This window comes from Rhipicephalus sanguineus, chromosome 1 (genome assembly GCF_013339695.2).
Source record: "Rhipicephalus sanguineus isolate Rsan-2018 chromosome 1, BIME_Rsan_1.4, whole genome shotgun sequence".
Classification (NCBI taxonomy): domain Eukaryota; kingdom Metazoa; phylum Arthropoda; class Arachnida; order Ixodida; family Ixodidae; genus Rhipicephalus; species Rhipicephalus sanguineus.
This window is the reverse complement of record NC_051176.1, coordinates 149,410,358-149,482,446: the sequence shown is the minus strand read 5'-3', so window position 1 is coordinate 149,482,446 and position 72,089 is coordinate 149,410,358. Positions and strand designations below refer to the sequence as shown.

The following is a 72,089-nucleotide window of genomic DNA, read 5'->3' as shown; positions in this document are numbered from 1 at the left end:
AACGGCGTTAAAAATGCACACAGCCAACGCCACGGTCTGACGTGTACGCTGGTGACCGTTACCCTGGCCATCGAGGTCCTGCGCGCAGATCAGAGTCCACGTTGTTACTGGGACCTAGTATACTTTTGACGTCGGCGGCGCTCATAAGAACTCGAAAACAATTACATCTCGAATATGACGTGTCTAGTTGGGCGGAACGTACCACAGCACGGTAAACTAAAAGTGTTGTGGAGCGCTTCGCTTGTAGCGCACGCAACACATCGTGCACTGCGCACTCAACATCTGCGTACGCCCAACTAAATGTGTATTCGCAATGGCAGGCTGCGTCCGCAGAGCTATTGCAGACGCTCAACTACGTGACCGCAGCTCCAGGAATATGGCCAATATGGCCCCCTCCAAGCGTCACCGGCGTCACTTCCAGCACGAAGCCTCCGCGTGAGCGCAACCGAAGATGCGCACATTTTCTCTAACACAAAAGCACAAAACTATCAAAACTAACAAACAACGCAACGCACTTCATGAGACCGGGGAAACAGAGAGGAGGGGAGGAGGCCGCCGCCATTGTCGCGCCGAGGCGCCGACGCGACGGCGAGCCCCGGCGCCTCGCCAGGCAGCGTACACGAAGCGCGCCGAACGCCAGCCGCGCAATATAGACGTCAGACTCTGGAGTTTCCAAGATGTGTGGCGCCACCTGTCGGAGAAGTATTGAGTAGTGCATAGACCGACTCTCTCGCATAGTTTGCTATGGGACCAGGTGCAATTAGCGAGTGCGAAACAACGATTGAGCTTAATGTCGCGTGTGTTTGCGCATTTACCACTCAGAACGAGAGCTGTGAATTGCTCTCCGCTAGTCGGACGCGCCACCGAACCGTCGTGAAGTGCTTGCTGGATAATTCGCCTGAACGACGGCGAAAACAGCAGCAGACGAGAGCCCTCCGCACGCTACGAAGAAACTCCGCAAAAGACGCACTGTTGCGTTGTGAATTGCCACGGACGTAAAAGACTGAAAAACAACGTTCAGTTTTACCGATTTCCATAGTTGTCGTACGAAGAAGAAAGGCGAGAGCGCTGGATACGGGCCGTTGCGAGCGTGTTCGGTAAGCGAAGTACCCGCGTTCTCCACAGCCGGTGGCATGAATGTGTGGCTCTGCTGTTGTTTTGCGTAGCCCTGATGCAAAACCGTGGTAACCTTGACTATGAAGCTCAGCAGAGGCTCTGACCGCGGTGCTTGTCGTGTAACACGAAGTGAGCAGCTAGAGGCAGATTGGAGACGCGTGATACGCACACCGCGACGAGTTGGTCGTCACAACACAGCATCGCAGACGTATGTACATTTTGAAGGCTCAGAGTTCTGGTTCTAACTAGCTAACACCACGTGCGTCATACAAGTAAATCGCAGAATGTTGGTCGTGACCCCCTTCAGGTTTGTTTCGCCCGTGTCCTCCGCGGTTGCCGTAGCTATCTCGGAGGCCACGGTTTTGCCTTTGGTTGTACCCCGCGAAAGTGGACACGCACGTATCCCCATTTGCAGTACATACAAACGGAAGACGACCATCAAGAGACCATTTGAGGATGCGTAATAAAACACTCCAATGCACAGGAAGCGAGAAATGAATTAAGGGAGAATGCAACTGAAAAGGCGAAAATCGCCGGGGCCATTCGCCCCTGATGAACCGAGTTTTGTACCACTGATCGTAAGATGCATAGCTAAGTAAATTGATCGTGTATGTAGGTACTTTATCGCTGTGGCATACGTATATACCCGATTTTAACGCATTTAGGCTCTAGAGAACGGATGTCGGAGGGCTTACTCGGTGTCGTGTGATGCTCGCTTGTACTTGCGAGTTGCAGCGCGCGGGAATAACTAAAACTTATTTTGTTGTACTCGCAGTTCGCTTTGATCAGCTTCCTTTGTTTCTGAAGCGTGGATTGGCGGAAGAAGCTTTCCAGGTCCTTGATTTTCAGGAAACCGCGCCTCGACACCAACGAAAGAGGAGGGTTATATTGCGGCCTATGCACATTCGCTTGCGGGCGGCTCTCTTTGCACTACCCAGTTAGGGCCAGGGCTACGATGAGGGCGCTGGTGGCGGTGTTTTTCGCAGCGCCGCCTGGGCAGAGTCTGACGTCTATACATGGCGCATACGGCGGCGTTTTCGACACGCTAGCCGATCGAAAATCGAAGCGCGCTGCAAGAGTGACAACGGACTCTTGCAGAAAAGTTAAATCTCATTTTCTGATTTTACCTTCCAAAAGGGGTCAAATGAATTACCGAAGAGAGTCGGTTGCCGTGACCCCCTTTTGACTCTTTTTTTTTTCTGAGAGTGTAGCACTGTTTCGACTATTAATTTTCCTGAAAACGGTGACATGTGCAACAACACCACGAGCAACCGTTTTGCTAATACTAGAGAAAATAAGGGCCCGGCGCGGTGGTGTAGCGGTTACGGCAGGTTACGGTGCTCGGCTGCTGACCCGAACGTCGCGGGTTCGACCCTGGCCGCGGTGGTCGCATTTCGACGAAGGCGTGATGGTAGAGGCCTATATACTGCGATATTAGTGCACGTCAAAGAACACCAGATGATAAAAATTTCCGGAGCCCTCCACTGCGGCGTGCCTCATGATCATATCGTTGTTTTGGCACGTTAAACCCAGATATTATTATCAAAGAAAATTAGTGAGCGCTCAGCAACAGTAAGTGATTGCGCCAACTAACATAGTGGTGTTCTAGTTTCCACAGTCTACTAATTATACTTGATCACACGAGTTGGTAATACTGATGTGTTGTCGTTTCTTTATTATTTGTTTGTAGTTTTGGAGAATATACTTAATACTTGCCTTCGTGATTTACCTTCAAATTGCTGTATCGTGTGGTTAAGGTATTGTTCATGATTCCACGTCCATATTTTCTTGTTCTAAAGCATCGTGTGACTTGTCAGGGAAAATCCTAAATTTCTTTTTATCCTGACTGTATATATTGCCACAAATTGTTCAACATCTTCCGAAGAGGCATGCCGCTTCCTGCGTTTGTAAATGCCGCCAAACAAATGGCAAGCAAAGCGCCCAATGCAACGGCGGACTGCGCGTGTCACCACACCACGTGGTAAAAGAAGAAGACTGGCGGCTTATGGTATGAGCGGCTCGCGACTGGAGGCGAGAAGAAGAGGTCGACGAAGTCGACCTAGCTGGCGTGGAACATTTTTGCTTAAGGTTGTTTCCCTTAAGTTCACGGGCACAAGTTCGCCTTGAATAAATAGGTCTTTTTACCAACAGGCGCTGTATTTGTTGGTAACATTCTGGTGGAGGTGCAGGGTATGATTCCAACTTCCAAGCCCACCACAGGCTAGGGAGCGTAGTCCAGATCCCCGAAGACTGGAGCCAGCAGAATTAACGCCTGTCCATCAACGCACGAGTCGCCGCCTACGTGGTGAGCAGCCCGAGTTTGGCCCTCTCTTCGATTCGTTGAGACCAGCGGAGACCGTGTGCTCAGACGACACTACGATGGCTGCGCAAGCGACACCATCTCCATCCCATATCATAGTGGATTCGCCCCGAACACCGGAGGTCTTCCACGGCGACACTTTCGAAGATGCCGAGGACTGGCTCGAGGGTTTCGAGCGCGTCGCCAATTTGAACGGTTGGGACGAAGCCAGGAAACTTCGTTACGTCTATGTGGCACTGCAGGATTCGGCGCGTACGTGGTTTGAAAACCACGAAGCGTCCTTGTTGACATGGGATGACTTCCGAAGGGAGCTACTTGTTACCTACCCGAACACGGACCGCAGAGAGAAGGCAGAGGTTGCTCTTCAGGGGAGGAATCAACGAAACAATGAGAACGTGGCCATGTACATTGAAGACATGTCGCGGCTCTTCCGCCGAGCCGACTCAAACATGGCCGAGGAGAAGAAGTTGCGGCACCTGATGCGCGGAGTAAAGGAGGAGATTTTCGCAGGCCTGGTGCGTAATCCGCCGTGCACCGTTGCAGAGTTTAGAACCGAGGCAGCGACGATGGAGAACGCACTACAACAGCGTGCACGACAGTACAACAGGGACGTGAGCGTCTCTTCAGTTAACGCGGTGTCAGCAACCCTCACCAGCAACATCGACGTCCTGCGGGAAGTGGTGAGGGCTGTCGTAAGGGAGGAGCTGCAGAAAATGCAACTGACCCAAGGTCCTCCAGCGATGCCCTCACTTGCGGACGTTGTGCGTGAAGAAGTGAGGCAAGCAATTCAACCACAGCCTCAGGTACTGCACTGCGCACAACCGGAACCTCAACCTCAGTTGTACGCACAAGTTGTACGACAGGACCTCGGACGCACGAACTTTGCCCAAGCTGCCGTTATGCCCTCGACATTTCCTCGCAATACGCCACCACCCATGCCGGAAGCAAGACCCCGTAAGAGCGATATATGGCGTACTGCAGACCGGCGGCCCCTATGCTATACCACTGTGGGGAGGCAGGTCACCTTTATCGGGCTTGCCAGTATCGTCGAGTGGGACTGCGTGGCTTCCCAGTTAATGCACCATGTCCTCGGAACGGTGAGCGCCCTCACGAAATCGAAGAGTTGTTATCTTCGCGCCATACGATTCAGGACACTCACCAACGTGAACCAAGGTCGGCAGCATCGATGCGCTATCGGTCGCCGAGTCCTCGCCCGTCATCAACTTTCCCGAGGCGTCGTTCCCCCAGCCCACGACGGGAAAACTAGAGCCAGCGACCTGCGGAGGCAAGACCACTGATACTCGGAGAACTGAAGACCCTCCACCGCTAACCCGACCGGACAACTTCAGTGGCGCAACGACAGACAAGTGCAGTAATGGTGACGTTACCTCCGAACTGCTAGTCACCATAGACGACCTCGAGGCTATTGCGCTGCTAGACACTGGTGCAGACTACTCAGTGATTAGTAGCGTGCTAACAAAGAAGTTGAAAAAGGTGCTGACTGAATGGACTGGACCTCAGATACGTACTGCCGGAGGGCACTTAGTCAGCCCCGTGGGACTGTGCACCGCAAGGATATGCATAAGAGGATTCATGTACGTCGGCAACTTTATTGTTGTTCCCGAATGTTCGCGTGAGCTGATCCTAGGCATGGACTTCTTGCAAGCAAACAACGCAATGATCGACTTGCAAGAATCTCAAGTTTCGTTTTCTACTGAGAATCCCGTCATCGTGTGTAATACGGAGCAACCCATCGTTTCACCCCTCCGTATTGTGGACGAAGGTGTCACCGTGCCGTCCCGTTGCAGTGTGACGGTTCTTGTCAAAAGTGAAGTTTTCCGTGATTGTGATGGCCTAGCAGATGGAAACATCGGACTGCTACTAGAAAAGGGACTATGCGTGGCAAGAGGTCTCGTGAACCTTCGTGACGGATGTGCGGATGTCCTATTAACCAACTTTGGAAACGAGGTGCATAATGTTGCGAAGGGAACCGCCATAGCATCCCTGCATGAATATGTGCAAGTTGCGGATGTTTGTACGCTTGATGAAGCACCGCCAGCCTCTGCGACAGTAGACAGTGTCCTCCAATCAATAGACATTGACAGAGAGCTGTCATCACCACAGAAAGAGCAGATTGTGAACCTGATCAAAGAATTCGCAGAGTGCTTTTCCACTTCGTCGAAAGTCGGACATACTCCCGTCGCAAAGCACCGCATCGTGGTCGAAGAACATGTTAGACCTGTGCACCAACGTCCGTACCGAGTAGCGCCAAAAGAAATGGAAGCCATCAAGCAGCAAGTACAAGAAATACTCAAGGATGACGTGATACAACCATCCAATAGTCCGTGGGCGTCACCGGTAGTGCTAGTCAAAAAGAAGGACAACACCCTGCGGTTTTGTGTTGACTACAGGAAACTGAACCTCGTAACGAAGCGTGATCTTTATCCACTTCCACGAATTGACGATACCTTGGATAAGTTACGCCACGCTCACTTCTTTTCATCATTGGACCTAAAGAGTGGATACTGGCAGATCGAAGTGGATGAACGAGATCGCGAGAAGACGGCATTTGTGACACCCGACGGACTATATGAGTTGAAAGTGCTCCCTTTTGGTTTATGCTCTGCTCCCGCTACCTTCCAGAGGACGATGGACACTGTCCTCTCCGAACTGAAATGGCAATCGCGCCTCGTCTATCTTGATGATGTAGTGGTTTTTTCCTCTACCTTCGAGCAGCATGTGCAGCGATTAAGAACAGTACTAAATGCCATTCGCGCGGCAGCTCTGACTATGAAACCGGAAAAATGTCACTTCGGATTTCGCGTACTTCGGTTCCTCGGGCACATTGTTAGTGCTGAAGGTGCCCGCCGATATCCTGAAAAGATCACAGCAGTCGAAAACTTTCCGAAGCCACTAGACAAAAAGGCCATGGGACGATTCCTGGGGCTCTGTGCCTACTATAGACGCTTCGTTGAAAACTTTTCCAAGATCGCTGAACCATTGACACGGCTTACAAAAGAAGGTGTACCATTCATCTGGCACGCAGAACAAGAAGACGCTTTTTCTGAGTTGCGACGCCGTTTGCAGTCTCCTCCTATTTTGACTCACTTTGATGAAGACGCGGAAACGGAGATCCATACCGACGCGAGTAACGTGGGTCTCGGCGCCATCCTTATTCAGTGGCAGAATGGAGAAGAAAAAGTTATTGCATACGCAAGCCGCACTCTATCGAATGCCGAGTCCAATTACACAGCTACAGAGAAAGAGTGGCTCGCAGTTATATGGGCCATCAGTAAGTTCCGTCCATATCTATTCGGCAGGCCATTTCGAGCGATCAGCGACCATCATTCATTGCGTTGGCTGGCAAATCTCAAGGACCCTTCAGGAAGACTTGCTAGATGGAGCCTGCGTCTGCAGGAATATGACATCACCGTCGTCTACAAGTCCGACCACAAGCACAATGACGCAGATTGCCTGTCACGTGGACCAGTCGAGTCTTCATCTTATGATCATGGAGAAGATTTCCCATTTCTCGGAGCTCTCAACGTGTCCGAGATGGCCCGTCATCAGCGAATGGACCCGGACCTGCCCCTGCTTATTCAGTATTTGGAGGGTCAGCAAGTAAAGGTACCGCGAGTTTTCGTCCGCGGATTGTGTTCCTATGTACTCCGGAATGACGTCCTCTACAAGAGAAACTTCGAACACAGCGGTGAGACGTTTCTGCTTCTTGTACCAGCATCACTGCGAGCGAAAATATTAGAAGCGTGTCATGATGACCCATCGGTTGGACATTTGGGTATTACTCGGAGTTTAGCGAGAATCCGCCAGAGATATTACGGGATAAAGTTAATGGATTCTGTGCAGCACTATGTGAACTCATACCGAGAATGCCAAAGGCGCAAAATACCGCCATTAAAGCCAGCAGGCCTGTTGAAACCGATAGAGCCCCCGAAAGGACTATTTAAGCAGGTGGGAATGGATTTGCTTGGACCCTTTCCTGTCTCATCTTCGGGAAATCGGTGGATCATCGTAGCGACAGACTACATGACCCGATATGCTGAGACCTCGTCTCTCGCAAAAGGAACCGCGAATGAAGTGGCTCAGTTTTTCGTCAGCCAGATAGTATTACGACATGGCGCACCTAAGGCTGTCATAACCGACAAAGAAACGGCGTTTACTGCCCGTTTGATGCAGTCTATAATGAAACTAGAGGTACATTTACAGCGCAAACGTAAAGACGCACCACAAAGAAAAAACGACACACACAAGCGCTGACTATCAACTGACTTTATTAAGACGATTGTCAATGCATTTATACCTCCAAGGCAGCCTTACCGCACATGCGCCACGCAATCAACATAAAAACAAAACTGAAACAAGGTGGAAACAAAGAATCGGTGTATTACATACGCGATGAAATGAAATCAAGCTCAGATGAGTGCAGAAACAGAGACGTGTCGCTTATGCAAATCCTCTAGGATTATGAACCAACTAGGCCCAAAAGAAGTTTTACTATAATGAAACTAACGCATACCGACCACAGAAGAACTACAGCTTACCATCCGCAAACAAACGGCTTAACTGAAAGGCTCAATAGAACGCTCGCTGACATGATCGCCATGTATGTGGACGTCGAACATCGGACATGGGACAGCATTTTACCGTATGCTACATTTGCGTACAATACCGCAGTACAAGAGACGACGCACTTCACACCATTCCAACTTGTTTACGGTAGGACGGTGACAACGACTTTAGACGTGATGTTACCTGTAAGCAATACGAACGAGGATGACGCTGACATCAGCGAATACATAGAAAGGGTAGAAGAGGCCCGACAGTTGGCAAGGCACCGCATAATTCAACAGCAGGGCGTCGACGCAAATCGGTATAATCTAAGGCGAAGGGATGTCCTGTACAACACCGGAGACAATGTGTGGGTGTGGACGCCTGTACGTGCACGTGGCCTTTCTGAAAAGCTGATGCGGCGCTATTTCGGCCCTTACAAGGTACTTCGCCGGATAAGTACCTTAAACTACAAGGTCATCCCTGAAGGCCAAGTGTGCTCGACACGACGAAGAAATCAGAAGTCGTACATGTAGTACGAATGAAGCCCTACTACGAAAGGCACTGAACAACATCATCGACACACGTGCTCAAACATCAAGACAAGTCCTACCATTCAAAACTGTTGCCATCTGGACGCATCGGGACGATGCATTTTAGGAGGGGGATTAATGCCACAAGTTGTTCAACATCTCCCGAAGAGGCATGTCGCTTCCTGCGTTTGTAAATGCCGCCAAACAAATGGCAAGCAAAGTGCGCAATGCAACGGCTGGCTGCGCGTGTCACCACAACACGTGGTAAAAGAAGACTGGCGGCTCATGGTATGAGCGGCTCGCGACTGGAGGCGAGAAGAAGAGGTCGACGAAGTCGAGCTAGCTAGCGTGGAACAGTTTTGCTTAAGGTTGTTTCCCTTAAGTTCACGGGCACAAGTTCGCCTTGAATAAATAGGCCTTTTTACCAACAGGCGCTGTATTTGTTGGTAACAATATGTTCGCCTGTCTCTTGCCGGTTTACTTTTTTTCTCTTCAGGTTGAGGGCAATCTTCAGCATCACTAATCGCTACATTATACTTTGGCTATAGCGAAAATATTTCACGTTAATACTCGCAAAGTGCGAAAACTACAAGCCGGAAATAACATCGCAGGAAACTTGAATCTGTGCCAGTTCGTAGTCCGTAGAGGTCGGCCTGCCCCGTAAGTTTGCTTCTTTCATAATACTTTCTCACGCATCCCAGACTTCTCACATGCACTTAAAAGCAAAAATAAAAAAAAGACACCATCATTCTGTCCGTTACGGCATCTGTCTTGATGTCACGACAGTATGATAAAGAAATTTTGGCTACCTCAGCATGATAGCTTGAAGGAACCAGGGAACCGTGAATATGCTAGAAACCAGGAAAAAAATTCACAGTGCCCCTGATGGATTCGCCTAAGACGGCTTGAATACCAAAGCCATCGGGTGCGACTGTTTTACCGTGTAATTTATATCGGGCACAAACGCCGCTTTGCTTTTTTTTTAAATGCGAATCATTTCTTAGCGAACTTCTGCGACTTTGAGCGTATCTATCTATCTATCTATCTATCTATCTATCTATCTATCTATCTATCTATCTATCTATCTATCTATCTATCTATCTATCTATCTATCTATCTATCTATCTATCTATCTATCTATCTATCTAGCTGCCTACGACTTTGTGCTCTCCTGGCCGTTTCGTTAATCGGATGTATACCAAAATTGGTGTGTCATAACACGGCCTTATTACGAACCTAAATGACAGGTCATATCATGAAAATCATGACACGCATGTCATGAACAGCATGATTTACATTCCACGGCCTTTGGGCTCCCTGGCCGTTCCGTTAATCGGATGTGTACCAAAATTGGTGTGTCATAACATGGCCTTATCACGAACATAAATGGCAGGTCATATCATGAAAATCATGACACGCATGTCATGAACAGCATGATTTACATTCAACGGCCTTTGGGCTCTTGCGGCCGTTCCGTTAATTTCATATATACCAAAATTGGTACGGCGTGACAAGAGCTCATGACGTACATAATGACAGGTCCTAACATGCAAATCATGACGCGCATGTCATGTGCAGCATGATTTACATGACATGGTCTCGGGGCGCTCGCGGCCGTTTAAATGAAGGGATACATACGAAAACTGGTATGACGAGACATTTCTGTATGACGAACAAAACTGACACGTGGAAACATGAAAATCATGATATGCATGTCATGTATGACATGATTTACATTCCACGCTCATGGCGCACTCGCGGCCGTTTCGCTAGATTGATATACACCAAAATTGGTACTGTGCGATGTGACTTTATGAAGAACATGAATAACAGGTGGTAGCGTGAAAACCATGGCATCCATGACATGTATGTCATGATTTACATGCCACGCTCATGGTGCATTCGCGTCCGTTTCGCTTGCGTGATATACACCAAAATTGGTGTTACGCGACACGACAGTATGACGAACGTAAGTGCGACGTGGTAGCATGAAAATCATAACATGCAAGTCATGTACGACCTGATTTACATGCCACGCTCATGATGCGCTAGCGGCAGTTTCAGTAGATTGATATAGACCAAAATTGGTATTGCGCGATGTGACTGTATGAAGAACATGAATGCCAGTTGGTAAGATGAAAACCATGACATGCATGTCATGCATGTCATGATTTAATTGCCACGCTCATGATGCATTCGCGGCCGCTTCGCTAGCTCGATGTACACCAAAATTGGTATTGCGCGAAGCGACTGTATGACGAAGGTAAATGAGACGTGGTAACATGAAAATCATGACATGCATGACATGCACGACATGATTTACATGTCATGCTCATGACGCACTCGTGCCGTTTCGCTTGCTTGACATACACCAAAATTGGTATTGCGCGACGCGGCTGCATGACGAACGTAAATGAGAGGTGGTAACATGGAAATCATGACATGCAGGTTATGTATGTCATGATTTACATGCCGCGCTCATTGTGCATTCCCGGCCGTTTCGCTAGCTTGGTATACGCCAAAATTGGTATTGCGCGACGCCACTGTATGACGAACGTAAATGAAAGGTGGTAACATGACAATCATGACATGCATGAAATGTACGAGATGATTTACATGCCATGCTCATGGCGCAGTCGTGGCCATTTCGCTAGATTGATATGCACCAAAATTGCTATTGCGCGATGTGACTGTATGAAGAACATGAATAACAGGTGGTAACATAAAAACGGTGACATGCATGCCATGTATGTCATGACTTACATGCCACGCTCATGGTGCATTCGCGGCCATTTCGCTCCTTTGATATACACCAAAATTGGTATTGCGCGATGTGACTGTATGACGAACGTAAATGGGAGGTCTTAACATGCGAATCATGTTATGCATGTCATGTACGGCATGATTTACATGCCATTGTCATGGTGCGCTTCCGGCCGTTTTCTTAACGTGATATATACCAAAATTGGTGTGGCATGACACGAGTGCGTGATGAACATAAACGACAGGTCATGCATTTATATACCAGAATATGCGTTTCATTGGCATGGTGTACACTAGATTGTGCATGCATGCGTGCATGGCAAACATGTGATATATGGTGGACTAAATTCCATGGCATGAATGATTTCATTTGGCTCAAGGACAAACAAGGCGACGTGCAGCTCTTTGCTGGCTGCTTCGCATTACATCGATTCCCACAGTGCGTGGGATCTGCCGAATTTTTTTTCGTGACGCATTGTGTATACATAGAGCTCATAAAACTGCAATGACTTTTCATGTTCTACTTAGCTGCTGGCGTAAAGCGTTCGTTATCAATATACTCACTACCGTGCAATCTTTTAACGATTTTTCTTCAACGAGAGAACGTGTGCACCCCAGAAATACCTAATACCTATTGTATTGTCACGTGGTGGTGACGATGAAGAAGGCGGCAGTCACTCTGGTAGAGACGGAACTGCTCATTGGGCAAACTTGTGCTCAGAAAACTAAGTAACTCATAGTACAAGCAAAGCACGCTGTACACTGATAGCAGCAATAAATGTCGTTGGTCTTCGTTATTCTGATCATCGGCGGAACGCATGGTCACATCAGCGATAGAACCTTCCAGCGTTACCGCTGGTGCTCGCGTAAGCTCCCGAATGGACTACAGTTCTCGCGTCCTGCGTATAATTTGAATAATAACTGTTGTGGATTTACATCCCAAAACCACGATGTGATTGTGATGGACGGCGTAGTGGAGTGCTCCGGAAATTTCGACCACCTGGGGTTCTTTAACGTGCACCTAAATCTAAGTACACGGGCCTCGAGCATTTCGCCGCCATCGAAATGTGGCCGCCGCGGCTGGGATTCGCGCGTAATCTTAACAGAGCAATCTGAAACAACTGCGAAGCTTCGGAAACATCGCGGCGCGGCTTGAGCCGAGCGCTGCTACAAATTTTTTTGCGGTTTAAACCCAATCACATCAAAATAAAGAAGTAAGAGCGCGTGGCAGTATCGTTCCAAAAATCGTCGCAGCACACCGCTGCTATTCACGCTATTTCCTCCTATAGCTCCGATTACCTGGTGATTAGTAATCGTAAAAAAAATTAGGGAGGCCTAAAAAAGGAGAACAAGTATATGTAAATAAAATAGAAAAGCCGTTCTGTATCAAACATTCATCGTGAATAAGTACTGAAACACGATACAGGCGGCACCCCTAATAGCTATGACAATTAAGCATGAAGTATCGTGAACTTACCTATTAGTGTAAGACAACAAAAATATTCAGTGCCTATGAAAAACGTTTGTGAGAAAAACGGATCCTTTGGTATAGCAATGTTTCTCGAATCTCCTTCCTGACAACCTTAAGGTGGCTCCTAATTATTTCCATAATTATAATGCAAACTTAATTTCGCTGTTTTACTAAGTAGTAAGCAAGATGTTTGGTACTGGATACTGAGTGCGCGTCCACATAATTACATCTTGTTTTGAAAATCGCCTTCGCAGAACAGTAAGCTTAAGTGAAATATAAGTGTGCAAACAGTTGCAGAAATAAAGCAGACAGTTCAAAGTAAGAATAAAGCAGCGAGCTTATTCTGGCAGCACGTTACAAGAGACATATTGCTGTGACCAGACCGAAAAAAAAACAGTTCAGAGCCGTATAAGTAATGTACGGGATGCAAAAGAAGGACAACTTAGAAAGCACTTGTGTTAGCAATCAAATTATGGTTTCAAAATCTCTTTGAATAAAGATAGCAGGAAGATAATAATAATTATTGTTAGGGTTTAACGTCCAAAACCACGATACGATTATTAGGGACGCCGCAGTGGAAAGCTCCGGAAATTGGACCACCTGGAATTCGTTAACCCCTCGCAAAATGTGTTTAGACAGTCTATAGACTGTCTCAACCCAATTTTAGACAGTCTATAGGCTGTCTAAATAAATCTTTGTAAGGGACGTGCACCTAAATCGAAGTACACGGGCCTCAAGTATTTTCGCCTCCATCGAAAATGCGACCTCCGCAAGCGGGATTCGATCAACAGCAGGGAGGAAAAGATACAATACACGAACATATCTTCTGCTAGATAAGCGCTTCATCTATTAGATATAGCATCGGTATTAGTTGGTGCTATAGTTAGAATCTTATTCGCATATAAGTCAATCGCATGTAAGTCGAACTTACATCCACAAGATCCTTCAAATACTCGTAGCTTATGTGTGAAAACCGCGAGCCGCAAAGCAACCTTATGCTTCAGATTTCGTAACGAAGCACTACGCAGGAGAGTGGCATCAGAATTTGCGCAATAATCGCCGCATGCATTGTGGTACGCGCCGCTGGACAGTGGATAAGGGTAAGGATCGTGGCACTGGCACAAGTAGAAAGAAAGAAAAATCGAGAAAACGAAAGGTACGTGAGCTAAGCGTAGACGTTCGCGCGTTTGTTCTGTCGAGACTACCCGAGCGTTGTCACGTTGCTCTGCTCCACCAAAACGGACCCGCACACCTCATCGCCCGCCCTCACTGGTGGACTCTGGCGGAAAAATAAAATTATGTCACTGCGCTTAGTTTTATTCAGGCGCTTCAGTAGCACCAGTACCAGGTTGAGAAGTGTAGTTGAGCCAGCGATTATTGTTTCGTACGGTGGTATTCCTATATGAGTATCTTGTATCTTAAGATACCCGATACATTATTGAATGTATCGGAAATACAGATACAGATACTCGTCTTGCTAGGCGTATCGCGATACAGATACAAGATACCCATAGAGTATCTAAGATAGTATCTAAGATACATGTATCTTCGATACTGCCCAGCACTGCCTACGTTCAACCCAATTCTCAAACTCTGCCGATCCTCCGAACGCAAGAGCAGCCTACCCAAGGCAGCTTGGGGACCCAAGACACTGGGTCCACAATTTTCAAACTCTCTAATATGGGACGGAAACAGTCATGTGCGGGAAGGGCCGCGTGTTTGAGACCTGTGCCGTATACGTGGAGCGGTTCGATCGCGCCTGTGCGTTGACATCACGCAACTTCGCAGTGTTTTGGTGCGCAGGTAGGACGCATTCTTTCGCCGGCGGGAAAAATTTTCAGAATGAAGGAAAAAAAAAAAAAAAAAGCGCCAGGCCTGCGCTGAACACGCAGCACAGTCACAGCGAAAGCTGGAAGAGCGGCCTTTCTAGAGCCCGTTGTACACTCTGTTGGGGCAACTAATACAAGTACACTTGCAAGGCACCTACTACGCCATAAATCAATATAATTTTTGTGAAGTATGTAGGGAAGCACCCACTATGCCATTATTCGTCAAAAAAAAGTTCAGTTTTAGCATTATTTTAATAAAACTCGTCAAAACAACACATGTTTTTCAGCAAAGTTATATAGAAAGCGCGATAAGATGGTCTTTAATTTCCAATTAAGAAGTTTGGGTATTCCTCATTTACATGCTTCTATGAGTATAGCCAACTAAAATGTGTGACTGATGTGCATAGTGTCGTATAGTGCAAAATAAACTGAAGAAATGGGCATCATTTTTCAATCTTTATTCCTTATGATTAAGAATAAATCAAAAAGTGGTGACGGCTGGAGGCATCAGACTTGTGGCTTGCTAGGCTGTCGCTCCTGTTCAGCGTGAGCACCATGAAAAACGGTATCTGAAAAGCAGAACGTGATATTATGATGAGAAAATGAAATTGCAGTAAAGGTTTGCGAAACCTACAAAATAAGTGGTTCACATAGACACAATGAAGGCTCACAACAAAACAACAAATGCAAACACGCATGGTAAGGAACCAAGTTTTTTGCCGTTATCGTGTAAAACACAACTTGCAAATAGTACCTTTTGTAACACGTCACTTGGCGACAAACTTGCAGCACAAGATGATGTGAGCCTCTTTTAAACAACAAACGAAATTGGTTTAGGCTCCTTTGCGTGGGTGCCACTCACTTCTTTTTCTACGTCGTCTAGTCCAACCAGAAGAAATGTAGGACCGACTGCCTCGTTGACAGGGCGAACACCGCTGTTCATTTTCCCATCACGAGCGGTGAGGCGCCAGACCAGAGCGGCACCTTCGTTTCCCCGAGTGTGGCTGTCAACTGGAGTGAAGAGGCGGGAGAAGTGATCCGGGATTCTGGGAATAACCAAAACACTCACATTATTTGTACTTAAAACCACCCTTTGTTCAACACACCGTTATTGTACACACATCTGCCACGAGTGTTTAGTTCAAATTTCGCAACGGAAACAAATTTTCACGTAAAAGGCAGCGGGAACCTCGTATCGCAATAGGCACTGGCTATACACGAATGAAAGCACTCCTTTTCTGAGAAATCGCTTCAAAATTTGGTTTCAGAATAAACACGGTTTTGCGCCGGCTTACCCCGACACCCAAGCACATCCTTCGGCAGTCAGGGGCACGCCGTGAGCGGTTAGTGACCGCATGTTTCACAAACGTAACCCATACTCAGATAAACACATGCGAGTACGAGGGCCCGAACCGAACGACACCCAGCGCGTGCGGACGCCGTCTACGTCGAGATCAAACATGTCATATGCTAGAATTAGCGCACATAACTCCCACAATCACGTACACTCACTTGATCCTGTTATAGCGTCATCGCAGATGTTGGCAAACCATGAAAACAGCAAACAGTAACGAAGGAAAAAAGTGCACGGCGGCGGCCGCAACAACGGGCGCCGTCGAAAATCTAGCATTTTTGCCTCAGGGGCGTAGCCAGGGGGGGGGGGTTCAAACCCCCCTCCCGAAATTTTTCAATTTTGCTTGCGCATATATACACGCACACATACAAACGGACGCACGAATACACACAAAGTATGGTTGAACCCCCCCTGAAAAAAATTTCTCGCTACGCCCCTGTTTCGCCTTACCGGCGAGGCGTGTCCAACTTGAATGACTACCGCGTACGTTCTGGAAGCCACCGTGCTATATGTGCACCTCAAACTACCGTCTTTAAGCCAGCAAAAACCATTATATATAGTGCGTCTGAGCGTTCTGTACACAGGCTTCTTCCTTCACGTTCCCACGCGCGGAAGCACGCAACACACTCAAGGTCGATGGAAATGTCATTATTGCGACAGCAATTATATGGACAGTCTCGGCTGATTTTTGCCGTCGGTGGCCGCCGTCATTCACCATATATGTAGGTTATATGTGTGTGTGTATATATATATATATATATATATATATATATATATATATATATATATATATATATATATATATATATATATATATATATATATAAAAGCCACAAAGGAAAACACCCAATGCCGGCGTAATGTCGGTGCAACATCAATTGTGGTTGTGGTGCTGGGTATATAATTGTATAACAATGCAATAAACACGTACTCCTACGATACAGCCGTTATGTCAGGTTAATGTCTCTGGTTCCAGTGTTGGCTCCGCTTTTATAGCAGTCTAATAAACATTACATTTGTATTCCTATATATGATTCAGCAAGCTATAATGAAGCATTGCTCGACTCCGGAAGAATACATTAACGAAAGTTACGTATCATATTCCCATGATTGCACCGTAAATTGCATTTAGTTTCGATAATACTGACGTATTTACTCTAACGTGAGGGCTGACGTTACGTCGCACCATAAGTTACACTTTAAACGCCAGTGTTGTCGACGTGCCTGGTAAGCCCAAGGAAGGAAAAAGGGAGGAAAACTGGTAAGCCCAGTATGTGCACACAGCTACTACACTTACAAAATCATCTTGATCAACCTCGTAACGCTTGGCTCAAAGCTATAAAATACAGCATAGAAGTACTCGCTGACTGCTTTCGCATGAAACCGATTCCCGGAAAGCATGGGATCTGCCGAATTTTTATTTAGAGCAACAATCCGAAAATGTTTAAAATTTATGTCAGTACTTCTTTAACGAGTAGGCCGGCTACGTCACGGGACCCTGGAGTGCTTTTCGAAATCGAAACTGCCTCAGGTCCTGATATACGAGCATATAAATAAACATTCTTCTCGCACTGGGGCAAATGAGTTTCGTTGCCGTTATTAACGAGACTGTCGCCACTGATTTGGAGAAAAAAAAAAGAGGTTCCCAAATTTTCTGTCACCCCTCCTTTAAGACATGCAAACTGCACGTAGTTATACTACGGTCACGTAAAAGCGCGTGCGTTGTTCTTCAGTCCCGCGTACAGGCAGCATCGGCAGCTGATAGGCCCAAAGAAATCGTGACACTTGCTGGACAAATAAAAACGAAAATTTAAATTAAAAAAAAAATTACGACTGGATTCTGATACCGTTCATGTCAGACCAGACTGCGTACAGCAGCCAAAAAAAAAAAAAGCGTGACGAATGTTCCATTCTTGAAGCAGTTTGCGCATGCGTGTGGGAGCGACATTGGTATAAAAGGCAAAGCCGCTTGGTCGACAAGTAACAGCGGTTTAACTTTGTGTTGGCAACGATTCGTGCGGATTCTTCCCGCGGTGGGCACTTCGCGTCTTCCTGCAGATGTGCTTGGACGGCCGATTCACCGATCGATCATCTGCGTATCGGCATGGCTTGGTGTCTGCGTACCTGGAGCCAGGCCTCATGGTTCTACCAACAGCGCTCTAAGTGAAGGTGAGTTATGCGTTGTAATATTTTCGTTGGAGCATTCGTGTTTCTCTGCAGGTGGCAACGAAGTTTCATTTTTTCAGAGTAGAGTGGTAATACTGAAATTTGACATTAGCACAAAAACCTTCAAGAGTAATAACAATTCGTCGGGTTTTACGTGCCAGAACCACAATATAAATATGAGGAACGCGCTTCAGCATAGTAACGGAGAACGGGCCAACAAAAACGCAGCAGGTAGTTACTCTCGCAGAGAAAGAAATCTGATGATGAGAGCAGTGCTTTAATAATACACAGTAGTCCTGTTATTCTTTCGTTTATTTGCTCCTGCGAAGAATTTGAGACGCTTCTTTCAGCTCGACCAGCTTCCGTCGACACCTAGCATGTTGCCGTCCTATACATCACAAAGCCTAGCGAGTAAGGTAACTTGAGTGCGATACCGTGACATTTGCGCCAACGACTACAAGAAATGTGTTCAAAGCCTACCGAGTAAGGTAACTTGAGTGCGATACCGTTTTGGTCGTACTTCAGTTTTGGTCGAACGTAGTCGCGTGTTTGCACTGTTCCTGTTTTCGCGGATTCTGCGAGTTCCACAGCTTAGAAATCAGCGCCGTGACTTTTGTCCTGACGTGGTTTCCTTTATATGGTGCTACATATGTTACCACTGCTGATAAATGTAGCCGCACCGTTGGAAAACATTGAAACAATCTAACCGCAGGTTCAGTGCCGTCGACCAGTCGTCTTAGTCACGCTAGTTTGTTTTTTATGGCAGAACATAAGCATTTTGCGCCGAATCAACCAACCCTTTAGTGTAATGAAAATTCTCTATTCTGTGGAATACACTGGGAATAGATTGAAATGCATGTAGTGCTCTACAAATTAGGTACGATAAGGTGCGTTAGTGCCCCTCTGGTGTTTTTGGTCATTCAGGAAGGTACTGAACACTTCACCAAGTTGAAATCATCTCTTGCATGCAAAGAACAAAGACTAGATGGTCACCCAGAACTAAACTTCGTAGATGCGTGCCAGATTGTATTCTGGCCGATAAGTTAACGGTGGTTTCTTGGCCCGCGCTCGGTACAACTTGCACCGTCACGCGCGCCAACTGTCTGACGCGGGCCAAGAAACCACCGTTTAACCTATATATCGGCCTACCGCTGCAACGGAGCCGGCTTGTCGCGGCCGCAGATGATTTCGTTCGCTCAAACCACGGCTGAGAGCAGCATGTTCGCTGCGCGCGAATGCGCTAGTCATGTGGTTCTTTTTGTATTTCGCGGGCTTTCTTTGCAGCTTGGAAAAAATGGTATACGTGAGACTTTCTTTATAGCAAATAATGCAATTGGGGTTTCTGATGACGCTCTCGAACTTTGAGAGTTGCAATTCTTGCCTAAAGTCAATGTTTAGCAATTTAGTTAAATAATCCTAATCAACAAATTAAATTACCAAACAAAAATTGTCTGTAGTGTACAAGATGACTGTCAGCAATTTGCAACTGATTTCACTCGCCTGCCTCTAATATTGTATACTTTAACCCTTGGCTAAAGATAGCTGGGACACCCGGTATATTGGGACAGAGCGGCGGAGGTATAACCAAGTATGTAGTCATCCTAATTACACGTTAACTGCAGATATGGGTAGCTATGGCACACAAGTCTCGCGTAGCGGAGCGCATGCATATTCCAAGGTACTTGTAGATTCATATGATCAAGACAATGAAGCTAGATATTGCATATTCGCGGATGGAAGAGAATGGCCTGCAGTGGAAGAATAGTCATTAGTGTACAGGAGATGGTCATTTCCTTCACCAGGTTGCGATCTGTGTCGGGAGCATTGACGAAGTCGACTATACACACGAGGTGCGTCCGAGCAGTATCGAATTTTAGGTCATGAGAAATAAATTTGAGTAGAAGGTACAAAACCCTCATTCCCTTCAATATATCTGTAATTGACACACTTCTCCTAGCGCTCCCGTCCTTGTTGGACACACTTCTGGCATGCACCTTTAGGAAGGATCAATCGGGTCGGCGCATTCCAAATCTCTTGGCTCGAGTCTGATTCGTTTCGGCGGCATTTTCAGCTTGAGAAACGCCAATTCACACGGAGCCTGTTAGGAAAGTAGGGAGCTTGACGAATCGCATAACTATTTTCTTGACTGAGATTCTTCTGCTCCATTGCAAGCACTTTTGGTACCAATTTTGCGGACACTCTCCTCATGCCCAAACCCTTGCGTATACTTTTCCAATGCATAACTCCCTCACTCCCTCGCGCCCTCCTAAGGCCCTCGCGCTAAAAATATGTGAGATGGTTCTTTATATGCTCCAACGTGTTCTCTTGTGATGTGGAAATTTTTATTCCTGTAAATTTTGTTTAAAGCGAAAAAATAATTTTTAATGTCCACAACTAATTACTACTGCAGAACGCGTGCTTGCATTGCATTGGTCTATGCAAATTTTCGACATGATCTTCGAGTTTGCCGCACGAAATTCCAAAGTGCTTCAGTGTCCCTTTATTTATGGCTAATCAGCATTTGACTTATGTCTGGCTAATTAGGTTTTTCCCTGCTCAACTAGGCTTAATTAGGATTGGCTACGATTCACTTGGCTTAGCTAAGCACAGCTATGCTTAGCGCGCGGGCATGATGATGACTGTTTGTCGACATCGCGAGTCGGACAAAGGGTGGGCATAACAGCTCTACTATAAGAATAAATATTTTAATTGTACTGCAGAGCCCCTAATTGCCAATTAGCAAAATATTCTAAATGTATTCAGCGTCTCCCTCTGTGCTTTCGTTTGATGCATTACAATGATATCGTCCTGTTAATTCATTGATAATCTACCCACCCGTGATAATTGCCTACAACGGTCACTAATAAGCTATAAAATATGTTTCTCTTGCATAAAATTTCATTTGACACCTTTAATCACTCGGTTCCATAGACTTTCCCCAAAAATCTATCTATCTCTGATCGTAATTTCATACATTGAATGCCGTATATTTCATTTACGTATGCTTCTATACTTAAAGCCTTCTATTATGAGCTTAAAATTGGTCATTTCATTATTACAAGTGATGACTTATACAGTCAGGGTGCAAATGTGCATAATGTTGCTGAGTAAACATCAGTCATTGTGACTTCTTGCGGGTCATTGCCAAATTGTTGATTATCCGTAATAATTAAGATAAAAGACCCCCAATTACGGATTAGCAACGTAAGGTTCTTATATATAATTAAGCTAAAATACCCCTAATCACTAACTAGCCACTAAAGATTCTTATATCTTTCATCCTCTTCGTCTCCACTCCATGTGATAGATTACAACGCGATCATCTGATTAGGTGATTCTTAATTACCCCTTTCCTATTCAACACTAGTGTAAGTATTAATAATTCCAGAGTACTATTACCATATATTTTATACCTTTGATTCGAAATTAGTTCTAACAGTAGCTACTGCTAGTTACATGCGATAGCCATCTAGTATCAATGGTGGACATTGCAGTACTATCTGTAAATATATATATTATATGTCCTTCTATATTGACCGCTTTCACCAATAAGTTTTAAATAAATTGTTAAATTCATTACTACCTTTGATTACATATACTTAATAGAGGAAGATTCGCATGCGTATTAATGTATCTTGTTAATTCTTACTTGCTTTGAATTACGAGGAGCTATGTATTCTCGTTTTGATCTGCTCTAATTAACCTACGATTTCTCATTGCTAATTATCAACTGAAGACTTCCACAGTACTCATATCCTCTATATCTTGAGCAGCTTCAAGAAAAACAAACTTGTATAAAAACACTGACATTTTCACGTGTTTTGGGGCCACCGAAAACACTATGAAGCGCGTGCACCCCTATAAGGTGGTTTCGCTGCAATGCACCTTTTCATAAAACTTCCCGTCGAACCTCACAAACTTCGCCAACATCAGCCAAACTTCACAGGTTCGAAGGCTGAATAATCGAGATTGGGTCACTTCAGTGATTTAAGCAGGTGACGGCGCATTGTTCTTATATAAATTTTTAAATTTTCTCCCATGGAGTTTCACATAGCACATTAAAGTGGTTCTCGAACCCAGGAAGTTTATGGAAATAAAGCAAAACTTCTCGCACTGTGAGACGGACTCCCATATTATATGGACGAAGTGATTTAAGCGTATATTGAAGCGTTGCACTACAGTAAATGTTTAAAGGTCGTTTCCCATTCAGTGACGCTGCCACTCAGCAGCCAACGCAACAGATGGCGCTAGTTGTCTATGTCCCGAATTCCTGGACGGGGCTCAGAACAATACTGCGCTAATTGGAGACGCGTAGCACTTAAGCTTAATATTTTTAATACTTGGTGCTTTTATTAAATGCGAAGCATTTATTAGCGAACCTCAGGCACTTTGGCCGTTTCTGTCTACGTATCTATCTATCTATATCTATCTAGCCGCCTACGTCCGGGCGCTCTCCATGTCGTCTCCTTAACTTGTAATATATCAATTGGCATAGCAGGTGATCAGTGTATGACGAACACGATCCACTGGTCATAACATGAATAACGCAAAATACCTGTCGCGTACGTCATGAAACCCTTTCTCTCAGTCACGTGTGGCACATACCCGCATACCAGAGTTCATGTTTTGCGGGTATGTGCCACAGGTGATACAGTCTCAACCATCACAGTAACCGCGAAGAGACACACACACACACACTGACACGCAAGGAAAGTGATAATAATAATAATTGTTGAGGTTTTATGCCCCAAAACCTCGATATGATATGAGAGACGCCGTAACGAAGGGCTGCGGAAATTTTGACCATCTGGTATTCGTTAACGTGCACCGAGATCGCACAGTACACGGGCTTCTAGCATTTTGCCTCCATCGAAAATTGACTGCCGCGGCCGGGATCGAACCCGCGACGTTCGGGTCAACAGCCGAGCACCATAACCGCTACACCACCGCGGCGGACTCAAGGAAAGTGAGGAAGCTGAAGACAGAACAGCCCTGGAAGACGCTCAACTACCATCCACTCGTCCACGTGGTCCGCAACGTGGACCACGTGGATTACGCAAAAACCCGGATCACAACTTCTTAAATTAAGACTGCCGAGAACCAGGCCTCTCATCATAACCGGTGACTTCAACATTGACTTATCAAGACCCAACAACGCCTGCTCCTTATACTGCGTGAAAGACGGCTTGGATGTGGAGAGGGAATCGAAAGACCTCGCTGCCACGTCCAGGACAGGAAGCATCATAGATCATGTCATCGTAAGAGGCATCAAGGATTTCCACCAGCTGTACTATACCTCGCACTTCACTGCACTCAGACCTCTCGTAGCCGCGATCATGAACGGATCCGAATAAGAAGTCCGGTCCAGCTGGTGGGGCTCACTGATCACGGTGATGATGACCCTGTTCATGAACTGTCAACAACCCTTTCCACACATGCACACGGGTTCGTGTGTGCGTGCGTATATACGTGCATTCGTTCTCCGTCATAACGCACAAGTATGAGCATAACCGTAAAACTGCACTGTCACTGTAACGTACGTGCAGTGCGCCTACGCGTGCCACTCGGCTGCGTATATATCTAGGGAAACTTTCCTGATTGAAGCTTAGTTGCGAGTAACGCCTGTCCTGCGCACCTGTGTTCCTTCTTTGCCTTATTTGGATTCGGGCTATCCAGTATTGAAGACCATAAGCACTACATATCAACTTACCGCATCTGGTGTTGGTAACACCCATGTTTATGTTGGCATCGTTACGCAACTGTAAACTGGTTATATAATACATATGCCACTCTTCAACATATGAGTGTGCGCATACCACTTCCAGATTTCTCTAGCGTCATTCTGTAACGTTTCGCTTAATATGAAAAATTACGCCACAGTCCCCATCCCGTGCATGCTTCTCATAACGTCGATTCCCGCGGTACGTGGGATCTGCCGAATTTTTTTCTGAAACACCCTGTATACGCATGAAACGGCACTCTGCGGTTAACATGTTCCGGAATACAACAAAGTACTACAGTGCATTTTACATAGCAAACATTTCGACATATACATGTACTCATTATACAGGTAAGCAGTATATGCACACGGCACTTCGTATGTTATTACAATTAATGTACAAATGTTGGTATAATCATGACCGAGATCTTTTGCCTGCTGACGTCACGTAGGGCGTGATCTTTTTACGAGCTGGCAGCTGGACAGTAATCACTCGTATACTACCTGCAGGCATCAAGTCTGCCAGAACGAGACCCCCGCTTCGAATGACTGAAAGAAGGTAGGGGTGTGCGAATATTCGAAAATTTCGAATAGCATTCTATTCGATTCGGTACTCGAATCGAATAGCAGACATTCGAAATACCGCATGTTTTAACAGCGAAGCTGTTTAGCAAATCGTTCTGTCCAACGAACCAAAAAACTATAGTCACCATGAACGCGTATGTGCGACAGAAATTGGGCAAATCCCACTACTCACCACAGGTCCACTAAAAATGAGGAAGGCAACAGTTAGCCCAACAACAAATGGCTGCGAAGCGACGGCGGCGAGCCGAAGATCCTGAGTACGTACAACGAGAGAATACTAGGTAACGGGAAAGGCAGCGGCGGCTGCGGGAAGACCCCGAAGCGATGGAAGGCCTACACCAACGATGACGTGCCCGTAAATATGGAAAGGGGCGAACGCTTGGTTTCGACGCGAGTTTCTGTCTCTGGAGTTCGGACATCCATGTCGTCCGTAACCCGTCTGTGGTTTAACTCGAAACTCTCTGCGCTGAGAATCAGCGTAGAAATAACCTAACATCACCTAACAAAAGCCTAGCAACGACCTTGAAACAACCTGCATCACCTAGCTAAGGCCCAAAAGAACCTGAAGCAACCAGATTAGTATATGGCGAGCCGTCAGCGTCTCGGAGAAAACGATGAAGTTGCGCCTCAGCTGCTCCGCATGTTCGAGCCTAGCGCGAGAGAAGAGGAGGCCCGCGAGAAGACAGCATCTGTGGTTGCCCATCGGAGAGCAAGCATCAATAAAATGTGTGGGAAAGCGAACGCCTCACCCCACAAGTCTTCAGAAATGTCCAGTTTCGCTGTTTCAAGCTTTTCGCGGCTTAGTGCATTCTGCTGTATACGAATTTTTTTTCTCGAATAGTTTTCGAATAATCACACCGACGGGAGCACCCGAACACAATGAAACTCTGGAACAGCCGAAGGTCATTTTTCGTCTTTAATCACTGAATTACCAATATGCACGCCGACCAACATTTTACGAGATTACCTATGCTAAATTGATTACCGGATGAAGGCGTTTTTTTTCTTCTCAAAACTTAAAAATTTTTACTATGCTGCATCGCATTAATCAGTTCCTGTCTTCGTCTTGCAATAACTGACGGTGGAGACTACGGCTGCGTTCAGCTTCACTATAGACAACAGACGCGTAAATTGTTTGCGTAAATTGTTCTTGCAGATGCAGCTTTCAACGCTGATGCTTTCGGTGCAGAGGCCCATGTTGTAATGTCAGATTTATCAGTTTTATGACAGATTTAGCTGTATGCGTGGTGTTCGGTTAAAAATGTATTAGTTTTTATGTCTCAATTTTATTTAGAAGCAAGCGACTAAGTATCATCATGATTACGGTAGTCACTGCTGTATTTAAACCTACAGTTGCGAAATATTTCGAAGCCTCTGGTCGCTGCTGTATACGAGCTTACCTCGGTATTCATAACCGAGGTATTTGGGTCGGTTAAAAGTAACCGTAATGTTGTTTGGTGAAAGTTTGTGAATATTTGTTTAAATTAAAATGTTGTGGAGTGTAGGACTGTTTTGAAAATGGTTGTCTTACTATTCGAAAACTATCCCAAGAGTATTCGATTAGTATTCGATTCGGTGTCATCACTATTCGATTCGTACTCGATTTGGTTTCAAAATTCACTATTCGCACACCTCTAAAAGAAGGGGAATTTTTAAGGGCTCGTTTTTCTTTGTTAGACACAACGTGGCATCAAGTCTGTCATAACGAGAATCCCGCTACGTATGAACGAAAGAAAGGGAATTTTTAAGGACTCGTATTTCTTGTTAAACACAACGTTGTCTAACAAAGAAAAACGAGACCTGCGAAATTGCCCCCTTCTTTCGTCCGTGGCGAAAATTGTAGCACTTGTTTTAAATATAAAGTTGCACCCTTTAATTGAGTCTTCGGCTATGCGTGTAGCATTTGTCTTGTTAGCGTTTAGTCCGGCGAGTGCTTGTCGCTATTCAGTGTTGTAATGTAGGCCATGCTTGTAGTTCCGTCATGGCCTACAAGTTCACATTAGACTAACTTGCGTAGTATTGTGTTCTACAAAAAGGTCAATGGGGGGAGTGAAAAAGGTGTGGCACTTTACATATTGTACAAAAGACGTGCTTTCGTAATAGTGCGAGCCTGGAAGCTGGCAAAAAGTGTATCTTTAAAGAAACATGCTGATAGATTTAGGACGACTGCAATAAATATGAGGCATTTTCAGAGTTCAGAATAATCGTATGGTTTGCGTGGTCATTTCGTCAGTCGTCAAGAACTTTATTGACAGGTCCTGAGGAGTTTAAGCCGCCGGGGCATCCACGAGGGACACCCTAGCAGCCGCTACCGTAGGCGACGCCCGAGTCGGGGCGGGAACGTGGTGGCGTTCCACCAGTTCTTGGGCCCTCTGGACTGCCTTGAGTTGATGGTCGAGATCGGAGCTCCTGAGTGCCTCTTCCCAGTAGGATTAACTGGTGAGAGGTCCCCGAGGTAACGCTAGACACTGCCAGGGCATGTGCGAGAGTGAACAATAAAATTTCTGTGCAATCTGGGCATTGTGGAGTGATGTCCGAGTTGTAATGGCCGAGTCGGCAACGTGATGGGTACGATCTCGTTTGTAGCATGCGAAAGGCTACCGCTTGCGCGCGTTCAAGCTTTCTGTGTGCTAGGGGGTATTGGCTTCTGTTGTTATGATAGTGAGAGGTGATTTCGTGGAAGGTGTGTAAGGGGTCGTTAAACTAAACTGTATGTCTGGGCCCAGCTCTCCGGTGGCTGATTGATCGTCGCGGCGGGTGAGTTCTCGCGCTCGGTCATGAGTGGACGTCTTTGCTCATGTGGGCAGGGAACCAAGAGAGGTAGTGCCAGCCCATGTGCTTGCATGTTCGTAAAATGTGGGCTGCTTCTCGCGCGATACTGCGGGTTCGTAAGCCCGAATGGCGGCTCTGGAGTCTGTGAAGACGCTGGTGTGCGAGGGATCGATCATCGCTAAAGATGTGGCGACCTGCTCGGCTATGGCGCTCGTTGCTAGTCTAACCGAGGCGGCTGAGCGTAGGGCTCCGTCGCCATCTACTACCGCGAGTGCAAAGGTGGAGGAGTTACCGTATTGCGCCGCATCGACGAGTACGGTAGAGTCGCGATTTGCGGCGGTGCGGTCGAGAATCGCACGAGCCCGGGCCAGGCGTCTGCCCTTGTTGGGTTGTTGGTGGACGTTTCGTGGGAACGGGGTTACCATGTAGGTATCTCAGATTCTCGGGAGGGTTACTGAGCGTTCAAGGTAGTGGTGTGGGGGACATGCCGGCCTCGTTTAAAAGTCGACGGCCTGCCTTGGAGGAGGAGAGGCGGACCACTTAGGCAGTAGTCTGTCTCGGTGCTTCGTCGATGTCGTTGTGTATGCATAGTTGGTCGAGACGGGGGATACTCGTGTTTTAGGGTAGGCTGAGGACTTGTTTCATGCTTTTGCTCATGATTTTCATCTGTTCCACCTTTGTCCAGTTGTGGGCAGAGGCGACGTAATTGATGTGGCTATTAGGAACGTGCCACGCGTTTCCAAAGTACATTTCCACTGTCTTGGTTAATTGTACCCGCTCTACTTGTGTGCCAATTAGCACGATTTCAGCAATGTTGTTTCGAGGTGCAAAAATACTGCTTTAGCTTTATTGTTAATAAAAATTTGGCAAATCCCACGCCTTGTGGGAATCGGTTTCATGCGAAGCAGTCGGCGATTAGTTGTCTATGCTGCATTTTTTGGCTTTCAGCCAAGTGTTACGAGGTGGACCGACTTGTTGTTGTAAGTGTGGATTGTGAATGTCGTAACACCTGGAACGGACGGAACACCGGCGCGCCCTGCAGAAGGCCTGCTTTGTGACTGCTTTCGATAAAACGAGAGATACAACAGCGAAAGGCTTCTGGCAAGCCTGATGGCATGAAGAGCCGGTATGAGTCCTTCCGGGCGCCGAACGAGAGTCTGTTCCTATTCACTCACGCAGACGTGGAGGATGAATAGGATGTTATCCAACTTGTATTCTGCAGTGAACTGCATGGCTGTGTCTATGGTGTTGAGAAGATTCGGGAGACATGTTGCGTCTTACACTTGGATAATGCTAAAGCAGTCGTCTACGTAACGGACGAAAATATTTGGTGTGGGCGCAAAGTAAGCTAGGGCCTTCTGTTTAATGACCTCCGTTCCCAAATTGCCGGTAGTCATAGAATGGAAGATCCCATGGCAATTACGAGCATTTGCTGACATAACCGTTTCCTGTAGGAGGAGTATGTGTTGCTCAAGCACATCTCAAGCTCCCTTACCTGTTCACTTAGCCATTCCCGATTAAGTAATTTCGTGCAGTAAAAGAGCTCAATGTAGTAATTTTCAACATGACTGTTATCGCAAGATTAGTCCTGTAATGCAAGGTTTTTGGCTTGTAATTCCAAGAAGTTTTATTAAGCCACCGTATAGCATGATTTCTCCTTAGAGAAGCAATGGTGTGGTTTTATCTTCCCACTGTAGAAATATGCGTTCTCGTCTCCTTCGCAGCATCCGGAGAGTAGCGGAATGCGCGTCGTGTCCTGCGATGCCCAAGCCTTCAGCTGTTTCGACAATGCTTCGCAGTGGCTCGGTGACCCATACCAGCGTACTTGGCGTCTTCTCCATCTGGTACTTTGGGGTTCTGTCGATCAAGTGTTCTTCACGACCGAGCGTGCATGTCAGCGAGTTGCGTTCTCACCGGAATCGAGATGTTCAACTATTACAGTACCGGTAGAGCAAGAGCAGCAGAGTTAAAGGACTATCAAATGCTGGTGCGTAAATGTATTCATGGAGGTGTATGTTATCTATTGAGGACCAATAATTGCTTGCGTGTGGTATCGCTTTTGAATTGTTCAATTGCGAAAGCGTGTGCTCATTAGTTTGCACATTGAAACTCTTAATGATTGATGCATACTGAATAAAATTTCTGCCGTCTACATTTTATTACCACCGTAGTAGAATACTGGGCGCAAAAATTATCTTAAGTTCCGTAATAACGTTCAGTGAATGTTCGCACTAATGTCGTTGCTTGGGCAGTTACCAACCATATGCAGCTTGAATGTGACGTATGCGGAAGTAGCGTAGACGTTAGGGTGACTCGGTGTAGCTCCATGTCGTGATGAATTGGCAACATAAAACCAACGAAAAGAACTGCGTTCTTTCTCCAGTCTGACTGCAGTAGTAATTCGCGCCTAATTCATCATAACGCGACGTGTACTATTCGTTCAGATTAATAGTACTAGATGGTTTTAAGCCGAAGAACGCGTTGGTTCGGAGCGTCAAGTATACCATTTAGGAGCATACGACGCTAGAATTGGAGCTGGACGTAATGATAGCCGTTCGTTGTGTGAGCCCTGAACGCATATCAGTGCAAGCTTGTGTTACGTAGTAGTGCTGCGTGAATATTCCGAGCAGGAAAGACGAAGGTAGTGGACGAGAAATGCTGGGGCTGATTTTTAATCACATTTTCCAGGACGTTATGATCAACGAAGCTTAGTTTGTCACATTTATCCTGAGCATGTCTGTTTACTAAGAGGTCGTGTGGTTTTTGTTTTGCACTTAATTAGGGTGAAGAGAAGGCTGGAGATCGGCGAAAGTCAAGTTGATTCCGTGAGCAGCTCCTGCGGTGTGCGTCTGCTTCGAAGAACTCGCTCAGATCGGGGAAGAAGCGTCGATTAAAGGCAGCCACGACGTGAGCGAGTGCTTACGCGAACAAATGCGTGACCACCCTGTATGCAATGGATATGCCCCTTAGGCTCTGCGCGATGTGTATACGCTGGACGTCGTATATGTACATATTTGTCGTGATTATATGGGGTTCTTTTTCTATTGCGTTATTCTATTTAGGTGGTCTTGTTATTGTTTAATACCACGACCATGTTCATGGATGGGTTAGCCCGCTAGAACATTGGCTGACCAGCCATATCATGGAAAAGTTAATAAAAGGTGCGTGCGGTTGTTGTTGCGTCACTGTCGTTCTTCCAGGCTCAGCGAGAACAGGTTGGCGTAAGGGGAACCTCTGAACAACAACAACAACAACAACGCCTGCGCGCACAGCAAACTTCGTTTGCTGGCGCTTGGCCGACTCTGCCTGAGGGAAGGAGATGACAGATTCGTGCCTGCGCGCACAGCAAACTTCGTTTGCTGGCGCTTGGCCGACTCTGCCTGAGGGAAGGAGATGACAGATTCGTGCCTGCGCGCACAGCAAACTTCGTTTGCTGGCGCTTGGCCGACTCTGCCTGAGGGAAGGAGATGACAGATTCGTGCCTGCGCGCACAGCAGACTTCGTTTGCTGGCGCTTGGCCGACTCTGCCTGAGGGAAGGAGATGACAGATTCGTGCCTGCGCGCACAGCAAACTTCGTTTGCTGGCGCTTGGCCGACTCTGCCTGAGGGAAGGAGATGACAGATTCGTGCCTGCGCGCACAGCAAACTTCGTTTGCTGGCGCTTGGCCGACTCTGCCTGAGGGAAGGAGATGACAGATCCGTGCCTGCGCGCACAGCAAACTTCGTTTGCTGGCGCTTGGCCGACTCTGCCTGAGGGAAGGAGATGACAGATTCGTGCCTGCGCGCACAGCAAACCGCGTGCAGAATGTGCTTCGTTACTGCCTCACGAATCGACTGCTGCAAAAAGTTTTGAAATCGGTCAGGTAGAAGCGGAGTTACAGTGATTTGTCGCGCTCGCATGATAACAATGAATGTGTACATGTGCACGTTTTCCAGGAATTTCTTCTTGTGATTTTTTCTACTTTCTTAATTAAACGGCCGCTTTACAGTATGACGTTTAGGTTGGTCGCGAATACGGGCCAAAACTTCTTGAATTGATGTATTTTCATTTTGAAACTGACAAACTGAGTCCCTGGCCTTCGTGTGGCTCTGATCCAGATGAGTTTTCTAGCGACAGTCCGTCCCTCTTTTGTCTCTCTCCCACAGTATAGTGAGGCAAGGGCCCCAGCACTCAAGGGCAGTTCTCGGCACACTCTGCGAGAACTGTTTCATGATTGTTTACTTGTAAATTTACCTCAGTCTACTCTTTCCTACCAAGCTGTCAAGATGCGTGTTTCTCGCATCTGCTAAACAGAGCTCCCACCACGTCGTGATTCACGGACCGACTCGATATAGAACTGACAACTTTAGCATGGTAAAAGAGGAAATCGTGCTGCAGTTTTACTAAGCATATAAAACAATGATTTTCACTACAGGGCAATACGAAACGGTTCAGCAAAACAATAAACCGACAGGTGTTGTAGACGGCTGTTTATGTAGAATCCAGAATACATCAAGATGGCTGATCAACTACAGAAACTCAGCAAAGTAGGGTACTAGTAAAGAGGTAGGGGTGGACATTCAAAGACTTTGAAAGACACAGATGTTAGTATTCAGGTTCAAATAACCATAAAAATTTCCCAATTCATTACTTGATTTCTGTGCTGCGAATGCAGTGGCTTCTAGCTGTAAGCTGACTTCTTACACGATATGTTGCTTGCTCGTAGGGTGCTGCGAAAATCATGCACTTCATACTCGTTACACTCACGGAAACACGAAATATGTTTCTGCATAGATAAAATGACGCAGCAATGCTTCTAGTTACGTTGTACAAAACAATAAACGTAGTGAAGCGACCCTGACTTCGCCTTCAAGAGTAGAACGCGACAGCATAATCGCGCCCCGTGCACATCGTTTTCAACCGTGCCGCACGGAAGGGAACGTTCGTGCGTGTAATATTGGCTGTTTCGAACTATCCTAGAATGTCTATGCAAGTACAGTTGCGAAGCGCCCACTACGCCATTATTCCTCCATTTGCTAATTTGCGAAGTACTCACTACGCGTCAGTTAGGTGCCACGCGCACATGTACACTTTGTAATAGTTGGACAGCTTTAAAGGGACACTAAAGGCAGATGTGAAGTCGACGTTGATTTTTGAAATACCGTTCCAGAAACCTCGCAGTGCTTGTTTCGTGCCAAGAAAATGCTTATTTTGAATGAAAATCACGTTTCGGTGGTCCCCAAAGCGTTAGCGCATTTCAAATCACGCGCCTGAAAAGGCCTAACGTAGCATTTGCCTTGCGCAACATTGCCCGCCTTTACTGCCCGGCAGCCGACGCCTTGGTTTCTGCTCTCAAGGGCACATTACACAACATCACATGGCCACTGAGTAAAATTCTGGAGAGTTTGAGTACGAGCTAAGCCCAGCAGAGCAGAATACTGGTGAATCTGAGTCCGACCGAGCCCTCAAGAAGATATAATGAGCATAGGCGTGCGCAGGGTTCCCCTTCAGGGGGTGTGGGAGGAGAAGGTTCGTCGCCCCCCCCCCCCCCCCCCCGTGCGCACGCCTATGACAATAAATGAGCGAGTCTGATATTGCAGGATGTTGCAATGAACGACAAAAGCGCCGTGACCTAGCTGGCTCCTTTTTTTATTGTTCTTTTTTCTAAAAAGCTTAACATATGAGTGACTGTGAACGAGTTCCACTCACTTTGCCGACCTTGCATACTTGTTAGTGAAAATGTGAGTTTTTTTTTTTTTTTGAGCAAAATTTTGATATACCACACCATGTGGCTAGAGTTATCCGTAAGTAAGAAACGTAAAGTTTGCGTTTCACTACAGCGGTACTAATAAGCCGTGCAAGAGAGAGGCAGACAGAAAGGGAGAGAGAGCCCTGCAATCGCCCTTCGGTTTCGCATGTCACCAAGTTGTCGGCGATTGTAGAAGGTTCGTTGCGACGACGGCAGCGAAGTGCTGGCGGTGCCATGTGTCGCAGATGATGGCGATCTAACCTTCCAACATGATATAATTCCATTAATCAAGGGTGGTGCGCATACGGATGCACACTCTTTCATACTCCGCGCGGCGAAGTTGTTTTCGTGCGCTGCGCATTCGCGATGTATTTAGCGGTATCTTGTCTGAATTTGGTGTTGAAGGAAAACTAACGCAGCGACTTTGTTGCAGAGTCAGGCGAAGTGAGAACTTACGCGCTTTTCGTCTGCTGGAGAAGAAGACGCGCACTCAGCTTTGATTGGCTGCAATTCAGTCGGCCAAGTCAAGTACGGAAGTCAGCCAAGTGCATCGTCATAACTTAAGTAGTCTTACATCTGGTCTTACATAGTCTTATGTAACTTGCCTTCTCAAATCTGTCTAAAAAAGACCCGATTTATGGTACATTCGACTGGTCGTTTTCGAGCGCTCCGAAGGCGCTGAAAAAAGTGTGTAAAATAGCAACTAACCATTGCTACTAACATTATCGGGTCAAAACATAATCAAGAATGAGAAAGATGACTTGCACACCTGCTTGTTCTCATTTAAAAGGTTTAAAGCTGTTGAAATCAACAGTTTCAAACAGTCAGAGCGCTCTCAAACGACCTGTTGAATGGAATGTACCATTAGATTTTAATTTAGAGTCGGGACGTCGGGACACGTCATGTGTTGGATTTTAACTGATCCAAGACAAATCTATCCGAAGCATACAGCATGTCTGGCATGGCGGTTGATGTGAGGCTCTTCTCTGCCGGAAAACAACATCGCGGCGAAAACATCCGACCAAAGGGGCTTGTAGCCCCTGGAGATGTTATTACAACAGATGCGGGATTTATGAGGTAAGCGTGGCTTGCCTTACATACGTCGCCATTCGACTCCTGCAGCACGCAACGCCGGTCGCGGGAAGTCTCATTAGCTGAACTTACATATTAAAGTCGCATGAGTTCGTGTAGCAGCGAGTAAAAGGTTTATTTGGGTGATGTTTAATTGACTGTAACTAACAGTGTAAGAAGCCGGGCTGGTTGGCATTGCGTGATGTAACATTGTGGCGCGAAAAAAAAAATAAAACCTGTGAAACGGCAAAAAGAGTAGGTGGCAACTGTATTCGTACTGTTTTCACTATTAGCGTTCACACCATTTGCATATTTTTTTCCCTTTTCTTTCAGAGGCCACGGAACATATCTAGACAATGAACAGCTTCTGTCGTCTGTTGCGGGCGCTGTGGAGAAAGTAAACAAGCTCATCACTGTTCGTCCACTCAAAACACGGTGCGTATACAGCTTCTACGACGAGCGAACCTGTCACACACGCAGGCTGCTTCTGTTTAGCTGGTTTTTAAATAGATGCATTAAGGAGATGTTCTCTTACAGTTATGCCAAAGTGGTGTGATATGATGTGATACAGTACCGAACTTGTCACTGTATCACGCCGTAGCGGTTCTAGCCTGTAGGTCGTTTATGTAAGACGTGTTTCGCCTATCTTGTTGCAGTGCAAGTTTGTTCAACCAAATTATCTTTGTTTATAGGGCGACTGTGTTGGTACGTAAGTACACAGTGGCTGCTAACTGCTCCGTTCATGTGTTTCTATCAACCGCAGTAACAGTGATATTCTTTTGCCCAGCTACATTGGCGAGATTGGAGACGTCGTTGTGGGACGTATTGTTGAAGTTCAGCAAAGGCGATGGAAAGTTGAAATGGCCTCACGTCTGAATGCATCTCTACTACTTTCTTCAGTTAACCTACCTGGAGGAGAGTTGGTATGGGCCCTTTCATATGCATATTGGGCTGTGTTTATAGTTTCTTTGAAAGTGTAGAAACAGAATGCACTGTGGTGGTGATGCTCTGTTCTCATGTGATCGTGAATATGTTGTTTTATACTGGTTAATGCAAGCAGTATGTTAAAGGTTGACCTCTTAGCAATGAGCAATAATTGAAGACAGCTACATTTTCGTACCTGCGTATCAGTCATTAGTTCACTCTTAGCAGAAGCAAGTTGTCAGGCACAAAAAGGCCACCATAACAGCTGTTAAAGGAGTACTGACACGAATTTTTAAAATTTTCGGATTGTTGCTCTAAATAAAAATACTGGTGTTGAGAAACCTGAAATGAGTATTGTGGTGCCTGGGAATGCATCATATGTATTTTAATTACCGCTGCCTTAAAAAGACACTTTCGGTTTCGATATCGAGGGGGCGGCTTCTCAGTGACGTTTCATAGCAGCCTGACATCACAGGGGTTCAGAAACTTGCGACGTACTAGCGGCAAATCCGTCATCTTCTCGTGGTGCACATAAACAACGATGAGTGAATTGTCGTTCAGTGACCCTGACAGTGATTTCTACGATTTAGGCTGCATGAAGGACGTAGGACTAGCAAAATCGGGGTAACTGTCTTGACTCGTCGGGATAATGTCCATTGCAGTGGGGCTGGCTTGGCTTGTAGATACTCAGAGACGAAAAGTTCAAAGTGAAGTTAAAATATTTTATACGTGTTCTCAGACTCCGGTGTGTGGACAGCGTTGACACTGCATACCAAGGAAACGAAAAAAGTCTCTTTTGCGATGTCTCAAAATCATGGCAGTATTCCTTTAACAATATTTTTAGGATTCATACACCAAGGATTATTGTCTGAACACAATCAGCGGATTCCTGGCAAAAAGGAACAAATTGAGACAAAGGTTTCTCTTCACTGTATCTACTTCTGCATTCTGTGTGGGTTGGTTATAAGAATGTCCAATTTGTGTTGTGGATTTTTATGCAAATGATATATTTTTTCACAAGTCCTTTTTTATTTATTTTTTACAAAGACTTATGAACTGCTGACACTTTGATAGCACTTACTATCTCAAAGAGATTACCTATATTTGTTGACAAAATAAAATTCTAACCTCACGTACACACACCAACTATGGTACTTAGACATTAGCCTTTCAAATTTTTTCTGTATTAAACAAAACTGCTAAGTACTTCATAAAATAACTTTTGATTTATCTGTTTCTGCCTTTAAAGAGTACATGACTAATGGGATATTTGGTCAGGCTCCTTAATATGCTCTTGACGTAATTGTATTTGTGTGTATGTATATATATATATAAATAATGGATAAAGAGAACTTCTTCTGGCTACTGAAATAAAAATTGTGGAAAACTTCGTACTGCAATATGAGAAACAAAACAAAATATTTATTTTACCCTGACAGTTTCGGCTGGAGGACCAGCCTTCTTCAAAGGATGCAAGTGAAGTGAAACGGCCACTGCCGAACCCGCCGCACAAGGGCCGCCCACCCAGTATGGGGGCCAGACGACACTTTCAAAAAAAAAAAAAAAAAAAAAAAAAAAAAAAAAAAGGGAGAGAGAATCACCGAAGGAAGCAGCAGTGACAAAACGAGGGAGGGAAAGAACAGCGGGAGGAGAGGCGGGAGGAGAGCCGCCGGAGGCGGGCGAGGCGGCGGGCTATGCCCGTCTTATCTTCGTACGGTAGATAAAAAGCGGCGTGAGCAAGGGGAAAAGACAAATGTCGCTTCTACACATTCAAGCACGGCGTACCGTACAAGTTCCGATGGCTCGACGGTTAGCTCGCGGCGCCAGGCCGCGTACACACATACGACCCGCTCCGGCTGTGGGAAGACTCTGGCCACGATACAAGGCCATAAGTGTCCCCCCCCCCCCCCTTTTCCTTTCGGGAAAAAAAAAAAAAAAGAGTGGAGCCGGCTGATACATGTGGTAATGATTGGGTCTGTTTTCATGTGCTCGATCGTTTCCGTAGTGTCCCGTGAGTCTGGACTAACGTGTGTTTAAATAAATACATTAATTAATTCCCTTTCTGGGCGCTACGATTGGTCACAGAGGCACGTCAGTCGCCCAGGGCTCTCGTTGATTCCGTGGGAGAGTGATTTGAATTTGTTTATGAAATATGACTCCCGCTGTTTGCGCTCCCGTCTGTTCTGGAAGCCGGATTGGATAAGTGTAACACTTATGTGCTCAAAAGAGTGACCAGGTAGATTAATGTGTTTGGAGAACGGCAAATTAGGGAGGCCTTTCACGTGTGCCCTGTGGTTGTTAAAACATAAACCCTGTGGTTGTTAAAACTGTCAGGGTAAAATAAATATTTTGTTTTGTTTCTCATATTGCAGTACAAAGTTTTCCACAATATATATATATATATTTATAATATATAAACTTATATTTGAAGTTGTGTGTGAACTTGTATACGTTTTGTGTGCTTTTAATGATTGTATTGTTCCTCGCTGCTGCCCACTATATTCTTCACAGTGTACCGTGCATCTGTACTGTAAATTAGCTGTACTGTGCATCTCAAAGGTTTTAAATGGTCAGGTTCCTTGTTTGCAAGCAGAGCAACAAATTGTTCAAGCACAGATAGCATGCTTTTTTATCCTTTAAAGTGATTGATAGTTCTTTTTTGCTGATTCTCGCTAGCAAAATCAGCAGAACCAAGTAAGCTTCATCCATTGTCACAGATGATACAGTCGGCGATACTGGCTCTTGCACTGGCAAGCTTGCTAGATAGCAAAATTGCATGCAGCCCACAACACGTACATGCTGCATCGTTGCCGCTTGCACACATTTTGTAGATGGATGTAAATAAATCTTGGCAGTGATTAAAGCTGTGCGTAAATGGTGCATAGACAATCATAGCCCATGTTATGTACATTCTTTGTTATTTGATGTTCTGACACATTTTTTCAGAGAAGGAAATCGGCTGAAGATGAGCTGCTAATGAGGCAGTACTTGTGCGAAGGTGATCTCATCAGTGTATCCTTTCAATTTTTTAGCCTGAAGGAACAAGTGAACAACTACATTCTAACATAGGAAAGTAAATGCAGATGAAGTAGACAGAAGTGGTATGTCCCATCTCTGGACAAGCAAGGTTGCGTCTTGTACTGCATCATGTGAGGCTCTTTGGAACTTTGCTTGAGCTTTTGCCGCTATTGAAAGCCCAGAGCCAACTTTGCCAGGGTAGCCTAAAGTGGCTTGTTCTTCATGCTTTGCAACATGCACATTCTGAAGTGTTGTTTTATGTACTCTTTACCGCCAAATATGTTAACTTAACAGCTGCATCACCAGGCTGAAGTCCAATCAGTTTTTGCTGACGGGTCGCTGTCACTACATACAAGAAGTCTCAAATATGGCAAGGCAAGTTCCCTATCACAAATCTGAATTCTTCCACTGCAATGAAATTTTTGCACACATAAATTGCTTTTATTTCTGATACTGTAAATAGAGTGTCCTAAGATGTTTATGTTTGAAGTAGAAATCAATGCAACATAAAAGTCTAGCAAAAATGTTTGCCATATATCTTCCATTACTGCTAGCAGGAAGTGGAGGCCTTGGAATTAGTGAAATTTCTGCATGACCTTGAAGATTAAGTGCTTCTGGCGGTTGCCCCCGATGTGCTAAAAACTATAGGATGAGATGTGCTGAGACTTATTCATGTCTGCTAGCCACCATGTGTGTGAGTCTTCTACTCAGATGCTATTTAAAAGCTGATAATCAGAAAAATATGATTACTAGCCCAGCAGTTTTTCCAGCATTGCTTCAGTAGTGTATAGGGGTTTAGCCAAAATGAAATTTTCTTGGTCTTGGTCTTTTGAAAGAAGAAATACATGTGGAATGTCACAAGTTTGTAATATTTGTATATTACATTCTACGAAAAGTTTGCTCCCTTTGGGGCTTGTCTTGTTCCCAAATAATATACATTTATCTTGTTGTCCTTTCCTTTCCTAAAGGTGCCCTGCAATGCTTTTCTAACAAATCACAGAATGACTATTGCTCTCGTTCGCCTCATGAATCTCCTGCCACAAATTTTTTTTTATTTCTTCAAATTAAGCAGACTTTCCGGCAGTTGTCGCACTCTGAGTGGCTTTCTCTCTTCTTTTTTCCCCATAAGTGCCCTGCAAGGTAGAAATAGAAGAATGGCGTGAAGGCAAGGCCCTGGCCTGACGTTACGGGTAATTCCATAGGTTTCTGGCCTGACATTTAAAACTCGGAAATTTCAAAACTGCCACATCAGGCACATAGCACCATCTGTCAGGAGGCACGCTTATGAGTTTCAACTCGGTGCATTTGTTTATATGATTGAATGATGCAATAAGTGACACGAGGTGAGAGATTTTTATCATGGTATCCACCTGCTTCACGACAGTGCTCCAGTTTACATGGCGAGCGTTGCCAAGGCTGCAGCGGTCTGTGGCTTCAAGGAGATCGATCACTCACCCTATAGCCCAGAACTAGTGCCCAGGGACTAGTGCCTCTTCTTAAGGCTGCAGAAAGATATACGAGGCAGAGAAATATTGTTGCTGATAATGAAGTGAACAATGCAGTCTGCAGACATCTTGAAGACAAAAGTTCAGACTGTTTGTTGAAGGGCACAAAATGTTAGTGCAGAGGTGTGGCAGATGTGTTGAAGTGAAGGGAGATTATATTGAAAAGTGACAGTTGCTTTGCTTCTATCGCCATTGAAAGTTTGTCAGGCCGGACGTTTACGGAACCACCTGTACATTGGTGCTCATCATGGCCTTGGGCCTGGTGCAGTTTTTTGTTTGAACGTCTCGGTCGCTACTTCCTGTTTAGCCATGTGTGGCACTTTCTAGTTTAGAAACACTCTCCATTCCCAGACCTTGTTGCAGTTAAAGTACATTCATATTGGTGTATTTTTTTTTTAAACTATCAGTTAAATGTTTATATATCGACCTACATGTTAAGTTTTTTTTTTCATGTTTATTTTTCTTTTCGACATTCTTGGCATTTACTTGAAGCATTGTCCCACATATTTGCTTTGAGAAACGAGGAGCAGGTAATAATGATGCCAGTACTATCGCAAATTAATCCAAGTTGGAGTTTAAGCATCTTAAGCACATCCACATAGACATACATTGCACACTCTCAAGAATAAGGCAGCATCCTTTCCCGTTTCTAACTTTTTGTTTCCAAGCTCAATTTCATGCAATTAAATTTCCTGCTGAAATTTTGCAATAATTAATTCACGCTAAGTTTTGTGGGATGGCTACACAAATATAGACCAGAATCTTATGCTCTCGCACCAGCATTTTGGAGCACATGCACTTAATCTTGACTCCCATCATCATCTATTAGTGCAGCATGCGCAGAGACTGTGGGTTTTGTGATGTGACAGCTGACTGGAAGCTTGTCATATGAAATGGCTGAGCACTATGTTGCAACATCTGTGTTCTCGCAGTTCTCAATAATGACCCGAAGGTCGCGGGATCGAATCCCGGCCATGGCGGCTGCATTTTCGATGGGGGCGAAAATGTTTGAGGCCCATGTATTTAGATTTAGGTGCACGTTAAAGAACCCCAGGTGGTCTAAATTTCCGGAGCCCTCCACTACGCCGTCTCTCATAATCATATCGTCGTTTTGGGATGTTAAATCCCAGATATTATTATTACAGTTCTCAATAAGAGATGGCTGCTTCTTACAAGCAATCAAAATCCTGGTTTCATATGGCGCACTAGGGAAAAAAATGGTCCAAGGCATTTTTTGTAGGACCAGTGTTTTCTGAATTGTACACCACTTCCGAAAACTAATTTCACAAAAGTGATTGCATCTGACAGTTTGTGCTCTGCATCGATAGTAAGCATCAGAAACCAAAGCACTTTCATTGCTGCATGCAAGCGGCATGATCATATTTCAAGATAATGCATTTTCCTAAAGGAAAAAAGTCGCTTGGTTCATTCAAGTACTGTTTAAATTTCACAACTTCCTTTCCATTTAATTTTGTTCTCTCTTGTTACTATAGCGCATAGTTAGTGTAGTTAACATATGGAGCATGTAGTAGACAGCCTGACACTGGTGTTTGAATCCTTATGTATGCAGGAAACCTAAAAGGTTTTGGCATCCAAGAGCAGAGCTTATTTTGGGACATATGTTGCGCTCATTATGTAGAATGATTCCTCAGAAAGAGTCTGCATGCTTATTGCTTGTAAGCTAGTGATTTTTACAACTATTGTGTTCTTAAAATGTGCCTCTTTTTGTGTCAAATTTGAAGAGTTTAACACAAGGGTACCTTATTTTCATCAGAAGAGACTTGTAAGGTTCATTGCCCATCTCTGCATTGTGGTGGTTCATCTAACGCTAGTTTATGCCTTGCACTTTGATGCCACAGCTGGGCCAAGGCACGTTGGTGCTTGTGTCGCCATCGTTGATCAAGCGCTGCAAAACTCACTTCCACAGCCTCCCTTGTGGTGTCCAAATTATCCTGGGCAACAACGGTTATATATGGATCTGCCCCCTTCCATCTGAAGAAGGCACAAAGTTTGTTCAGAGTGTCGACGTAAGTCATCAACCAATGTTTATTTCCATCAACTGCACTTAAAAGCTTACTTGTTGAGCTTATGAAAACTTGGTAAATGCTTGTATAAAATTAGTGTAATAGAGTACTGTGCTTTGCGAAGTGGCAAAATGATGAGTTATTATGTTGTCTTCAGACATGGTGTTCAACATAGTAAGCTCATCAAAGCTGTGCTTCTTATGCAGGTGGCCTATCCACCACTCTGCAATGTGCACACCAGATGTACATGCTCACGCATCAAAACATGACGATTTAGGGTTAAGTAATGCACGTGCTTTCATCGCCACCGTCTTTAGTTTGTATCATATGAGTGTAATTTCACTTACATCAGAGCCAACATTACCTTTAGCAGCCAGATTCTTAACAACATGATGTGGTTATCTCCGGCAATTGCGTATACCAGTTATAGTAACAGTTTTCATGTCCCGTTTCAATCCATTAGCACTGTAGAGTGCTACTATGACTGTCTCCAGTTATTAATAATCGATTATGGGATACGAGATAGTATTGATCTTTACCTACTGGTATCAATGGTAGTGATGAATACTAAGATGTTGCCAGTAATCAACAATAAAATAGCTACAGTAGAATGTCATTAAACGTAACTGTACGGGAACTGAAAAATGTGTTTCAACTAAAGTGTATTTCATGTATTGAGAAAGATATGCAGAACTGCACCACTACTTGTTTGCAGTACACCTTCTTAACATTGCCACATATGTTAAATATAATGAAGTGAATGTATCGGCTAATTCATCCTATGTTGCGGGGCTTGTTTAATGGCTGTTGGATGGACTAGGCTTTGCCAGTTTGTTACATAGCCCTTATTGCTTTGATCAGTGGCCTAATAACACACGGTCATGCAAGGCAAATCATTGTCACTGTTTATTGAAGATGGTTTTCTAGATATAAGGTGTATTGTTCATCTTTTGGGAAAATCCTTTAAATCTTGCTTCTGTGGTTCCATTTGCAGAGACTTATGAAAGCTTTGGTTCCAGTTAACGAACATCTTTTTTCTTTATTTAGACACAAAAACAACCATTGAAGAGACTGTTGTTCCATTTAGGCAGTACGTAGTTTACTAGATTTACTCAGATTCTACTGCAATTCTCGCATATTAACATTTGAATAAATATTTTCTGCTACATAAAGGACTTTCATAGAGAAATCAGGGCTATACAAGTTTGTTGGAACACTTGCTGCAGTGTTATGAACTACAATTTGCCTTTTATATTTTCTTTCCAGATGGTACCTGATGTGACCAGAGAAGCCATATCGAGAGTCAGGAACTGCACCTTGGCTCTTGCACGGCACCATGTTGTCCTGTTTGACACCAGCATTGTATATGCCTATGACATCTCGTTAGAACACAAGGTTAGGAAATGCTTCAAATCTTGCATCCTGCATTTGTTTTGCCTACCTGTTTCGTGTATTGTTAACTTCGTTTTCACCACAGCACATATCGTTGGACTCCATTTTAATGTCATCTCGACTGCTGACCTGCAGGTCGTGGGATCAAATCCCGGCCGCGGGGACCGCATTTTTGATGGAGGTGAAAATGCTTGAGGCCCGTGTACTTTGATTTAGGTGCACGTTACAGAACCTCAGGTGGTCGAAATTTCCGGAGCAATCACTACGGTGTCTCTCATAATCATATCTTGGTTTTGGGACGTTAAACCCCAACATTTATTATATATATCCATTTTAATGTTCTCGGTGGTTTTGATTACCTAGTCTTCGATCACCTAGCAAGGGTCACGTCCTGCAGTCCTTCTGAATCTTGCCACTCTGGCATGATCAGTGTGAATTTAGTGGAAAATGTAATGTTTGCTAGTTTTACAGTACCTTTTTCAGTTTACCACAACTTCATGCATGTCAAGTATCTAGGCTGCGCAGCAAGTCACAATCTAAATTTTTGCAGTGCTTTATTTTTTCTACTGTGCATCGTTCTTGCATCTTGCGTGCTTTCTTGGGCTTTGAGACATGTTTGTTGCCCTCTCCTTTTCCAGGTAAATGCCCTCTTGAAACCTGAGGTGATGCTAGAAGTGGCTGACTTGACGAAGCAGAAGCTACTTCAGGAGGCATAGAAGTGAAAAAAAAAAAAAGAGGATGAAATGTTATTGGCATGTTTTGCAGGTTTTACTTATTTGCTCGACTTCTCTTGCCCCATTAAACACCATATATCATCATCATTATCTCTTGACTCAATCGCCAGTGACCATGCAGGCGGAGTGTCAAGTGCTCCTCTGCCATGAGACACCTGCTTGCATTCTTCTGCAGTGTTGCAGCGAGTGCAGCTGGTACATTTACCCTTACCAAAGTGCAGCCTACATATATATCGCATACAAGCTTGGTTTTGCACAGGCATTTACATAGTGATAGATTATCATATGCTGGAGAGTGTATTCAAGTTGGTTCAGCTGTATTAAATGCAATTCAAATGAACTTTTTTTTTTAACATTGGGAGCAGCACAGCACTGCTCAAGGTTCGTGTACTGGAACCTTACTGTATGGAAATACAGCATTTTTCTCCATAGCACGTTGTCGTAATTGCCACTCAATGCAATGGTGGGTCAAGACACGCTCATGCATTTGACTGATACTGAAATTTTATTAATGCATCTCTTAGGTGTAGATAACAGAACGAATAGCCGGGCTAGTTGGTTTTGATTCATAATGAATTGAATTCTACAGCATAAAATATAAGACGAAAGATGAAGCACACACAGACAGTGCAGAGTTTTATACCAAATTGTGAATTATGTGCCATAATAATTATTTATTCCATACTGCAGATGTACAAGCATGACAGCCAACAAAAAAAAAATAAACCAAACACCAGCATTTATAAAGGCTGTAAATATGATGAATCTAATGCTATATTTGTTATTGTAAAATTGGGGTGAAGTTCTAGCCTACATTTTTACCTACATACTTGCTTCATATAGCTAAATGTCATTAGCTTCCACTAATTTAGAGGCAAAGCCTAACATGGCAAATTTGTGTAAATAAACCTTACAGCTCTCTCTTGTATGCATTCCAGACCATAAACATTAAAAGAACTTGTTGTTGGGCGAGTTGGTGAGTACTTAACATCGTGGTTTAGCGCTAAAGAAAGACAGACACATGTGAGAGACAGGACAGGACGCGCCTGTCCTGTCTCTCACATGTGTCTGTCTTTCTTTAGCGCTAAACCACGATGTTAAGTACATAAACATTAAGTTCAGTGTATAAAGGTCCCACACAGTGCATGCATATTCTTGTTTAGGCCTAACAAGAGCTGCGCAAAGGGAAAACAGGTGAGCAAATGTTTCAAATTAGAATACTCTAAAGTAGTTTAGCAGTCAGTGTCATACTGAATTTGCATTAACCATCTAAAGACAATAAAACTTTTTCAAGCTTGAAAAAAATTTTTTGCGAATGATTCTGATCGTCATATAAAGCAATATCTGAGAACTTCTGTCTGAAAAGTGGAGTTAACTAGAAAAAATATTTTTACACTGAACCAAAGGAGGGCTTCACTGCGCACCATTTTTCACTGCTAGTTTAAAACTGCTTGCCCTCAAAGAAGACGAGCTCTCACCATTGCCACATTTTCTTTATTTCTCGGCAAAAACTGGTCAGAAAAATGATGCTTACTATTAAGAATTTTTTTTTTTTTTTTGCACTGCAACTAGTATGGATTTCAATGCACACAGGTAAGCTCACCACTGTCACCTGAGGTGATTTCCACCAAGTCATGGAAGGGCGAACTCTCTGTTTTCGACACAACTCAAGGCATGCACTTGCATTACGGAGGATACCATTTTAAAATAGCTGGCAGCAAAACAAAAAGTCCGTGCTCACAACTCTTTGTCAGCTCCTAGCAATATCTTGTATACAAGCGAGCACAACATACATGTGCATCACTGGAGCTCAAATAGTTTTTAGGAAAAAAAGTGCTGGATGAGCTGGTCTCGTTATTCATTTTTTGCAAGTATGCACTTGATAAGCTCATCTCTTGTCCTTAATGGCTTAACTCTCTTTTAATGGTAAGGATTCTTACAGGCAAATATATGAAAGTAGCACACTTTTGCAATTAACTGGAAAACCGGCACATCTGCTTGTGTTTAGTAACTGTTCCCATTGTTTACACCATTGATGTAATTGACCACACTAGTGTTGAGGTCATTGTAAGTGTTAGTGCAAGTGATTTCTTTAAATAAAATGCAACCTTCAACAAATCATCAAATTTTTACATGGGTAATTGACATCAACAATATGAATATACAAGAGAAAGGTTCTGGCACACTGGCTTTTCGTACACCAGACGTGACCAAAAAAACCCCGAGTATTTAACAGTTACATTTATCTATATCTTTATTTTCTTAATTTGTTACCCTGAAATCTAACAAACAAAATTTGTAAACAAGGCAGAAGTTCAGGAGGAAATGAATGCTTGAAGTGATGAAAAAAATCGTTGAACAGGGAATGCCACTGGAGCCAGTGTTATGACAAGGTGACTCGTCTTCGTCAGGGCGGCAAATGCTTTCCTTAGCAGGGCGCTTTGTATGCTTTGATCATTTCCCCCAAACCTCAATGGTGGAGGAGAAGAAGAGAAAGCATGTGTGCAAAGCAGGCAAAGGAAAGAAATGGGAGGAGGGGACTACCGAAATAGGTTGTCATGCCTTGTGGAGGGTTCCTTGTTGTAGAGTAAGGTAGTAAGGGAGGGAGAAAAAAAACAGATTGAGGAGGAAACTTCTTTTAACTTATAATTTTCTTCTTAATGTTTCTGGGTTTTCTATATTTATGCTTTCAAATACCTTGTAGCACTCAGTTGAAAGCTTAATCGACCACTTCCTCCATTCTGTACCCACACTCTTGAGGTACAGAGGACAAAAACGGCTGAGGGGTTATGGGGTTACATTGGTCTTCGACAGCAGTGCCCAACCTTTCTGCTTGCAGGAGAAGACGAGGATGATTCCCAAGAGTTGCACCTTGGCAGGAAATGAACAGTTCAAGAATGAAGTGTCCGTTCTGCAAGTGTGACAGCGACATGTTCAATATTTACAGCAGTGCCTATATATATATAAATACCTTCCTTTTGCAGCTGAGTGAGTGATTACAAAACTGTTCATTAGAGCAGGAAGAGCTAAAATGCACGAACACCTTATCCTGTGTTCTTAACATTCAGTTATATTGTGCCTTTCTAAATGTTCATGCGGTCTCAAGTTCTTGTAGGTTGTAGCTAATAGTGACACATGTACATGATAAAAGATTGGCCGTGTACCTGCGTGCTTCGTTGCAAATGTCGTCAAAAGACGATAGTCTTCTGCCGGCCGTACTACACGAGTCCTCCTCCTCTATGTTGAATCGCCGCATCTGGCTCATAGCGTCACATTTGTAGCACAGCCCAAAAAATGGTAGCATTTTCAGCGCAGCCTAAGAAACACTAGGGTCTTTAGAATTACGTATCCATGTATTTTCTAGTAAAGGAACACACAACCTAATACTTACGTATTGATGTTGCGCTTCAGATATGCGTATTATTTGCTTTTTGATCGACAATGTTCACAAGTATGAACGCCGCTACCAGTTCGTTCAAGATGGCTGAGCGTTGGTTAAACTTTTGTCGGGTGGCTGAATCGGGTGACAGACAGACAGACCAAAATTTCTGCATTTAAGTTCCCCAAGAAAGACTATTACCTTTAAAATTTTCCGGGTCACCAGAGTGCTTGTACTTCCCTAGATACAATATGCTATATATGGCAGTGCTATGTCCACTAGCGCTGCTCTGTCCATGTCAATGTGTTTATATAATAGCCTACGTCTTTCATACCTTTATATATGGCGAGTGGTGGCAACTGAAAAGATACAACACACCTTTGTGTCCATATGTTAGACATAAAAAAAAGTGCGGTTTTGAATGGGATAAAAAGATTACAAACTAAAAACTTTTGCATCATATAACATATGCTTTATCGACGATCTATAATGCATGAACTCCAACAAAGGTTAAGCAGAAATTCTGTGTCCTGTAAGTTTTTGCTGACCTCGGAGGAAGAAGCTAGGCCATATTTCAGGAGTGTTAGTATCCTCTTCTTTATCTCACTCTCGCACTTTTCAGTATATGTTTGGCACTCCACAGACAATTTTTCACAAAGCTGATCCTGTAACAGAGATAAACACTTGGGACTTGATCATTCACAACACCCAAGAAACACTCAAAGGATCAACTGAAAATTGAGCCTGAGCAGTTGTGTGAAAACTTTGTGGATGTGTCCTGAAGGTAATGTTACGATTCTGCAGAATTAAACTGTCGTCAATGGAGCAACGTCTGTAAACTGAAAGGTCATCCAGTGGTGAATGAAGGTACACTTTTTCCATAGGCACTTGTAACAACACTGTGAAGATATTTGAGACAAGCTGTCGTTGATGTAACCCTGTGTTGCTACTGTCTCAGTCTAAATTTTCTCCCTCCAGACCTGGTAAAATGCAAAGCACAAGAGAATGTGAGTTTCACTGTACTAAGTGCAGGCATTTCAGATGGATCAGTGGGGCTATGAGAGATGCCACACAGGAAAACTCCAAATTGACTTTGACCATCTGAAGTTGTTTAATATGCACCCAAAGCACAACACATAAGTGTTTTTGCATTTTGTCCCCATTAGAATGCAGTCACCATAGCAAGCAGATGAACCTGTGTCCTCGTGCTCAGGCAGAAAATACCACAGCCGGTAAGCCAAGGAAGTGAGTAGGATCTTGTAGAAATGTGATGGTAGGCCAGGCTCAATGGTGAGGTCCTTGACAAAAATTAACATTGTGGAACGTGGCCTGTCTGCACAATTTTTTCTTGTCCCTGGCTCTCCGATTCTGGAACCAGTACTGCACCTGCTTGACAGATAAGCGGAGCCGAGAGGCCAGCTGGATGCATGTTTCACGATTCACATATCGACTACGCTTGTACTGAGCCTCCAGAAGACTTCTATGATACAGCTTCAGAAGTCCGAGTGGATGTTGTTCCTGCTCAGTCTCCATGTTGGGCTCACCTGCCAAAAAGGGAGGCGCAGTGGTAATATGCATGCAAATGAAAGATGATATAGGCTGCACACGTTAATACTGTTTCAATGCTAAAGAGGTAACTAAACAGCTCAAGTAGCTTGCCAAAGATAAAAAGTTGGACATGCTGGTGCTGCCAAATGGAAAAGAAAATAAAGCCTCTGCAAAAGTAGAGTTAAATAAAGTAAACACTGCAGGAAATAATTAAAAATGAGGTTAGGACTCTCACATTTATTAAGATGTTAAATCTTTTATTACGATGGCATTTGTGTTCTCTATTCTGTTGTTTCATGGTACAGCCTTGCATTACAACTCCACACATCTATCCGCTGTAGGGTATCTTGAAGGGCCAGGTGGTACACGTTACATAGATGAAGAAACAGAGCTAAAATGGTACAGAGGGTCATTTCATCATTAATGCCTTTTAATCAACGTAGCTATCTGCTATGTCTTAGTCACTTAGATGGAAGACCATTCTTGGAAGGTGAGATCCTGCTACCTTGGCTGCAGACATCAAGCACACACAGGGTCACCAAAGCATCTTGAAGACTACCAAACTAGATGAGCGTATGTGTCTATATACGAGAGTAAACATTTACCTGCTACCACCAACTCCCTCCTGCCAAGTGCACACCCACAATGAAGCTCCTTCTCATTTTTCTTTCCCCTTCCCTATGTGCAGAGCAGCCAACTGGGTGTGGCCTTGGTTGACCTTCCACTTTTCCTTCTCTTTCTCAGACGTGTAGCTTTTATCATGCCATGATCACAGAAACACAACATAGGCGGTTACAAAGTGTGTAAGGGTTCCTCCTTCACTTGTATTAAAACTCGCCTAAGGCAAAGAAAGATATTTTACAGATTGTGAAGAATTTTGTGGCAACCAAAAGCATTAATGTAAGAGCACAAAAATCGTGTCATAGTTAACTCTGGTCTATGCATTGAGTATTAATGGGGCTTTGCAACACCGTTTGTGAAAGGCGTGAAATATGTTTTGTATTAAATGGCATCTTCTAATGAAGCCTTTCCAACAAACTGCTCCGAGTATACAAATGAGCAGAGTTATCAGCAACCAAGTGCTATCACTGCCACGCTATTCTGGCTGTACTCTGCTTTTCGTTGTTTGAGCTGAAGGTGCTCAAACCTGTGCTGCTAAAAACTTGTAAAACAACGCTCACCATACTTCACCCATTATCACACTGAGGTTCTGTATTGGAGGACCTCGAGAACATGTGGCGAGACTGTGGTTGCGTGACTTACTCTCTAACATCACAGTATTGCTGCCACTCGTCTCACTATCTCAGTCACCAGATGGCACCGGAACCTTATCAATGACGAGATTTCTTCACCCCCGCCTTATGTCGGAGGCATTGCACAGTATCGATATCTAAAAAATCAAGCCAATAGCCACCATGCTTAATACCCCTGTCACACGGCACATGTAATGTCATTCGCAGCGAATGTGATAAGTTGTTAATGCCATTTTTGTTGCTGCTACACGGGCACAGCAAATTACATTCATAGCTAATGGCATTCGACAATTTAATGCATTTTCTGAACTAATGCAGGCATGACATGTGTAATCTCAATGACAGAAGCTCGACAAAAAATTACAAAGTTGGTAAGTTACAGCAGAATGTAATCAAAGTTAAAGTTCTTTTTAATGACTTAATTTTTCGATAACTTTTTGACGTACACTGCGGTAGTTGAAGCAATTTGTGGAAATATATAATCTTTCCCCCAGACTCCGACATGACGACAACGCTGTCGGCCATGTTTACAAAGTCATCTGTTCTTTTTTTTCAAACTCTCCACGTTGTTTTGCTGAAGTAGTGCCGCGACAGCAAGGTTGGAACTTCGCATGCAATATCTATCTGCCAGGCATGGAAGCAAACTCTGCAGTTTCATCAGCAGATAACACCGTATTTACTCGCGTAATGAACCCACCCCCCACTTTGGTCCTCGGAAAAAAAAAGTTTTTGACAGAACCACTGTGCATTCGCAACGTGGTTCTGTTAGCAAGCCTTCAATAGCAATAGTAAGCCTCCTGCCGGTAAAATAAGGAGGCCGTCCATCGAGATGCTGTGCCGCTGGATTCTGGAGGCGCGGAGCCAGATTCCGAGCGATATGATGGTCCGGAGCTTCAAGAAGACTGAGATCTCCAACAGCCTGGACGGTACAGAAGATGATGCGCTGTGGTCTGGCGATGATGAGGCGGCAGCAGCAAGCGACATAAGCGAGGAAGACACTGACGGCGATAGAAGCGAGTAGGAGCACCAAGAAGTGGCCACTTGGTGTCATCAATAAAGCTTTTTTTTTTCGCATACATTGCGTACAAATGCTTACTTTTTAAAGACTGAGCTGTAATTATCGAATTTCTGAACACCGTCATGCGAAATTTCAACTTTTATACCTACCGCAATTCTTTTTCCGCGTAATGAATTCTCCCTCCAAATTTGCATCAACATTTATTAAAAAAAGTGGGTTCATTAGGCGAGTATATACGGTATAGGAAGCAAAACTCACCGACGATTCAGTACTGCCTAATGTGAATTCTCAGCGCAGCTGTTTAGGTGTTTTGATGTTGTGATAAGTTGAGCCATGACTGCCTCGCTAACCAGGAGACTGCGGAAGGCAGCACGTGGCCACGTTCCACAACAGCCACCGCAGACAAGCCTTTGTTCATGCAGCACTTTATTTCCATGTATGGCATCGGGGGACGCCCTCGCCACATACCTTTGTAATGACGTCATTGGCGACCGCACGACGGCGCGCACTACTGTGGCGCGGCGGGGGGTCGCCGCAGAACCTGCTGTCTCGCCACTGTCGTTCCCTCCTCCTCGTGCTCTCCTTGATATTGCCATTTTTCATCCTCTGCCGCGCTCCGCGTTCGCTCACTTTCGTCCTCGCTCGCTCTGCCGGTTACGCTCAACGCAGGAACGGGGGCCTAGGAGCTGCGCTCCAAACCTTGTTTATTGTGGTCGAACTTGTGCCCGGAAAACTAGATGTAAAATCTAAGAGTCCGCTAGAGCGTTCCACATGCAAAGTGTGCCTTCAACCAATGCATGTCTTCTTCTCCCAAGCCTCGCAGGTCAACCCACTTTCTCGTGCCCATGCGCGAGAGGCATGCGTTGCGCTGTCACAAGAAGCGCAAGCATGCAGGAGGCATTGCAGATGCTAACACAGCGGCTTGCTACACTCCCTGTTCGCTCTCTTTCGCCCTTGTTCACTCTATCGGTTACGCCGCCGACAGCGACGCCGCTCAACGCAGGAACGGGCGCCTAAGAGCTGTGCTCTAAAAGCACACTGAACTGACGACAAACATCGACATCAATTGCAAATGCCATTTTATATACCAGCGTAGACCAGGAATGCAAAACCGCAATGACATTCAAATTGAATGCCACTTACTGCGAAGGCAATTACATATGCCGTGTGACAGGGGTACAACAGTGCACTGAACATAGAAACTGGCTCTGATACGAGTAAAGTACGTGTAAAGTGATAGAGTAAAGTAGAGCGTAGCAGTAAAAGGATAATATTAGTCTTATATTCCTCACAGCATACAGAATGTTCAAAAACTGTTGAATGCCCCCCCCCCCCCCCACAAAAAAGAGAAATAAATAAATAAGCATAAATAGTTGCAAACATGCACGAAACTAAATTTTCGAGCAGCAAGAAAAATAATACACAATGGTCAATTCAAATCTTATTTGCGTAACTACGTCTGACTAGCCCCAGCAAAAGGTGCTTCGATCCATTCATAACAACGTTAGAAAGTTAGTTACTTTTTCCTCTGAGAACCTACCCTCCAACTTAACCTTCAGCTTCATCTTGTACATCTAGTGTGATGCCAATTTATCAATGGAACGTGGAGGTTTCACTGGTGCTTACATTGTTGAACTGGAATTTACATTACATTCTTTTCACATTGTGATAGCATAAAATACAAATAGAGCACCTGCACACAATCTTATTGCTTACTAAATGCCACAAAGTGGCCATAATGCGTTCTTTGAGACACCAGGCTGAACTTGAAATGCTTCTCAGTATTTCTTAGGCATTTAGTAAAATGAGTAAACAAATATTACAGGAATGTATTTTTAAATGTGGGAATAGCTCCTTTAGATTTATTTATGGAATTTTTTTGGGGGGTAACGAATTCTGTACTGGCAACAAGACCTGCAAGATGTCTTGTCCTTAACCTCGGCGTACAATGCAATGCCAGTTGGGCTACTTCTCGGTGCACTTTGCACGCTCTAAAAGTGTAAACGTGCAGTAAGTTTGTGCCAGATTGTATTTAGGGCAAAGACAAAAAAAAAAGAAGAAAGGGATGAAAGGCAACGGAAGTGCCCAATACTTTGTCACAACTACATGAAGCCAACCTCGCACCAGCAGCAAGTTATTTTTTCTCCACTTTCATTTCCCTTAAGCTTATCATTTCTACACTTCAATCTAAACTGCAAATAACTTCCCCTATGATTTCCTTGGTTTTATTCCCACCTTTCTTTTTTTCATTACACACTGCCAGAGGAAAGAAGACGTATACACACAATGCAATGACCATAGTAAAGACAATGGAGCACTTTCTGACACACAAGCTTCCCTGTTTTGTGATGCTGGCAATAAATAAGCTTGTATATTCTTTTCAAACTTGCTAAACTGGTAGCATATCAATACGTGTTATCTACACTGGCTGAAATTTGTACACGTGTAACCTTCAAGTGCACTGTCAACGTTGGATTATAAAAAAATGTTTTTATTAGCAAAACTAACATACAGGTTTGTGCTATGTAACAATGGTAGTAGTGTGAACAAGGCTACGTTGAGACTACTATTCCAAGCATATTTCTCCGGCTGTCTTTTCTACACGCATTCTGAACCATGACATTATTCCATAACTGAAACATTTAGGAAAGCTTAGTGAATCAACACTCAGCCATTAGTACAAATATTGTGGTATTTCATGCCTCCTGGACATGCAACTTTAATATATACACCTCTGAGTTACCAATTCGCACTATGTTGTATGAAACTGCAGAAATGAAGCTGCACAACACTTATGTGGCAAAAGCAAGTGAAAATTTATTTTTCATCCCAAGGTAACATTATCCCAGTAGGTGCCATCCACTTTCATCTTCCTGTACAACAAATGCAAGTATACTGCACTGCTTCACAGTGAACAGCTGCATCACGCAATAGTCAGAACACAACAGATAAGGCATCATTTTGCTAAACACTAAGAATGCCATAGGCACAGTTTTCATGCACAAATCAGAACATGATGCATAGGAAATTATACCATCCAAATTCCATGTGCTGGATCTGATGTCGTCACTTATAATTGAATCATCAGTAACAGGATGAAAGTAGGAAAAGAGAACCCTGTCAAGATTGTCTTGCAATCTTCTACTATATGTGGTGACTCTCAAGCACTTTTTGAATGCATTATTCAGTCAATTAAAAGTAATAAAATAATCATTTCTGGGGTTTAGATGCTAAAAGTAGAGGGCTCTGAAAATTTCCACCACCTGGGGTCCTTTAATGTGCACCTAAATCTAAGTACAGGGGCCTCTAGCATTTCACCTCCATCAAAATGCAACCGCCGCAACTTTCGAATCAGCAGTCAAGTGCTTTAACCACTGTACCACCGCAGTTATTATTATTATTATTATTATTACCATCATTTTTACCTCCATCAAAAGTTCATTAAGCGTCAGGTTTCTTAGCATCGACACAAATGAAATTGCTGCAATTACAAACTATGTTATGAAAAACAGTAAAAAATATAGGTACCATGACTGCATGATTCAATCTTGACAGAGCAAAGCACCGTGATGTGAATAGCAGCATACAACGATAATTTGATTTTCTGTGCTACTTACTAAGCCATGGTAAAGAAGTATAGGCAATTCAGTAATTCTGAGATAGTTTTAGCAGCACAAGTGTGGCTCACAGGTACTCAAATTAAGCTTCCCATGCCATTCAAAACACACGCGAAACAAGTGAAGATTGTGCCAAAAAAAACAGCATATAAATGACCTCCGCACACAAGTTCAATACAAAAATATTCTCCCCAAAGTGCTTAAAAATAACACAAATAAATGTAATATTAAGAGTATTCTACACTACAACAGACCACTAGCAAAGCAGACACTTTCAGAAACTCTCGCTCATACACACCCACTGCTCCGCAGGGGAGACATACACTTTACCAGACACACAAACCTACACAATCTTAGCACCCAAGTCTTCAGAGTTTACCTCTCTGATTATTTAAATGCACATAATACAGTCATCCCTATATTCCAAGCTTCAGCAACAGGAAAGGGAAACATGAGTAAAAATTTTGCAGAGCCAGTGCGCATGCTCCATTTCATGAGAGCAAGGAAATGAGTAAGTACATTTGTTCACGTAAAGTAATGTACAATGTTACATATATCCAACGAACAAATGGTATTGCATACTTTTAACTGTAGTTATTTCAAGCAACTTTCATTTGAGCAACATGCATCTTTACTAGCTACACATTTAATTCTCACTTGGAACCAGATGTAAGACTTCGCATCCGAGTTATTCACGCACAATGAACCCAAGGATAATTGAAGTCTGTAAGCCACATTGGCTTGTTTCTAAGAGCTCATAAAAAGAAGCCATTTCAGTGAGCTCGGCTTGAAATAGTCATTGAAAGTGAGCAAGCGACTGCTGAAATACACATTCATTGTACAGCGTCATTTTGAAGATGGAAATAAAACTGCACTTGATCATATACAAAGTTGTTGCCAGAAACTACACTGTTCTCATTTAGAAATGGCTGCTGTGGGATAGTGGATACCCTAAGTCACTTAATGGGTAGAGGTACACACTTGACGGAGGCTATGCACCAATATGAAAGCTGTCTATTTGGTATGAACCAGCCAAAAGTTTAGGTTCTCTAAAAGAGGAAAGAATGAGTGCTCATATGAATAAGCACTGCCAAGGGCAGAGCAGTGGCTGATGACAAGCCGCCACTTCTCTGCACTGTTGCCCCCTCTATTCTCTCAAAGTGGCCGAAAATTCCCAATGCTCCTGCGTCCAAGCCAAAAGTACTGTAATTGTGTTCTCCATTTTCCAAACACATCAGCCCCACTCTCCAAAAGTCCGCACATCAAAGCCGCAGACAGCATAAATTGTCAGTTAGCTAAGCTGAACATACCAAACAGTGGCACGTGACCGCAATACATGTATCAAGAATCAAGTTTGTCACAGGAAGGCAATCATGAACGTATAGTAGCTAAAAGTGCATTAAGTGGACCTCCCCTCTGGATCTGCAGCTACCAGCTCTTTGTAGAAAAACGCCCATGAAGTGGCAAAGTGAGGAATGCAGACTTCACATGGTCATACTAAATTGCAACTTGGCTAGAGGAAAAAGCAATGTAGTGCAAACACAACCAACACCAGGAAAAATAAATAATTACTTAAAAGCTTAATAACAATAGAGTGCTACTACAAAATATTTAAACAATCAGAGAAGTGCAGAAAACTACCAAGGTAAGCAAGTTAAACAGCATAGAAGGTGGTGTGACAGCTGCTTACTCTTGAGATGTGTACATAACTGTAGGTAGCCGTATTGTGACTTATAATGCAGCTCATACTGTGCATGTTCTCATGCCAATAAAATGCTGAAGAAAAAAAAACAATGAAAAAGACAAAATAGACATCTCTATTACAAATGTTGATATGCACTTGCCACAACTCTGGCACTCAACTTGAAGACAAAATAAATTAAAGGATAATGTACAACATTTTCTTCACACCGCTACCTTTATTTCATTTAGTCATAAATGCTCTTACTCGAAGTTACTTTTATGAAAAGATGCTGCCCGATTGCTACAAACTGTAATTCTGATGACTTGCAATCCTAAATAATAATCACTAAACTCACAGCTGTCACCAAAACACATAACACAGTCAAGCAACATTACTGTAGGATGTTTTGCCTGGGAACAGATGTATCATGCATGGCAGCGGAAGCAATGATAAAAATACCAATAAGCTCAATGGATCATTACAAAAAATTTTATCCACACACTGTACAGCACCCAAAATCTTGACTGAGGTATTTCTGCACTCTGTGCACTGAAGACGTTTTTTGTAAACCATGTGTTTAATCTAAAAAGAGTTGTTTGTACACAAATCTTTTTGAACATCATTGCATAAGCTGTACTCCATAGCTGTGAGAAAGACTAGTTTGTTCGGGTACCTTCAAGTGGCTGGGAGGGGCAGAAGGTGGAATAATCTTGTTATTCACGTCACATTATTGTCGCTTAGTTCGTGCAATAACAGAGAGAAGCAACTAGCATTTCTCACATTCAGAACCTATTACTTATCGGAAACAAAGAAACAAAGGGGGTAAAAAAACTAACGATGTCAGCAGCTTGTGTTCATGGGCAACTGAACCTCTATATCTAAATAAATCAAAGATATTTAGGTTTAACCACTTGAAGTTTCACAGTGCTCTGTCAAGGGATGCTGCAATGTAAGGCTATTAATTCTGAAAATCTCTGGTTCTTTAACACATATCTAAAACTCAGACAGCACTTTTGCAATTCCATTTTCACTAAAATGTAGCTGTGCAGCCGGATTACTGAACCCGAAACCTCATTATTAGAAACAAAATGCCAACACCATTTTGCCACCACTTCAGCTGCATCTGAAGATCAACAATGAAAGGCATAACAGTGACGATTAAAGGCATAACTATTGCTATCTACCTTTTACTTGTCATATTTGAAAGAACACAAAATAGTTTTTACAGTTTTAGGTTGTCTCATATCAAAAGTTCAACCATGGAAGCACTGTGATATAATCTTCGTCATTTATATAGCACTGGTTTCCTTCTGTTGAAGCGTTATTCAGAACTGAATACCAAATCTTCCTGATCAGTAACTCCCATCACAGAGAGATGTGCTGATATGAAGTTGTTGAATAAGTAATCTAGTGGGGGCAATGACATACCATAGTAATGCGTGCCGCCAGCAAAGAAATAATGCATAATGTTGGATTACATGCCAGGGCGCCTGCTTCAGTACCATCGTCTGCTTCTTTTTTCATCTACTGCCATGAAGTTTTGATTGCTAGTAGTACACTTATGCAACAGCCTTTTTTTTTTGTCTTGGCTTGTACTTTTACATGTTGCATGAGAATATCCTATATTTCTTCATGCCAGCTCCAAGCTAAATATTATACATTCAGTCGCGGAAATGGCATCAAAAGCACGGTATACTGTGCTTTCTATGCCATTTCCGCGATTGAATGGATAATATTTAGCTTGAGCTGGCATGAAAAAATATACCTTCCACAGAAGCCCTACAGTTATTAAACCTCGGTGGCAAATTTTAAAGCAAGAAATAACAAGTTCTGTTCACAACAGTGAAGCAACCAAATATGTGAAACGAGATATACACAACTAATGCAGCCATCACAGGCATAGCACATTAGCATATCTTGTAAATCTACAGCCTTTATATTTGAACATGACGAGTGATTTTGCTGTAAATGTTTGGGATACAGTGAAATGTTTTACTTTATGTCATTTACTCCTAGCGTGCACTCACCTGTATCATACCATGAGCTGCAATCATATCGTTATCCTTAGCCATTTGCATGCCTTAAAATGCAGCTCAACTGTCTGTATAACTTTGTGTTGCAAATGCCTTCCTCACCTGCTGTCAACATTGTCGTTGAATAAATCTCTGCAGCGGATTTTCAAAGAAGTGTTATTGCCCTTACAATACAAAGCCTTTAAGATAAGCGCATGCCTCTATTAACTTGCAAAAGTGTATCGTGTGGCATAGTCATGCTTCTTTTATCTTTCATCCCAACAAATGGTAACACAGATAATGAATCTTGTTGTAATTTTATGCTTTGAGCACAGCACATGGCTGAAGAGAACAAAAAGAAAAAAAGAGAGAGATTTGAAACTACTAAGGGGGGCGGGGAATGATTATATTTTTGTTCCATACTGAAAAAAAATTTTAGGAAATTTTATCTTCTGCTTACATTACGTTGTAGCTAAGGCCATATTTTTTGCACTGCTAATTAAACAGCTGAATACAGCTGCCTTCCAAAACAAATGTGGTCACTTACTACAATCATTAAAAAGATAATTAACCTATTTTTTGTTAATTAGATACCTGAAAATGACAATTATCACCTCACTATGTATCCGTCTGGCCACATAAATTACGTACAGAGGCGAACTAATGGACCTCTCACTGCCTAATTTTAAGAAATGTGCAAAGATTGGTTTTGATCACCTGGTGGGCAAATGAAATTATGAGGAAATATGAGGAATATGCTCAAGCCAGTGTAAGTGGTGAACTGTGAATGAAGAAAAGCAAGAAATGCTAGAGAGATCACCTGAAAGCTGGAGCATGTGTTGTGCTAAATGCTAAGTCTACTTACTATGCACGACGCCTCATTTGTAACTTTTCAACACTCCTCCGAGACTACTATCACACAACATAAGCGTCCAAGGTAATTAATCTACACACTGAGTGCACGGCAATTAAAGCACACTTGACAACAATAATTGCTGCTCTCTTGCTCATCATACGTGCTTTTCAAGTATAAACGTGCATACACTACTTGCAGTCTGCACGTGACAAGTGACTACTGAGAGACTGTACTAAAAAAAGACATTGGGCAAGTACGCACAGATACTAGCACACTTGCAGGCTCCACGCCTGCTATGTGGGCCTTCCTTTCACAATCATTCCTCATGCAGTAATCAATTAATAATACATGATATACAGCACAAATTAATGCCAGCCAGCAGTAGTGCAGCAGCAATCTGTACTCAATCAAACCTTTTACTACCAAGGATAATGGCAGAGACGCACTGGACTGCCCCAGTACCATCATGTGGACAATTCTGCACTACTAATTCTACTCTGTACATCATAGGAAGCGATAATCTACCTGTTTATACAACAACATGCTTATTTCTACATGTTGCACACCAGTGTGAAGCCCGTATCTAGATGTGTCCACCTTTTTAGGGGCTGATGCAGCACTTTCAGCTCTAGGACTTCCAAAAATCTTCCAAGCTTTTTTCATTAAGAAGATGGCTGGATGAAACTTTCACATATAACAGAACTTAACCTCCTGTCTTTAGCTCTGTTTAAAAGATTCTAATATCTCATCAGGTTGCTTTGCCATGCTTTTTGAAACAAGATAAAAAAGTGTGTTAACTGTTGCAATCTCTGGGTAAAGTACTAGGCTTTAAAGAGTGTCGAACGCCAGTCTAAACTCCTTTTAAAGATCAGAGTGCAATTAAGCACTAACTTCGACTCTTTTGCATCTTTACATACAGACAATAAATTTCAATCTATAATGTATTTACTTTATTTTTCGCCAACTTTTTGTTTGAAAGGCTTTCTCAACTTCTAACACTGAAATTAACTGAATCTTAATCTTGCAAGCAAAATACGAAAATGATTTTTAAAATGTGATTTTTTAACCCATATCTACTCCTTAACAAGATCTACAAACTCAAAATTGCAACTCATAATATGCATAATGCCTGTGGAACAGAGATATGATATGGTACTAAGTGGAATTATATTTTGCCAGAAAGCGTCCAAACTACCACTAGTATAGTGAAGTCTTCACATATTTCCATATGTTCCTGAACTGCAAATGTGCACGCTGCCACAAGGGCATGGTATAGAAGCAGGAGGCATTGTGGAGTTTGCATTTCATATATGAAGACATTATGCTGTAGTGGTGCAAAGCATGCGGTGGCAACACACCCAGAACTGTTCCCAAAGAGCTCCATTACTAGGCACTGCAAATCTCAAACATGAGGCGCAGCCAGATTTCCGTGATAATTTTTGTTTTTATATAATGTAAAGCAATGACAGCCATGTGCAGCATTTAGAGTATCAAATTTACGTAATTTTAAAACTAAAATAATGTTATTAGACAATGCCAGTATATTCTGTAAAATTATAGTTGGCATTAAATATGCCACCTATTTCACCCTTGGTGGGCATAGGCGATACTGTCAGCCATACAGCCTTTCACTGCCACTATGTCTTTCAGTGTACCTTCTCCTGTTTGGTGGCATGAGTTCCATCACTAGTGACTTCCTAAGATATACAGAAGATAATTCTTTTCAAAACAACTGTAAATTGGGAAAAACAAGCGCCTTCTTGCGGTCACGGGTCCTCTTGTTGGCAAACCAAACCTTGACTTGCTCCGTGGTCAGCCCCAGCTGTAGTGCCAGAGACCGTTGACATGTAGTATCTGGGTAGGCATTCATTATAAAGGCCTTCATCAGCTGATCCTTTTGAAAACTGGTGAAGTAGCGGCCTGCATGGAGGGACAAGCAAGACACAGTAAAACACATTATGCTAAACCACATTTATGCAAAAATGACAGCACATGTACCGTTATGTGCCAGTTTCTAATCAGTATGGATGATTAGGGGTATGAATTTGACAAAAACTTCTTATATGTAACATGACTTCTGCAGGGTAAAGGAAAATGGCAAGGAGAAAGCCCAAGACTAAATTTTTATGCAATACGGCATGCATAAGACACAATCTGGTATTCTTCGCCCCAAAAGTGTCCAGTATGCTAAGCATCAGTATCAGACAAAAAATGGCATGCAATTTAGGATGAAATGCTATGCTAGCAACAAAGAGTTAGTAACATGCAGAAGGTGCATCTGATCATTGCATAGATTTTGCAATGTGTCATATTGGCAGCATGCACTCCAGTACACAGTTTTTCTACCCATAAAATATACATGGTCTAGCTATCTCTGTCCAAATTAATGGAGAACATAACTTAGACATGCAAGATCATTAAAAAATTTCATAATAGGCATAACCACAAGGGAGGGAAACATTACAAGTTTTAAGGATGGTTCTGGGCAGTTCTGTAGTATTGTTAGCCTTAAATCAATTGCTACATGCACATAATTTTTCCTAGAACAAATAGCTTGGTTCTCGGCCCCAAACACAAGTAGCATTTTTTTGCCATGCAAGCAAATGCACTTTTATACTTTTCTTTTAAATGAAAATGCATCTCTTCAAGCATGCAGAACATTGGCATTTGAGCGTAGAAAATGATACAAGCAACACAAGACTAGCAAAAAAAAATAGCTTAGCAGCACCAAATATTCAACAAGGTCTCGTCAACCTCACTTCAACTTTGAAAAGCCTTATTGCCATTTTCATAAGGCATTCAAATACTTTGAGCTATTGTAAAAATGATGAAAGCCTTGAAGGTTTAGTGAAAGCAACAATAGTATCTTTCTATAAAAAAAGCTCACACCATACGACAGGTGGAACTCTTTAGAACTTGATGGCAAATGCTCAGCAATACTGATGCCTTTTGTAGTATCAGCAGAAGGCATGCAATTTCCCAGTGTTGATTGAAATGGATTGTACATGGCAGCATGCAACCCAAGCCACTAAGCAGTGAGCTCTGTGGCTGGGGCAAGGAAGCTTCAAAGCCAAAGATGTGCTGTTTCTTTGGTTTATTAACTGGTTAAAAACATGAAAATACTGAGTTTAAAAATTTGTTCGATACAGACACAATGGACACAACAGCAAGAAATGTGGGACAAGTACATTTACACTGACTCTCCCCAGAACATGGCGACAATTATACAAAGGCTAAGAGTAGACAGACCAGACTAAGGCTAAATGACATCACAGGAGGCTCTCAAGCATGGAAGACGCAACTAAGGTGCGTGAGAGCGCAGCCCAGTGCTTTGACCAAAGCAGTATAGCAACTATCACTGCAGCCTCTTTCACATTAAACTGATGTGAATAATAATGGCTGAGATACCTCCAGTTCAGGGAAGGATAAGCTAGCTACAATGCTGCCTCGTGAATGAGACCTGTGCAGTATATGCATAAAAGAGGTCATCTATCACTGAGTACTGCATCACTAGTTGCAAGTGTAAATTCAAGTTAACAAATGTTCTGTGCACAGTGTGGTAGCAAGGTGTTTGTATAGCCAAGCACAAAGCAACACAAAGACACTGCATAGTTGTATGCCACTCGTGAATGATTCTTGCTGCAATGTTTTTATGGAGAAGTGCACAATGAGTGAAGGCAGCACTTTGGTAATAGCAGCATGAACATTTGCCAACACCTTCAATGCAGGGAAATTACAACGACGTACACACAATGAGGCTTTGACAGAGAAAAAAGTCCTAAACACCAATAATCGGTGCAGCTATAAAAAGTCTTGCCATGCCTCCACAAACAATAGGTTAAATGACATCTTTGCAAAAGACTGTAGGCTTGGCATGTGGGCCATTTGCAAAAGGAGAAAAGACTGCGCACTAGACAAAACTGCAACAAATATGGGCAAAAGTGCAATACTGTTTAAAAACATACTACAGGGAAGGTGACATGCCTACAAGCATCAAGATGAATAACTGAACTGCATCACACTATTAGATTAGATTTTGGGGTTTTAAGTGCCAAGCCCATGATCTGATAGGCATACTCTAATAGAGGACTCCAGATTAATTTAGATTACCAGATGTTCTTTAATGTGGACCTAAATTTAAGTACACAAGCATTCTTAATTTTGTAACGCCATGGGCACTAAGTAACCGTGGCAAGCGCATCGTACCATCATCACTGTGTGACCATCCAGATGAGACCATGCCCTTTGCCAATGCACCAGTCACAATTCTACTAACATCATGGCTGAAAGGAGGTCATATTCTTTTGCAGAAGCTTTTTCTCTTTGCTGCGTCGATTTTGAAACCAGAACTGAACCTGGGTCTTCGAAAGGCTCAGCCTTTGAGCCAGCTCAGCCTTGCGCTCGTAGGAGATAAAGCGGCTGCGCTGGTACTCTTGCTCCAGCTGGGACCTCTGATATGCGGAATACCGTTCGAAGGTGCGCGTCCGCCCTAGAAGCACTTGGTGCAGCAAGGAAGCAGTGGAGCATGGGAAAGGATAAGAGTGGGAGATAAAAAGCCAGTTAGACATAAAACAAGCTAAAAGAAATAGATAAAGAAGGCAGTGCACCTTGGTCTGACACACTGTACGACTTGTCTTAGACAAGTCATAAGACCTGTCATTGCGTCGGGTCACTCCCCACTGAGCACTTAATGCCAGACAGACTAGCAGGAAGTGCTCAATGGGAAGCCCAGCTTGTGTGAGACAGATTTTTAACCAACATGACCCTATCGCTCGTGATTTATCCACCTTAAGCAGTACTAACTACAGCCTGTGCAATATTTTCCTGGTTTACCATAGAAATTTAGCACAAATTTTTGTCCAAATTTAAGGGCTGCTTTAGCATTATGATTAAGTAATATCAAAGCAGCCTACAACGTTACTATAAAGATGAAATGAAGAATGAAGTTGAGGAAACCAACAACATAACTGTTTTAAGCTGCCAGTCAGATTTTAAAGGGACACTAAAGAGAAACAATGAATTGGTTTAGATTGGTAAAGTGTGCTCGGAGAACTCTTGTGTAGTTTATTTCACCACTATAGGTTTATTATTAGAGGAGATAACCAAGTTGAAAGTTTCATTTTTAAATTTCGTGCCGAACTATGTAATTTGTGAAGTAAAAGATTTCAAAGAGCATTTAACGTATTTTGGTGCCACTGGCTCGACGAAATTTCCACAAACTTGTTATATCAAGTCTCTGGCCCCATCAGAGGACAATGTACTTCGATTTAACCGATTAGGAACTACGTAGGCCCATGCAGGCGCCGTCAAAAATATGTGACGTCATGGCAAATGGTGCGGGAATTCCAAGGTGGCGTCGCCACCTGTATTTTCTTTTTGCACGTTTTCTCGCTTACGAAACGTCTTCTCGCAGCAAGCGTGGTGTTTTTGGTATCGTGGAAGACTACTTTACTAATGCGAGAAAAATCGTTTTGCTCTTTAGTGTCCCTTTAAGACTACTGTGAACAAGTGGCATACATAAAGCCTGATGAGATTTAGAAACACCACAATAGTTAAGAAACATCAAACTGTTCTTGAATTTCAGATTACATCGTGACACTAAGCTTCTACACAGCTGCACATTTCTACTGCAACTATATACTCAGTCAATACTCTTGACAGGGACCCAGCAGTTTAACCATTAAATTTGGTTAGAGAACTTGTTGGAGGTGGTTTTTTCCTATACCTTAAGTGCTAAATGTAATGAAAAGAAATGGAAAAATCAGAGTCAAGGTCATACTGCAGCAGCATAGCATGGCACACAAAATGATAATGAAAGCCACAAAAAATGTGCATGTTCTTAGAAGAAAATTAATTCTATTCCCCCATTTTTGACACCTGACCTATGATGCAGCGAAAGCAATATTACACTATTTAAAGACCAAATCGCCAGTGACACTTACCAACAATCAAAATTTTTTAAAGCACTGCCTTCAACAAACTGGCTTGTAGTAAATAACAGACTGCACTTTTTGACTTGAGTGAGATACTGAAACAGGGACTCCCTTGCAATTTCAATTGAATTTTGAGCTCAAAAATGAAAATGCCGTTCAGTTTTGGTTTCAGTGCTGAAGTGATTTAATAAAAACATCTGAAGATATGCTAAACCATGCTGCTCAAAGTATTGAGCTACTATTTATAGACCTGACTTTTCCATTTTGTTAGTCGTGCTACAAAATTGGCACGCAAACTGTTGCTTGGCATGTCAGATGCCACCAGACAAGTTTAGACTTGCAACACTAAAGAGCCGCACATCTGAGAGGTAAGAGGAACAAATTTACTGCAGGTTGATGCCATATCAGCATGACAGTCTCAATAGAAATCGCACTGTCAAGCCTGACATAAGTGCTGTAATATGTAAACAGCTTTAAGTAAATACCTAAAACAGTAAATACCTAAAAGGAGCAGCACTATTCATAACCCAACCAACACAAATGCATACAAGCATAATGAAGACTACGCAACACCGAACGCACAACTAATGTGAAATGCTTCAAGTCAGCAGTCAGAAATAAAGTTCGGAAAGTCGTGCAAATGAAACATCGCTGGAACACACCTCAAATGTAGTTTAACTAGCTACTACACTATCGCTCTGCTGCAATTTTGAGCATTTCTGTCAATAATACAGCATCAATACATCAACGCAAGTTTTAACAGCTAAATATATCATTTTAGCATTAAATAACCAACATTGAAAACAACACTCCTTTTCAAATAAAGATGGCCGAAAAGCACCCTCAAAATTATTGTCAATGATGCCAGTCACAGCAGGTCACATGATTACCTTAAATTTTCTTCTCAATTCTAAGCAAACATTTCCAGTAGTATCAGCCGTGTATGGTTAATTACACCGCATTATACAACAGCACTTTTACCTCTTGCAAGAAAAAGAAAAAAAAGAAAATGAAGGGACTGATTCGTCTTCAACTTTATAGATAAGGCATACCTGACAAAACGATACATTTTGCACAAAAAGCCAATTGATCCAATATATAATATTGCACAATAACAATGTATACACATAGTAGCATGTGTTCAAAAAATTAATAAACAGTGCCAGTCTTCCAAATGCGTAATGAAAGGGTCTCTCTTCCTGCACTTTTGCAGTCAAACTTCATCCACCAAGATTTCACAGAAAAGATGCGTCACAGTGGCAAAACTTCTGTAATTCTTGCATGATCAGTTATGCAATCTTCCACTGCACATGGCTAGTGCATGATAGCTCGAGTCAAGGCCATAAAATGTGTCAGTGGACACCTAACCCTGGTGACATTTTTTACACGTGTACAAGCATCCTTTTCCAGGGATGCTTGAAACACTCAAATAGCTGCAGTCAGTTTAAGCACCTGAAAAATGAAAGACAAAATAAAGAGGATGTTCATGAATGATTTGTAAAAAACTGTTGAGAGATGTTGAAAAATGAAAAGCTTAATAACTGCACACATTGGTTCTTCCTATCACCACAGCACACTTATATAGGAAAGAAACTTTATCAAGAAAAAATTAATTTTAAAAATATTCTTAGAGAATGCATACCAAGGCAGGTCTCAGTGCTAATTATTATGCATTCAACTTAAACTAAAAATAAACTATTTTTGTGCTTTGAAATACACGTTTAAGCATACTATTTCTCATTTCCTGTAAGCATTACAAGAAGGGCATGCACACATACCAGCCTTTTTACAAAATGAAGTCAACCTAAAAAAAAAAAGTTGGCCACAAGATGATGTACAGAGAAAAATATTTTACACTACAAGCATAAATTTTGTGATTCAAGAAAGTATGAAAGCATGGAGATTGCTAAAATATATAATATATAAACTTATAAAGATGCCAAGGAAATGAACGTATATCATTAAAGGAACCCTGCAACACTTTTCAAAGAAACCATCAAATGGCTTCATTAAAGAAGTTTATTCCCTCACGAATAGACTACCGCAAAAATGTTTAGAATACGTCAAGTATCAGCGGAGTTACAGAAATTTGTCGCACACCGTAATTGCTTTCTCTCTTCTTTCGTCCCTACGAGCGCGCTGGAAGCTAAGCAGGGAGGGATGGCACGAGGGAAAGCATGTGACATGTCCTTGAGCACATTTTCTTTTTCTTCGAATGCACGGCTTACTTTCAGTGTGATCGCGAGCGCGCATGCAGGCATGTGGCGGCCTCCGCTGGAGGCCGCCACGTGCCCGCATGCGGCGGCCCATTTGGGTATATGGCATTATTTGTCGAGAGAAGAGGGAATGATTTCTAGCCTACTTCGAGAATTAATTGTAAATTCCAGGCAGCGTGCTGTGCTATAAGGTGTAGCTTGCATGTTCTTAGGAGCCTCGACTACCGATAGGCAGCGTTTTCTGACCATGCTGAAAAAGTGTTGCAGGGCCCCTTTAAATTCAGGCTACCAAGTTGCCAATCAAACTGCTGCAGGCTGGATTTTGTTGCAAGCAATTTACAGACATCAAATAAAACGATCAGTGGAGCTCACAACCTTCAGCACAATTTGCACCTTATCTGTGCAGGTCAACATCGAATTCATAAATAAAAGTAAGGAGTGGTTGTGTGCTGTGTGTACTTTTCACAATCTTGAAAAGTGTGCAAGCTTCACACAATGGAAATAATTGCAGAAAGTCAAGCACTTGCACAATTATGCGTCATCTGATGACGGCTGCACATATATGTCAAGGAAATTCTGCAGTCCATAGCGAAAATATGGGTCTTTAAAGGTGCTAGCATGTTTTGGGTAAACAAAAAGGATGAACTAATTCAGCAGAGCTTGCGACGCTTTCAAGCGACAATACTGCCAATGCCTGGTTGACGTTCGACTATCAAGAATAGCACATAAATGTCCCCTAACAAAGTGTTCACATTGTCTGGGAAGGTTATATTGTGGAAGTCTCTCCTCCTTACACTTATAAGCTGCGTGAGGATGCATCAACTGAATTGTAACAATGTCTACTTTGATTTTTTTAGTCAGAGATCTCTCCGTTAAAAAATCAGCAAATTAAATGTTTAAGATGCCTCGAATGAACAAACATCTCGTAATGGAAAAAACGTTTGTTGCAGAATGTCGTTGCTGGCTGAGAAGTGACGCCAGGAACAAATCAAGAAGCCTACAAGTCGTGGAATGAATTATGACCTTGCTAGCTGCTTGCTCATTTAGAATGAATGCTGTATAAAAGACTAAGTATGTTTTCTCTTTCCAGGAAGTGCTAACGATTCATGGGAGTAACTAGGGCACATATGATTTGTTGTTTCCAATATTTCCTTTGGCAGAAAACACCAGTGACACAAATTTCTAGTTTTTGCATTTTATTCAATTGGAGATTTTTCAGTAAAGGTTCTTACAAGACTATGCCTAAAGAACAATTTAAAAACACGACACAAAAAAAAAAGAAGAGGGGACACAGAGTGGTTATACAGAATGGAATTTAGGTAAACCTACAGGCAGATAATGAAGCCAAGTTGTTAAGCATTTGCAATGTACAGCGTTACCTAATGTACCACCATGTGGGCTAACAATATATGTTATTTCATTAGGCCAGTCAAAGGATGTCATTACAGCTTGGTAATATACCAACACAAAATAAGTGATCAACTGTGTGTATCAATAAAAAAAAAAAAGCACGATTCCAGTAGTTAACAATTCTGGCAGTGCCAAATCAACCGTCGCTTTTGTGTGCCATCTGCAATATGACCTGTGCCAGATCACATCCACTTAGCCTAATATCTTGGCTCCAAAATAAATAGTTCGATGACTTCACCACAGATAATCAAAAATTATTTTCATTAATTCACTTTTCAGAAAGCAGCCTTGGCTCAACAATGAAACTTCCATATTGCAGAGCAAATTATCTTAAGATTCTGAAATTCTCCAGCAACAATTTTTCTTTCCTGCAAAAAAAGCAAGGAAATACTTGAGTCTTGCAGATGTATAGGCACCTGACAAATGTCCATTATCAATATTGAAGGATAAGGACAACTCAGCCTGGCTAGAAAGCAGTCTAGTGGCAGTAGCTTTGTGCCAAAAATGACAGTGCTTGGATCTGAACCAGTTGGTAATCATAAATGGATACATTGTGAAAATGCAGTTAAGATACAGTGAAATATTTTCTGATAAAGCAAGAGAATATGGCATTGGCACCTATATTGCATCTTTTTCTGATGTCCTTTTGGGTAGTACACACCTTAGACTAATAACTGTTATTGTGTGAAAAATTCATAGTATACACAATGGGGGGTGATATGAATGAGCAAGATTTCCACTAATGAGGAGTGCAAAGGCACTGTCTGGCATCTTTTGCACCATGAAAGGTGTTTTCTTTGCTGCTCAAAGAAAGAGATGGTGTGCTGAATACAGCCTATTAAAGACACCAGAGACACAACTGTAGATGCAAGCTCTTTGCTGGAAGGAAGCCTTGCAGAGTAGCTCACTAGTAAAAATTTGCTATCTGTTCACTTACGATGATGCGCAAAAAGGACATCATAAAGGGAAGAGAGATGACACATGCACACCTACATCTCTTTCCCTGTGTGATGTCCTTTTTGTGCATCGTCTTTCTTTGAAACAATGCATGAACTGCCCTCTCATCATGCCCTCCCACTGAAGGAAAGCTGATTGCATTATTCTGCGCTAATAGGTTGATTAGAAAAGAGAATGAAGCTCAAGTCCCATTTCTTGAATATGACACCAATACCCCGGCACCGGTGCATTAGTGCAATGTCAGAGAATTCGAGATATTTCTCATATTTCAACCACTGTACCTTAGGAAGAATTCTTCAAGTTCACCACGTTCATTTAATGGTTCTTCTAGAGTACAGTGTAGTCCACCTTTGCAAATAAAAAGTTTGCTAGGTGCAAGCAGATGTTAAAGCCCATGACGTCGCAGCATGCTGTCGCGAATGCCAAGGTGGTGTTATTAGCCATGTTTCATTGTTGCATCTTTTCCAAATTACCGAGACACTTTGTGTTCAGAATATTTTGGTGATTTGCCTGGCACTTGAGTCTTTCTTTACAGAGATAAACAAGTAAAAGCAACTGTAGTCAACCCCAGAATTGTGTGCTATTGTAATCACGACCCACGGAAGAAAACAAGCAATGTAAATTTTACTGCTGGCACACAAGAGGTTCTGGCCATCGATTTATTTGGGCACAATAACCAACAATTTGCTGACCTATTGCTGACCTAAGCTGGTTAATGCAGCTGCTGCAAGTGAATTTTGTGTGTTTTAGGGCTTTTTTTTTTGTAAGGAAGAAAAAAAAAGGAAAATTCTGCAGACTGCACCATAACAGCCTAGGTGATAGCTGACAGCAGAACAGCCAGCAAAGGGGTTCATCATCAAGTTGACATTCATGTCCATGCCTACATTTTCTCATCTTTCTCAACCTACGTCAGCTGACACATTCAACCATGGCTCAGCAGATGCAAGCAAGCATCTATTCCCATTTAATCTGCTATATCTGAGGAACCACATTTTTTAACTGCCTTTTTTCCTTTGACTCTACTTTTCTAACATCTTATGTACCAAGTAGTTGAAACTGAGAGTTCAGTGAAGTGCAGGAAACAAGCGGGTGTTTATGGTTCACAATCAAACTGGATTAGTGCTAGGTTGCACTGAAACTTTCTGCACCATCACAGAGAATTAATAATGTGCAGCATAAGACGTCTAAGGTTGCAATGTATGCTGTAGGAGGGGTGCGTAGTAATGAAGTGCATGTATGCATGACAAGACCTAGCAAAAGGTGCAAATATGGTGATAACACAATCCGCTAATCAAATAGGCTTTGCAATTACAGTGTGCCATACTGTACAGTAACATCAATACTTCACTGCTATTGGCCACAAAGTATAGCGTCATTGGTAAAGTAAAAGGCAGTTTGGGAGCCACGAAAATTCAAATTGAGACTAGCCCTTCATCGTCTTGCATTATAAGGCATATGACAGCTTATGTTTGCACGCATAAGCTACCATGGTTATCTTTCCCTAACCTCTGACATGCCAAGAATAGATCTAAATAGAAAAAAAAAAGAAAAAAACAATGGCCTCACAGCTTCTCAGGGCTTCCTTAACTGGCTCAGAATGGCAATTTCAGAGAAAGAAAAATATGTCAATGAAGAACTCGTGCAGGATTCCTTTGGGTGGACAACTATTTTAAAGACGATAGTCTTTCTTGGGGAACTTAAATGCAGAAATTTTGGTCTGTCTGTCTGTCTTTCTGTTTGTCTGTCTGTCACCCGTTTCAGCGACCCGCACAAAGTTGAACCACTTGCTTACCGCCCACCCATCTTGAACTGGTACGGCTGTTCATACTTGTGAACGTTGTCGATCAAAAAGTAAATATTACGCATACCTGAGGCGCAACATCACTAGGTAAGTATTAGGCGGTGTGTTCCTTTAATAGAAAATACAAAGATACGTAATTCTAAAGTCCCTAGTTTCTTAAGCTGCGCTGAAAATGCCATATGCGCGCCGACGAACGCCCTCTGCCACGGAGGAAGGAAACCCTCTGCACAAGCTCATGTTTCCCGATGTATTGCCAGATGGCGTCCATATCTCACACAGCGCCTCCTCTATCGTCTTTATACGGCATTTGCAGCGGAACACGCAGATACGCGGCCAATTTTTTCTACTCACTAGTTTCATCATGCACAGGTCTAAAGCAAGGAGAAATGCTTCACTACATTCGAATTTCAGAGTCTAAAAGCATCTGTCATAAGTGGCACATGTACTACTGGCATTATCTTTCTGCAGACTTCCACCAAAGCAGCCATTTGCTATCAACCTCCCTAATCCTGGCCATAAAAACGGCTGTCAATGCAGAGTGCCCCCTATATAGATAGTAACTGAAATCCTTGTTCATAAAATCGACATCACTACACATGCACCTCTTAAAAACCTTGGTATATTACAACTCATAGTAGTGTGCACACTGCTGACTATGTAGATTAAAATCAATATATCTACTCTTAAATAATAATGAGGAAGATTCCTATTCACTTAAATATATGCTTTGATAAACCACACGCAAACCGCAACACTGTTGAGGCAAGCTGCAGCAAAACCAAGGAAATAAAACTTCACCACACTTAATTAACGA

At 43.2% G+C, this 72,089-nt stretch overlaps 1 protein-coding gene across 1 annotated transcript; it reads left to right on the top strand.

Annotated features, from left to right (window-relative positions):
• Window positions 1-33,841: 33,841 nt before the first annotated feature.
• Window positions 33,842-43,683, top strand: LOC119400140 (exosome complex component RRP4). Its single transcript, XM_037667124.2, has 8 exons — window positions 33,842-34,000; window positions 34,328-34,429; window positions 34,782-34,917; window positions 37,865-37,930; window positions 38,243-38,311; window positions 41,301-41,468; window positions 42,732-42,860; window positions 43,496-43,683. Exons 1-8 carry the CDS (start codon window positions 33,876-33,878, stop codon window positions 43,571-43,573), a joined length of 873 nt encoding a protein of 290 aa, XP_037523052.1. The 5' UTR covers window positions 33,842-33,875; the 3' UTR covers window positions 43,574-43,683.
• The last annotated feature ends 28,406 nt before the right edge of the window (window positions 43,684-72,089 follow it).

What these genes read in the sequence shown, in the direction of transcription:
- LOC119400140 (XM_037667124.2), top strand. Translation starts at nt 33,876, where the DNA reads ATGTCTGGCATGGCGGTTGATGTGAGGCTCTTCTCTGCCGGAAAACAA. An exon ending in ACAGATGCGGGATTTATGAG is followed by an intron (nt 34,001 to 34,327) that starts GTAAGCGTGGCT and finishes CTTTTCTTTCAG; the next exon opens with AGGCCACGGAACATATCTAG. An exon ending in GTTCGTCCACTCAAAACACG is followed by an intron (nt 34,430 to 34,781) that starts GTGCGTATACAG and finishes TCTTTTGCCCAG; the next exon opens with CTACATTGGCGAGATTGGAG.